Raw genomic sequence first — 67,421 nt, forward strand, 5'->3', positions numbered from 1 at the left:
ATAACACACAGGTACAATAGGAATCTTTACTTATCTTTGATTCCCCAAAGTCCAGTAGAACTTGTGGCATCTTGTAAAGAAGAGATTAAATATTTGTGGAGATAAAAAAATCTCTAGAATTTATGTCTTTCAAGAATCCATGTAAATTTGTTACACAGGAAAGAAAATTAGGTAAGTAAAATAAGTTTCCACTCCCACCATTTCATTATTGGATGACAAAAATAAATGGTGTTCTGAATTGTTCACTGTTTTAAGTCACCTGTAAGACCAGAAATCACTTGTCCAGAGTGTCCCTGGCTTTCTCTCCTCAGACTCAACACTTCTCTCAAGGTCAAAACCTCTCAAGGTCATGAGTAACATTTCATCAGTGTTAATTATCTACTTTCAATCAGTTAGCTATGGTTATGTTAGATGTTAATATTTGAGGATCTGAGTGAAGCATGTAAAGATTTATCTATTTCCCTCAAAATAAATCTACTTCATTAAAAAAAAAAACAACTAGGCCCTGTGACTTATTTAATAACTGGAAATTTGTGCTTGCTGACCCCCTTTACTCATCTCACCTACCCGCTACCCCCCAGCTTTGGCAACCACCAATCTGTCCTCTGTATCTCTGAGCTTTTAAAAAGGCATTGGCGGTGGGGGGGGGGGGGCTCCCCTGGTGGCGCAGCGGTTGAGTGCTGGGCTGTGAGGCTGCCCGTGGCCTCTGCAGCGCTGGTTCGATTCCCGGCCACCTGTGAGGGTCCTACATGGCGCACAGACCTCTCCTGCCACGCCCGCTGCTCCCCTCAGCAGTGTATTTCGTCTGTCTGCCTGTTCTGCTCTCGGCTCTGGCTCTGGTAAATTCTCTCACCCTCCCACGCTTCTGACTGTACCCAATGCTTGTATAAATAAATAAGTCTTTAAAAAAATAAAGCATTGGGGGGCTCCCTGGTGGTGCAGTTGAGCCCAGCGCTGGGGTGTCCATGGCCTCCTCAGTGTCGGTTCGATCCCCCCCCCCCCCGGCCTCGGAGCAACCCACATGAAGAGCAGACCTCTCCTGTCTCACCTGCTGCTCCCCTCAGCAATGTATTTCGTCAGTCTGCCTGTTCTGTTCCCTGCTCTGTCTCTGGATGAATCCTCTCACTCTCCCACACATCTGGCCTGTACCCCGGTTCTTGTATAAAAATAAAATAAAAAAGCATTGGATTACACACTTAAGTGAGATCATATAGTATTTGTCTTTCTCCATCTGACTTATTTCACTTAGTATAATGACCTCAAAGTCTACTTATGATGTCACAGATGGCAAGAGTTTATTCCTTTTTAATGGCTGAATAATATTCCATTGTTTAGATATATTATATATGTATACACACACAGATATGTTCCACAACTTCTTTATTCATCCATCGATCCATCGATGGACATTTAAGTTGTTTTCAAATCTTGGCTGTTGTAAATAATACTGACATGACATCAAGAGGTGGGGTGCATATGTATTTTCATATTAGTGTTTTTGTTTTCTTTGGATAAATATCTAGATGTGGAATGGCTGGAACTTACGGCATTTCATTCTAATTTTACTTTTTTTTGAGGAATCTCCATAACTCTTTCCTATGGGTCTCACCAATAGTGTACAAGGGTTCCTTTTTCTCCACATCCCCACAAACACTCATTATTTCTGGTCTCTGATAACAATTGTAACAGGTATGAGATAAGATAGCTCATTGTGGTTTTAATTTGCATTTCCCTTGTGATTAGTGACGGCCGTATAGCTGGTCATATGTTTGTCTTCTTTGGAAATAGGTCAACTCAGATCCTCTACCCATTTTGAGTTGGGTAAGCTGATTTTATATTTGGATGTTAACTTTTATTAAGATATATGATTTCCCAATATTCTCTTCCATTCGGTAGGTTGCCCTTTCATTTTGTTGATGATTTCCTTTGCTGTGCAGAAGTTTAATGTAGTTGATGATTTCCTTTGCTGTGCAGAAGTTTAATGTAGTTTCAGATACTTATTTTTGCTTTTTACTGTTCAGTATGATGTGAGCTGTGCATTTGTCATATGTGACCTTTATTATATTGAGGTAGATGCCCTTCATGCCCACTTTTTTGATGATTTTTATTATCAATGAATATTGAATTTTGTCAGAATGCTTTTTCTGCATCCATGGAGATGAACATATGCTTTTTATCCTTCATTATGCTAATTGGAATGTACCTTGTGAATTAATTTTCAATCTTGAACCATCCTTGCACTCGTGGAAGAAATCTCACTTGATTGTGTTATAGGATCCTGTCAATGGATTGTTGAATTCAGTTTGCTAATATTTTGTTGAGGAATTTTCTATCTGTAGAGGGTTTGCATCTACCTCATTCTCTTTAATGGCTAAATAGTCTTTCACTATATGATGAATCATAACTCAACCAAATCCCTTATTAGTGGATATTTGTGTAGCTTCCAGTTATATGCTTTTTTAAACTGCAAAATAAATATTTATGTACTTAAATGCTCATACACCTGTAAGTTGGTACCTTAGACAGAACTGCAGAGTAGAAGGATTTGTATCTTTTGCTAAATACTGCTGTATTGCTCTCTAAAATGTGAGTATCATATGTCACTTAACATTTGTGTCAACAGCAGACCACAGTACAATGGTGTTCCCCATAGGCTAGTCCATGGAGACTTTGTGTGTAGGCTATGTCATCTAGGTTTGCATAATTACACTCTACAACATTCAAATGGTGCAAAATCACCAAATAACACTTTTCTCAGAATGTAACCCCATTGTGTTAGGAGAGGCATGACTGTGGTATGTAAGATGGTACAGAAGAATGGAAATAGCTAATTCTTATAAGCAACTAAGTTCCCTTCATAGATTGTTTCATCAAACAACCACAGTGTAATGGGTGAGCGCATGGTCTATCAGTCAGGCTGTGTGACTACCAGTCTTAATGCTTGATTTCCTATCTGTATGATTAAGGGCATATGGCTAAGCCTGTATTTCTAAAATGAAGATGATAGTGATGGTGCTTTTTTGTATTGGTTATCAGTTCTGTGTAACACATTATTCCAAAACTTAGTGACTTGAAATAACACATATTTATTATCTTATAATTTCGATGGGTTAAGAATCTGGGTGCAGTTTAGCAGAGTCTACAGTCATGGTAGGCTTTACTGAAGGAGGAGCTCCTTTGCAGTCACTCACATGGCTATGCACAGGCCTTGCATCTTCCCTGGCTGGGGACATCAGTTTTTTGGTATTTGCATAGGGCAACCTCCAACATGGCAGCTATTTTTCCTCAGAATGAATGAGCAAGAGGCAGAACCCAATAAGGAAGCTAGTATTTATGAACCCTAATGCCAGCACTCTGCCATATTCTGGTCATTAGAAGCAAGTCACTAAATGCAGCCCACATTTAGGGTAGAATATCATCAGGCAGCGGTCCTTGGGGCCATTTTAGAGTCTGCCTACTACTCTCCTCATAAAAGTGTTGTGGGCTTAAAATAAGTTAATGCACGTAAAAGAAAACGAAAGTGTCTGAGTCTAAGTAAACACACTTAAGAAGTTCTTTGTTATCATTAGTATTCATTGCTCACAGCATTCTATTTTCCTGTTTCAGGCAGGATCACAGCAAGAACCTAAGAATGGTAAAGGTCAATTGTGTGGTGATGGGTGGAAACTACCTTTTGGTAGTGATTGAAATGTATTGTTTACAGATATAGAATTACAGCTCTATGCACCACAAACTTATATAAGGTTATAAATTGTTGTCTCAATAAACATTTATTTAAAAAAAAAACCCCAAAATTACATTAACATCAAAGCTTTGGCTGTTTGAACACTATAGCAGGCAGTTCCTTGAAGAAACAGAAATCTCAAATGACATAGGAAAGCTTAATAAAGACTTATTTAAAAAGTTATTTAGGAAAAAGAACACAGGATGGTGCCTTGCTCCAGGGATGCAGAGTTCACTTTTTATTGTGGCAAATTGATATTTATTTTTAAAAATGCTTTATAAAGATGCTGTTAAAACATGATTGATCTGGTAGACAACCCTTTAAAGGGTGACAACGCAGGGAGCCATTGCTACCCCTCAGCCTAAAGGGGAGGAATATTCACCAGCACCAGGAGAGGGTAGCTTCAGTGGGAGGGGAGCACCGCTGGCAGGAGTCGGGACCTTCAGAAGAATCATGCCAAGTCATGGTGACCCAGTGGGTGAGACTAGAGGAGTAAGTCTCCCTATTCCTTCTGCCAGCGTCATTCATCATGTGAACCCAGGCAGGAGCCAGAGGACAAGGGACTCACCATGCTGTCCATACAGGCCAGTCCCCCAGGACGGGAGCTGGAGAACAGTGACAGTAGACTGGAGGAGTGAATGGAAATATGCAGCATGGGCTGACACAGCTACCCAATAACTGGATGTTTCCTGGGGACATGGCACATAAAAGATTTTCTTTATATAAAAGAGGACCTGAAAGGCAGTTCATCCTGAGTTTCCAGCAGAGGGGTCAGGGAAGGGTTGTGGTGGGGAGCACAATTTCAAAAGAGTTTGATGAAACTGTTGGCTTATGGTACCCCTGTAGGAGCTTCCACATGGGCCAGTGAGGAAGTTTCTGAGATTTAAACTCATAGCTGGCAGGCAGATCCTGAGTGCTTGGGGGAGGTGATGAGGGCTGCAGGTCTTATTTATCTAAGGGAATGGACTTTTTAAAAAAAAGATTTATTTATTTATGCATACAAAAACTGGGGGTACAGGCCAGAGGTGTGGGGGCTGAGAGAATTCACCAGAGACAGAGTGGGAAACAGAAACAGAACAGGTGGATTGACAGAAATACACTGCTAAGGAGAGCAGCAGGCAAGTCAGGAGAGGTCTGCTGTGCCATGTGGGTCACCTCTCTAGCTGAGGATCAAACTTATGCTGTAGTAGCTGTGGATTGCTTCCTAGTGTTGATTCTTAACCCCTTGTGCCATCAGGAAGGCCTCTGGGGAATGGACTTAAACATGAAAGGTGTTTGTTCTCATGGACCTGCAAAAGCCTTGGAGTCTTCCAAGGCCACATTTGGGGCCACATTTCAGAGCTCACTGTCAGAGAGAAAGCAGTGCAGCTGGAGGGCCCAAGAAGTGGGATCTCAACACATGGGATGGACCCCAGGATCCAATCCAGGTGGGCCTTTCCTTTCCCGACCTCTGCATTCACAGGGAGCCGGGGTGGAAGTCGACTTTTCAGAACAGTTGCTTTCCTGCTTTATACTTGCTGAATTGGGGACTCTGGAAGTGGGGAGGGAAGGCAAAATCCACTTTTTTTTGTGGGACCCTTGCCGGTGGCCGGGGAACAAACAGGCGCTGCAGAGACTGCAGCACAGCGCTCAACCGCTGTGCCACCAGGGGAGGCCCCGAATCCACTTATTTATTGGGGCTAATTGATATTTATTTTTAAAATGTTTTATGAATATGCTGTTAAGACGTGATTGATCTGGTAGACAAACCTTTAAAAGGTGACAAGGGCACTGGTTAAAATATCCCAGGAATATTTTGAAAAATGATAGTGTGTTATGGACCCAGGACAGTAATGAACTAACCCTTCTGCAGTAAGGTTTTAGAGAGTACAAAAGCTAAACAGCTACTAAAATATAAAATGTCAAAATAACAATAATAAAATCAATATATAGTGGACTCTATGAGATGGGGGAGACTATGAAAAATTTGTAATTTGAAAAGGTTTGTTTATCTGTGTTGAAGTCATTAAAGATGTTACTGAGCTTAGCACTTTTTAAAACTTCAAATATGCACTCTCTTCTGCAAAAAGGCAAGTGTTCTAAACTTGCTGGGTGTTTTTGTGATGATAAATCGCTGCTAGCAGTGTGCTACCTGTCTGATAGTTTAGAAAAGAATAACTTCTGTTAATTATCATTTTAATTTAAAGTAACAATTTTACAATGAGAGAAAAAAAGTCTTTGAAAATATTTTGAAGACAGGTGTTTAGAAATGGTTCCATCATCCTGTGTTTTGTTTAAAACAATTTTATTATCTATAAAACTCCTTATACCTATGTAAGTCTACCTTGTCTTATTTCTCTTTGCTTTATTGTTGTTCACAGATACTGGGTTTTGCCCACAAATTGAAGGTTTGCATTGAGCAAGTCTTTCTGGTCATTGTTTCGAACAGCCTGTGCTCGCTCGGTGTCTCTGTCATAGTCCCTTATGGTACAGACATTGATTCTTTTAGACATGATGCTGTAACACACTTGATAGACTATAGTATAGTATAAACATCAGTTTTTTTTTTGTTTTAATAATTGCAAAGTTCTTTTTTTTTTAAAGATTTATTTATAAAAGCACTGGGATACAGGCCAGAGGTGCGGGAGGGTGAGAGAATTCACCAGAGCCAGAGCAGGGAGCAGAACAGGCAGAAGGACCGAAGTACACTGCTGAGGGGAGCAGCAGGCGCGACAGGAGAAATCTGCTGTGCCATGTGGGCATCTCCCTGGCTGGCCGGGAATTGAACCGGCTCTGCATAGGCTACAGACAGCTTCACAGCACTGCGCTCAACCCGCTATTCCACTGGGGAGGCCCTAAACATCAATTTTATAAGCACTAGGAAATTTTAAAAATCATGGTACTCACTTCATTGCAATAGCTGTTGTATTGCAGCGGTCTGGGATCAAATCCATAGTATCTCTAAGGTAGTATGCCTGCATATTTAAGAAAGTTGGAGAATTTTGAATTTAATTAAAACTTTTTCGTAGTATTTTAGAAGAGAGGGCTTAAAGGGCATCTGAGCCCTTTGTTAAAGTTATAAAATGCACAAGCTTGTAAGAATAAATTATTTGCTTCAGGAAAGAGTGAACTCTACTCATTGAGTGTTAATAAATACCTTTACATAGTTGGTGAACAGGATTGACAAAATTATTACAGTTTCTAAGCATGCCCATTGCTGCCCTTCCCCATCTGGAGCCACTAACCTTTGTGAGGCCTCTCTGCTATGCAAGATCCATGGTTCAGAAGCAAGTAATGGACCTTGAAGTCCAATTTTACCACAAAGGGTCAAAATGTGGTTTGTTTGTTTCTTTGTTTGTTTTTTTTAAATAAAGCAATAAATAGTGACTGCCAGGGCCTGGTGGGAGGGAGGTCAATGAAATTTTTCTGTATGATCCTAGATCCTGTAACAAGTGGGTTCATGTTATTATATACTTATCAAAACCCATAGAATATACAACAGAAATAGTGAGCCCTACTGTAAACTCTGGGCTTAGTTAATAATAATGTATCAATGTTGGCTCATCAGTGATAATAGGGTACCAAACTACTAAGACAATAGGGAAACTGGGGAGGGGAGATTGTTGAGAGAATATGTGGGAACTCTTTGTACTTTCTGCTCAGTTTTCCTATAAACCTAAAACTGTCTCCCCAAGTAAAATCTGTAATTTAAAAAACAATTTTAAGGGAAACCTATTCATTTATAGTTCTTATAGAAAGAATATTGTCATTGCATTTTTTCAGAACGAACATTTCTTTAGAATCAATAAAAAACACTTTTAAACTATTATCTTTAATTCATCTGCTTTAATTTTGATTTTTATGTATGTTTAATAATATACATAGTGGAATGTTAGAATAATATGTGATTATAATCTATAAGTGAATCAAAATCAGTCTATGGGGGGTTACATACTCAAAAAATGTTATTGTAACTGAGCACATTCAATGCATTTAGATGCCTCTAGGTGAATGCTTTCCTACAGAGAAGGTAGACATCATAAGGTTCAGTGAATCCCTGGAGTAGAAGGGAGTGGAAGGTGGTGGGTGGAAGGTGATGCTGGAATAAGAATTACTGACACTGCCCCCTTGGGGGCAGAGGCAGTGCCATTCAGGCAGCTTGAAGTGGAGGGGTCTGAAGAGCAGCAGTGTGATTAGCGACTGAGGTGCTTGACTTACATGGAGAAGTAAAAGAACTGGAATTCTTGAACTGACCACGTGACAGACAGGCCAGGGAGGTAGGGGTGCAGTATCCAAAGAGCCAGGTCCTCTGGCAGCGAGGAGAAAAATTTGGCTTAAATGGGCTGTAACTAAATGAAGTAAGTAATGTTGGGCCTGGGGAGGCACAGCAAGGCTTTAAAGTGGATTTGGTCAGCAGGCTCAGTTCTGGGAACAGGTTGTTGTGGCAGGTGTGGCCTGACAGCACCTGCAATCCCCAGCTTGGTATCAAGGGTCACAGCAAGATAAGCCTGCAAAGGATGGGAGGCACTTCAGCAGCCATTGGGGCATTTGGGGCCAGTGAGACCTGTTGAGTCAGTGGGGCTAGCCTGGGAAGAAGAAAGGAAGCAGTTTTGTTACTCATCACAGCATCAAAAATAGGAGATAAAATAGCCACTTCCTGGTCTGGTGCACCAATTAAGAGAAAACACCAAATGTAGCCTCTCTTCTGAGTGACTCTGAGAGTGTCCCATCAGGTGCAATGGATATAGAACTTTCTCTGTGCAGTACTACACAAAACACCAACTGTGTAAAGCAGATGAAGGCAGATCTGCCCTTCTGGAAGAACAGTGAGGGCTGCGGGCTGGAACCCAGATGTGTTTCCATGCTCGACCCAGAAGCATGATGTGAGAAACTGTCTGGGGAAGCAAGTCAACTTTGAGGATCTTGCTTTGCATCTTATGCCCCAAAGTATAGAACTGTTTCCATGCATCTGAGTTGTTTCATGTCTCTGTGCTTTTTTTTTTTTTAATAGAGGCATGTTTTATTTATTTATTTGTTTGTTTGTTTTGTTTATACATGCACTGGGTACAGTCAGAAGCGCGGGAGGGTGAGAGAATTCACCAGAGCCAGAGCAGGGAGCAGAGCAGGCAGAAGGAGCAAAGTACACTGCTGAGGGGAGCAGCGGGCGGCAGGAGAGGTCTGCGCGCCATGTGGGACCCTCCTCAGGTGGCCGGGGAGCAGCCGGGGATCAAACCGGCGCCGCAGAGGCCGCCGGCAGCTTTGCAACCCGGCGCTCAACCGCTGCGCCACCGGGGAGGCCCTCTCTGTGCTTTTTCTAATGGTGTTCCTTTTGCTTAGAATGCTTTTCCCTCGGGTTACCTCTGTTCATTTTTCCATCAGATTGTTTGAGGGTTTTGGTGTTGAGTTTTTAATGAGTTCTTTATATATTTTTATATATATAATATTTTTGTATATTATATAATTTATACATAATTTATTAGATATAATAATATAATAATATATGTTATTAAATTATATATTATATATATTTATCACTTGCTGGATTGTGATTTGCAAATATCTTTTCCCATTCAGAAGGGTGTCTTCAATTTGATGGTAGTTTTTTTATGGCATGAAGAAGCTGTTTGGTTTGATGTACTCCCATTTGTTTATTTTTGCTTTTGTTTCCCTTCCCATTGGAGTCAAATCCTCAAAGACATCTCTGAGGCTAATGTTGAGGAATATATTGCCTGTGTTTTCTCCTATGTGTTTTATGGCTTCAGGTCTTACGTGCAAGTCTTTAATCCATTTTGAATTAATTTTTGTGCGTGGTGTGAGATAGTTGACCCAGTTTTCAGAACGTACCTGTGATGTCATGGCCTCTGATAAGCCTTCTGGGCTCCCATTGGGTGCCCTAGATGTGCTGACATCTGAGAAGTTACCTCTGGGGGAGATTCTTTCTATATATGTCACCTCTCCCCCTAGGCTGTAAGCTCCCAAGGGCAGGAATCTTTTGAACCTCTGAGACCTCCATTCCCATTCCCAGCACCTGGCATTATCAATGCTATTGTTTAAATATTATCAGTCATCACTTAGAATGAAAGGATTCTTTCTGGAAAGCAAGTTTGAGATAAGGAAAGAGGAGTGTGCTATAAAAGAGAGAGTGGCACAATACCTGGGAGAAGGGGAAGAGGAACTGAGAAATGAAGAGCTGGTACAGTAAGCAACCTGTCTGTGGAGTTTGCATGGAGTCTCTGTAAGTTCACATCAGATCTTGGGCTCAACGGGCCTGGCCCACTGCCGCTGTGGACTGCATTAATAATATGTGACTCTGGGAAGAGGCTCTCCAGGCTGTAATAGAGGGGCCTCTCCAGGAGCTCTGGAGGCTTCTGATTACTTCCCTGAGACCCTGCAGGCCTCCAGGGATTCTAACCAGGATAGCGGACTTTAAAAAGGGAGACAGCTGCACTCAGGAAGTTAGTACAAGTCCCTGATGTATTGGATAAGGACTCCTTTGGATCTGTCTGCAGGAAGAGATCTCTTACTGGAATAGTTTGCTCGTGGTTAGGGAGGGAGAGATGGTAAAAGCATTGGATTTTGCATTATGAGAACCAGATGGATTCCAGGCCTTGCTTTGAAAGGCTGCACATGCTCCTCCTTTGTATTCTCCACACAAAAAAACTAAGCTAGCAGAACCAATGGGACCCGCTCTGTCACTTGCTGTCTTTGTGACGTGGAGCAAGTTTGCAAAACTCTGTGGACCTCAGTTTCCTCATGTGCAAAATGGGGACATTAATTGTATCCTGCTTCATTTAATGAATGAGATACTCCATGTAATTAATGAGATATTCTGTGTAAGAGACTCCCTTAATACAGGGCTGGTATAGAGTAAGGAAGCACTCAATAAAACTTAACTAAAATCATTACTGCTAGCACAGGGAGCCATTTAGAAAAACTTAGAGTATAAAAACTACCTGTATTGAAATGCTAGCCTATGTTCCCTGGGCTAATGAAAGCAGAGTTTGAGAAGTAGTTTGATGACAAATTGAGGAGGATGGCAGACTAGTGTCTGAAAGACCACTGTCCTGCTTTTGGGCAGACAGCAGGGGTATTTATCCAGAGTTACAAGGAAGTAAAAAAGGCGGGAGCATGGGCAAGGCTCAGTATGTCCATCCTTGTGACATAAGCGTCTGGAGATGTTGGGGAGATTTAGGTTGGTACCAGCTTGCGTTCGCTATCACCTGGTTGTCAGAAATTCCGATGTTATCTTCTTAGCATGTTTTTTTTCCATGGAATGTAAGAAAACAAGGTTGTTAAGCCTAGAGAGTAAATGAAGATAGGAATGCTTATGTCTTCACTGCTGTATCATACCCAGAGGCAAGATAACATGGGAAAGCCTTGCAACTCAAAAGAGTGCCCCATGGGTCAGCAGCACCAGCACAACATGGGGGCTTCTTAGCAATGCAGTCTGGGGCCCAAGGCAGATCTTTGGTGTCTGTGGGTAAACAAGATCCCCAGTGATTCCTGTGCATGCTAAAGTTCAGGAAGTGCTAACGTATAAATGCTGACACATCCATCACATACTGTGTTACATCACTTTGGGCAAGTTCCCTAACCTCACTGTGCTCCGTCATCTGCATCACGGGGTGTGTGTATGGGGGAGGGGTGTACACATCACCCTGCATCACGGGGTGTGTGTGTGGGGGATGGGGCTACACTTAACCTGCACTTGGTAAATGCCATCCAGCATTCGCGCTCTGTTTTCTAGCCCACTGGGACCCTCACAGAGCCTTGCACGGGGGCGCATGCTTCAACTGGAGGCAAAATGCCAGGTTCACACTCACTCCCTCACCTGCTCCTCACCTGGAGTGAGATCTGACTGTTCCAAGTCTGTTTCCTGGCTGTTAAAATGGCAACGATGACTGTGACCTGCTGTGGGGGGTGCTCAAGGCATTAAGCAAGAAGTGAGGCTGCTGGGCAGGCCAAGGCTGGGGTGGGCAGGGGGCTGTTTCTCCATGAAAGTGTGTATTCATTAGGGGAGGCCCTGTTCCCAGAAGCCTCTTGCTGCCCAGCCAACAGGTGCAGGTACTGCCTAGTCTAGAACTGGGGCAGCAGGGAGGCCAGAATCCAAACCCTTAAGACAAAGGAGGGAGAGATGGCAGCTGCGCCAGATGGGGAAAGTGCCTGACTGCTCCCAGGTGACTCTCCTGATACCCCTAAGTTGTGTGAAGGCTGGGCCTCCTCTATCTAGCTCAGCAGAAAGTTTTTGTAGTGAGCTAGATACTGTCCCAGCACTCGGCGACTCATGCTCTAGGTGCACTATGTGGATAATGAAAGAATACCCCAGTTATAAACACCGTGGCAAAGGGCAGGTCCTTCCGGGGCCTGTCTTTCTTGGGCCTGCTAATATCCTTTGGGCTGAAGGAAAGACAACTCTATTTGCCCACTCTCATGGTGGCCCCTGACACCCTGTGCTCAGTTCCCCGCTGTGCCTCTGGTGTGTCCACGGAAAGCATGTCCCTTTAAGGTAGGAACGGACTTCCCAGAGGCCAGCTGGTTTTTCTCTGAGATAAGTGGAACACCTTTCACCTACTGCAGACAAATTTGAAAAGGGGGGTGGGGTCCATTGCTTGGAAAAGAATCTTGCACACTGACAGCAGGCTCAGGTTTGATTGCAAGTCCAGAAGGGATCAGGACTAGTCCAGGGGGTGAGCCCCTCTGGATGTTGGGGACTTCTGTCCATACAGTTTCAGGGCCTCCCTCCTAGGAGGGGGTGTGTGTGTGTGTGTGTGTGTGTGTGTGTGTGTGTGTGTGTGCATGCGCGCACCGGGAAGGGCATTCAGAGGGCCAGAAATCCCAGCCCTGCTTCCTCTGTGACGTTAAACTATTTCTCCTGAAAATCGATTGCCTTGTCTGCAAGGAGAGGATAATAAAACCTCCGTGCCGAGGGTTGTCACGGGAATTAAAATGGAACCTGCATCATCAGTATATGAACGAACACTTGAGAGCATGGAGGGCGCCCTGTACATAATTCACCAGGACTGCTGCCCGGCCAGCCCAGGCCCGGCCCTTGCCTGTGGTCTGCGTGAAGGGACACGTGGTCGGTGCGCCAGCAGTGGTGCTGTCAATATTATCCTTACATCAACTTAAGATAGGATTGCCAGGTTCAGCCAGGAAACATGAGAACATTGCATAGAATGAACTAACTCTAAAAAAAAAAAAAGAAAAAAAAAAGAAAAAAAGATTTTCACTGCTTCATCTTGTTAGGAGCACCTGGCCTCGGGAAGTCAAGTTATAAAAGGTGCTGCCATGAAAGGGGTGATCTCCGGGAAATGAAAGGGATGGCCTTGGTTTTTCTCTCCAGGTATCTTAGGGCTTTTTCGGAGCTGCCTTTAGAGGAGACAGGGAGGAGGAAGCCGATGTGGTGGGGGGGGGCTGCTAGCTGATTAAGAGGTGTGGTGCTCTTGGTCTTACACCTGTCGTTAGCTCAGAGGGTTAAGTTATTTACCTGGAATGTACAGAGGAGACTAGGTGTCTTTTTTTTTTTTTCAGCTCTACTATGATTTAAAAGCATTCTCTTTCCTGCTGGTGTGAGAAAAGATGGTGAGAGAAGGAGGGAGAGGAACCACTTTCACCCCGGTTCCTGAGTCTGAGAATCCCAGGTAGTGTGGCAGGAAGGCGTGGGGTCTGGGGAGAGGAAGGGCGGCTCCAGGAACGCTGCCCCAGGCCTCTCTGCATTAGGCCTTTCAGAGGACACCTGCTCGTTGGTGGCGGGTGCTCTTGGGACTCTGCAGAGCTGGGAATAATTGAAAACCAAGGCTCTTGTATATAAGTGTTGTGTATGTGTGGGTTTTTTTGTTTGTTTGTTTTGTTTTGTTTTTGTTTTATTAGAAGAAGGGCCCTTGGGAGAGCTGGCTTCTCAGTTGACTCTGCTAACCCCTTCACAGAGGGGATCCTACTCTTTGGGATGTGGTGGTGTGCTCAAGGTGATTTAAGGAGTGATTTAAGGAGTCCTTCAGCTCTTTTCGATAGACTTCTTAACCACCATTGCCCACAGCAGTTCAAGTGTGGATTAGCTCCTGATTCCCCCCGCCCCTCCACAAACACCCCCCACATGTGCATCCCCTTATCTAGGTCTGAGAGACGTGGAGAGACTTGCCTTTCTAAGCTGAGTCCTGGAATGGGAGGAGGGGAATTCCAACTTCTGCCCCTTCCAGAAAGCAGATGGCTTGGTTGTGCCGAGATGATTAGGTAGAACAGGATCTTTGAAAGCAGTTCAAAAACAAAAACAAAAGCAAAGTGCAAGACAAAGCTCTTACTCTGTGTTTCTCTTGTGGTCAGGAGAGGAGAGAAATGCCTCTCCCAGCAAATGGCATCCATTCCTTTGTCTGTCTTTCTCTGTGCCCCACCCCATGTAAGTCCAGCCCATAAACTCCCTACTGCCCAAACGCTTGGACCAAGCAGCTGGAGAAAGAGAGGGAGGGTGGGTAGGAGGGCACATACCTGACGCTCCTCTTCACCACCTCCCCTCCTTTGGCTTCAGGAACTTCTTTTCATCTGATCATCCCCCACTTAGGGTTGCCCTGTGCCATGTGAGAACGATCAAGAAATCACACTCCTGGGAACCGGAGCAGGAGTGGAAACCAGAGGTTGCCAAGCCCATGAGAGGGTGATCTAGTGAAATGAAGCTCTTGAATAGAGGGGAAAAGGTGGTGGAAGGTGGATGTCCAGCGTGTGTCCACATGTCCACCCTCCACTTTGCTGATCTGAGTGTGTGATCCAGCACAAGAGTGAGATGTAGTCAATAGAAAAAATTTCTTTACTCTGAGGTGATGACTTTCCTACATTTTGGTGTTAAAATTTCATTTGCTTCTTTCATAAAATGAAAGTCATACTAAATGATGGTTTGAAAGGCTGCTTATAGATAGCAAAATAAGATAGTGGCAACAACCTCATGCCAGTCCCTGAAAAAATTTAAAAGAAATATTTCACTATTGTGTGAAATACTACTCTGAGGCCCCGGATGTAGTGCCTGGGCGGCAGGCCCGGCATGACATTTGCAGTCATGACTTGGCACTCAGAGGGAACATGCCTGCATCCAGTGCCTTTTCATGGCGGACAGGAAGGGGACAGGGCAAACTCCTTCTGACACGTGGATTCTAGGAGAGAGTAAATCTTACCTTCCGTCGGCATCCGTATGATACCCCAGAAAACACCATGTATTTCTCATAAAGTTATGAGAAAATGCCATGTATTTGGGGAGTAACAAAACAATGGCTACATACTCCATTTTATGGAGTTGTGTGTTTGTAAGGGCAGGAAGGACATGGAGCAGGATTTCTATGATCCAGCAGACCAGGTAAAGGAGGAGGCCAGAGAGTCCTCAGTGGCTTTTGCAGGTTTTTGTTGGGATTAACCAGGTATACGGCAGGCAGAGGTGCTTTTATTGGGATTAACCAGGCATATGGCAGGCAGGGGCAGGCAGGCCTCCCAGCCCCCAGCAAGTCTTCACTCTATCTGGGCTCTCTGGTGCTTCTCTCTGCTTCTCTTGTGGTTCTGCTCCGTTTTGCTTCTCTACTTCTGCTGGCATCCTTGGGACGCCACCCTTAAAAAACGCCCAGTCTTAGCCCAGGTGAATCCCATCTACATACGCCCACACCCTACTCCAGGTGCCCGCCATCAGGCATGCATTCAGGACCGCAGGGTTCTGTCATCTATCCTAATGGCGGGAGGGCAGAAAAGCCTGATATTTTTTATTTATCCTACAGTGTTCAAAGCAACTGAAGTACAGTTCTCTGTTAGAACCTGTTCTTAGTTAGCTGTGAAGCTCTTGCTTTCCAATTTGGTTGCATTAAATGAAATTGAACAAATGTGTTTGAATATTAACTGAACAAATGCAGAATGAGGGGATATGGAAAAGTTAAAAGTGGATCAGATAAAAGGTGGCTGCTGCCTTCAATCCAGGAGGACAATTAGACAAAAAAAAAAAAAAAAAAGATCAAGGGTAATAAAGGGAAGATAGTAGGGAAAGGGTTGAAATGGCTCAGTTAGGGTGGGGGTTAGGGGTGCGGGAAGAAGATGGGGTGATTTAGAGAAGACAACAGAGGTCACAATTGACAGGGGACCAAGCAATGCACTATGAGAAGGGCAGATGGACTAGATTATGTGAGCAATTTGGGGACAACTGTCTAATCATCCTGGAATCCCTACTTCCCTGCACCCAGTAGGTGCTCAATAAATATTTGAATAATTAAATAAATACTAACAATAGAGGTACTAGTTGAAATAATTGCTAAGCATTGTGTTTCTCTTGTACTTAAACTTTAAGTTCTTTGTTTAAGCAAGTTGTATATGTATGAAAGAATACTTTCCCGTTTTAATACAGTGGCTGCCGTACTAATATTTCAACACAAGAGGGAGCTGCTGTCTAGATTATGTAAAATAACGTTTCTCTAGGTTTACTCATTTCTTCTGAATCTACTGTATAGCTTATGATGCCTTCTAATTATCCTCCCCAAATAGCCGACGAACCAGAACTATCCCATCACAATACAAAAAAATGATTATTGTATCATATTGGTGATGCAAAATTTCTAAAAGGGACCTCTCCAAGTTACATGACTGGTAGTAAAAAGGGTACAATTTAAAACATTTTGTGAGTGGATACCCTAGTCCAGGCTGGAGAGTTGTTCAGAGTCCTATATAAACTCATAGTTTCCCAGTACTGGAAGCTCTGCTTATAAAAATGCCTCTGGGCCTCATATATGGGTAGCAAGAGGGAGATAACAGCTGTTTTTAAGTACCCAGGGTTTTGAGAGCTGTTGGCTGAGTCCAGGCCTTCAAATTTGGATCTACATTTTGTAAAGTTTGCAGAGAATAGACTATGAAGGAGTTGAAATTCAGGTGTATTCAATAAAAACACCTGATATTTATAGTAATCAGTTTAGGGGGTAATTAGCAAGTAATTAGATGGTTTTAAATTAGATGTTTTAAAGGATTTCTTGCTTTACTAAAGGTTTCTCAACAGAATTTTTCTCATAGCAAAGTTCTTAGTACTGCACATTTAAACAAATATGAATTTCCAAATTCGAATCTTTTTTACACACTGTTTTTCAGAGACACTATTTCTACTAAATGTTTATTGTGAGCCTCTAAATACATCCTCCCTGTATGTTGCAGCCTATAGACAATTTAAATATGGAAGATGGTGTTACTAAGGTAAACACAAGCCAGTGTGCTTTTAGTCACCTGAGAATGAAATGAAATGAAGCATAAGAAGATCTTAAAGTGAAAGAACATTTGCCCAGAGCACCACCAAAGTTTAACATGTTAAGAAATCTGTATTTCAAAAAATATATATATCAAGGGAAAAATAAGAAATCTGTCTTTCATCTTAAAGAAAATCCCTTTTGCCTGCCCAGAATGATTTCATTATTTATGATTCTTTTCAAAACAATATGAGTCACCAGCTTTCTGCTCTCACCGGGGGTCAGACTCTCCCAGGGCAGATAGCTTCCATCTGTGCCACCTTCTACCTCTACTGCTGTTTCAAGATGTTCACTTCCTGAGGGCAAAGACCAGACATTCTGGATTTTTTTTTTTTGAGATTTATTTATTTATTTTATACAAGAACTGGGGTACAGGTCAGAAGCACGGGAGGGTGAGAGAATTCACCAGAGCCGGTGCGGGGAGCAGAGCAGGCAGACGGAGCAAAGGCACTGCTGAGGGGAGCAGCAGGCGAGGCAGGAGAGGTCTGCTGCACCATGTGGGGTTCTCCCTGGCCGGCGGGGAATCAAACCGGTGCTGCAGAGGCTGCCGACATCTTCGCAGCACGGCGCTCAACCGCTGCGCCACTGGGGAGGCCCACATTCTGGATTTTTGTGTCACCTGCAGAGACTAATCCACAGTCAGTGATGGGCCCTTTATTCTAGTTTTGAAAAAAAAAAAAACACAGCCAAGGGTGACTAATACATAAACAAAGGAGGAAGAAATGGGGCTCTTACTGTTTCAGGGTTGTGTGTTTGGCCTGTTCCTGGCAGGCTAAGCAATTAGATCTTAGTGCTCTGGCCAGAGGTGCAGGGGTGGTGGGGAGTTGAGACTCAGGCTCAGACTTCTCATTCCAGCTCTTGCTGCTTTGGCCTTGAGCAGGATTCCTGACCTTTCATTTCCCTTCATCAGTTATGGTGGGGTGCTGATGGTGATGAGAAGACTTACTGTGGATACTTTATTATGTATTTATAAAGTTCTCAAAACAGTGTCTGACACATGGTAAATACAACCTGTGATTATAAAATAGAATGAAATAGTGAGAAGTAGTCTAAGTATATTTTGATTCATTAAAAGCTAAAGAAAGCTTTCTTAAAAAAAAAATAAGAGTAGGCATGATGAATATGTTCTGGAGTTATGGACAGACAGACCTCATTTTATTGATTCACTTCTTTGCACAGATGTTTTCTACAAATGGGTGGTGTGTGGTGGCCTTGCTCAACTGTATCTGTTGGCGCTGTTTTCCAGACAGCCTGTCCTCCCATCTTGTCTTTGTACATTGTGTTTTTAGACATCATGCTCTTGTATTACAGTGTAGTGCACTTAGTAGACTAAGTGATAGTGTAAACATAACTTTTATGTGCATTGGGAAACCAGATCACTTGCGTGACTTGCTTTGTCGGGAACTCTGCTTCATTGAAGCAGTCTGAACTGGAACCCTGCCATCGCCGAGATGAGCCTGCGTGGCCTGTGAATATGCTGAGAACTACTAAACTAGATGCTTTTTTTTTTTTTTTTTTTTTGCATAGAAGAACTGGGGTGTAGGCCAAGGGTGCGGGAAGTGAGAGGATTCACCAGAGACAGAGTGGGGAGCAGCAGGTGAGAAAGGAGAGGTCTGCTGTACTATATGTGGGTTAGCTCCCTGGCTGGGGATCGAACTAAGGCCAAAGGGGGTAGTGCTGAGACTTAACCCCTAGGCCACCGGGGAGGCCCCTTAAACTAAATTCTTTCAAATGGTGAATTTTGAAATAGAATGTAGAAAAATGCAACTCAACATCTGTTTGTAGACATGTATCAGGTCCTCAACAGCTCTGCTGGGTTTGGTGGATTTAATCAAAGAAGTTTAGGACTGCTCTTTACCCTGGAGGCTGTTATGTAAGGACCACTTTCCCCAGGGCTCTGGAGAAATCATTCCTCTGCCTTTTTGTTGTTGTTGTTATTGTTAACTGAGAACCAGAAGGGTTGAGTAACTTGCCCATGTCCCCACAGGAGGTATAGGTAGCAAAGAACTCACCTGACTTCTCCAATTAGGGACAGCTTGTTAAGGATAGACGATTTGCCTCCATAAAGTGATTAGTGATCCCAGGAGATCATTGAGCCCCACATCTGTGACCAAGAAAGCTTTTATGGGGGCCAGGTCTTTGTAAGTGGTCTTTAAGATGGAAGGTTTTAGGTCTGCAGTGGGAGATGTCTTTGGAGGTGTATAAAAAGTGCTTACACACTTTTTTTCCCCCCTAGAATTATGCTTAATCTAGGTTGAAAAGCCTACTGGTGAGCATATTAACAAACGTGGCTGTATAAGAAACTCCCTCTGACACCGCGGAAGCCATGGGCATTTGTTTTGGCCAATTATGCCAAGGCAGGGTGCTAATTAGAGAATGAGGGGAATCTAAATTCAGGTTATATGCCCCTCCATTTGCTTCTTTCTCCATTTCTTCAATAAATATTTTTAGGACCTTCCTGACTAGTACTTGAGAATATAAACACAAGTTAATTACAATCTTTGCAGGGAAGATTTTAAGCTAAGTGAAAAATTTCTGGTGAAAAAAAAATCTACTCTTAGCAGGACCTTCCCCGGCTGATAGAGGAGTGGAAAGGTGCCCTGTAAAGACAGGAACAGGCCCCCGAGCAGGTTTTCTGATCCGGCAGACCGGGTAAAGGAGGAGTCCTGGAGCCCTCAGTGGCTTTTGCAGGTCTTTTATTTAGATTTACCAGGCATATGGCAGGCAGGGGTGCTGGGGGGCCGGGAGGCCGGCAGGCCTCCCAGCCCCCAGCAAATCCTCGCTCTGTCTGGGCTCTCTCGGCTTCTGCTCGTACTTGGCTTGTGCTGGCGTCCCCGTGAACTTATAAACTCAGTCTCTCAGCCCAGGTGTACCCACTTCAGGTGCCCGCCATCAGGCATGCATCCAGGGCCACAGGGTTCCCTCATCTATCCCAATGGCGGGAGGGCAGAAAAGCCAGACACTTTTACCTTACCCTACATGCCCCTAGGGCAGAGAAGAGACCTGGACACCCCCTCCTCAGTCTGCTCGCTGCTGTCTTCTCATTGTAGGCTTCCTTGTTGGGAGGTGGGTTTAAAATGGGTATTTAAAGTTTCATATGGGAGGTTTCCCTGCTCTGTCATTCCAAACTGACTTTCTCAGGGAAAAACGTCGGTAGTTGGTTCAAGGAATAAGCGGGACACTTTTTGGATTTCTCTCAGGAGAAAAGTGGCCCCATTATCTTTCTTTCCTTCTTTTTTTAAATTTATTTTTATTTTCTTACATCATTGTTCGTTTTGTACAGTATTTGATTTCTCCTCTCAGGTGCAGTCCCTGTAGTTCTCCCACTACCATATCACCCGGGAAACCATCACTGTCATTCCCTTGTGCTCTTCCCTTCCCCATCTTGACTCCTCTCCCTCCTCCTCCCCTGCTGTATGCCATAGACCTATGGGCAGCTTGCTAGTTTTGTCTTTTTCCTGGTCCTTTGTTTGATTTCCCTATATTCCCCTATTAGTGAAACCAACCGATTATTTCTTTTTCCTTCTGACTTATTTTGCTTAGCATACTCCCTTCCAGCTCTATCCATGTTGCTGCAAATGGCATCAGGTTATCTTTTTGATTGCTGAGTAGTATTCCATTGTGTATATATGCCACATCTTCTTGAGCCATTCATCTGTTTTGGAAACTGGCCTCATTTTCATCCAGTCTTCTCTCTCAGAGGCCATTTTCAAGGAGAAGAAAGGAGCAATTTGTGATTTAAAATGCAGTAACAGTTATATTGTGGTTTAAAAAAGTACATAAGGTAAAAATCTAGCATTTTAACCATTTTAAGGTATAATAATCACTACTCTCTATTTCAAGAACTTTGTCATCATCCCAGACTGAAACTCTACTCATGAGGCAAGGATTAACGTTTCCCCGCAGCTGCTTGTAACCAGTATTCTATATTTCTATGAATCTGACTACTCCAGGCACTTCATGAAGTAGACTCACATGATATTTGCATTTAGTTTTATTTCACGTAGCATTTTTTTTCAAGGCTCACCTATGTTGAGGCATGTATCAGAATTCCATTCCTTTTTAGGGCTGAGTAATATTCCATTATATGGCTATAACTTGTTTTGTTTATCTGTTGGTGCACAATTGGGTTTTTCTACCTTTTGACTATTGTGAATAATGTGCTAGGAAGGTTAGTATATAAGTATCTATTCAAGAACTTGGTTTCAATTCCTTTGGGCTGATACCTAGGAATGGAATTATTGAATCACATGGTGATTCTATTTATCTCTTTGGGGAACTCACAAACAGTTTTGCAAAATGTAAAACCATTTTGTGTTCTCAACGGCAATGCACAAGGGTTGTGATTTCTTTACATTCTTGCCAACAGCAACTATAGAAGAGTGTGAAATTGTCCTGAACTTGAATTTAAAGAAATCAAGTGCCATTTTTGGCATGTTCTTTCTACTCTCCTCCTTTCCTAGCTCTGCTTTTTAATACAATTTTAATTTGTGGAATAATAATTCTAGATCTATAGAAAAGTTGTTAAAGGCAGTTGTCCTAGTCTATTTGACCACTGGAACAAAATAGCCCAGACTCACATCTGTGGAGGCTGGAAATGCAAGATCAGAGTGCCAGAGTGTTGGGTTTGGTGAAGGCCCTTTTCAGGGTTGCAGAAGGCAGATTCCTTGTGCCATCACCTGTGGAAAGGTTACTCTGGCTCCCAGGAACCTTCTAGCAGGGCATGAATCTCCCTGTGAAAGCTCTGACCTCATGACTAAGTGCCTCCCAAAGGCCCCACCTCCAAAACCTTGGCATTAGGATTTCAGCACATGAGTTTTGGGAGGATACTAACATTCAGACTGTAGTAATAGTGCAGGGAGTTCCCATATGCCCTCCACCCAGCTTTCCTTAACATTGCCATAGCCATGGTACATTTGTCAAAACTAAGAGTTAAAATTGGTAGGCTGCTACTAAATCTATGGTAGATTCTATATGGATTTCCACTTGGGTCCTTTTCCTGTTCCAGTGTCCAGTTCAGACAGGCATTATAGCTGGCAGTTCTGTGTTTTATGGCTGGGGATGCCCCTCCCCCACCTCTCCAGCCTCTGTTACTCTTGTGCGCAGTGGGAACAGCAGCCTCCCTCTCCCACGGCACGTGAGGACCGCTGGAGACAGGAGAGGAAAAGCATTTGGGGGGCTGTAAAGCTTCACATGCACATGAGGATTAGCTTTGAAGGCTGCTGTGTCCCTCCTTCACCAGCTGGCCTCCCCGGGGCCCACATTGGTCTTTGTGCCTCTTGCTGACTCCAGCTGCCCAAGGACATTGGCGCGAGGCTCTCCCCTCAAACTCCTGAGGAGAGGACTTCTGCTCCTGGGACTCCAGGGGTTGATAGTGAGTGACACAGACCTCTGGCGGGCCTACTACTCCCAGTGCCCCCTGTGCATTTGGGAAGCTCCTCCAGGTGCAGCAGCTTCAGGCTTTGCAGGAGGTCCCTGGGCTGTTGAAAGGACCACTTGAAAGCCGGTAGGCCACAGAGGGAGGAGCAACCCACAGGCTGGCTCAGGTGCTTTTCAAATCTCTCCAGGTCAGGGGAGGGGAAGAAGAGAAGGTGGAGGGTGCAGGGGTGAAGTTCCCATTCTGTTTAGGGAGACTGCAGGAGTCTTGCCAGCATGCCCACTCCTGGCTCCCTCTGGGGCTTCCTAGAAAGCTTTTCCTAGCTACCTGCAATCGCATTCCCATGTGGCATCCTGCTTAGTGCTTGTGGTGGGGGCTTAGTAGCCTGCAAAAGTTTGTCTGAGTCCTAACCCCCGGTGCCTGTGAATGAGATGTGATAAAGAAATAGGGTCTTGGCAGATGTAACTAAGCTAAAGATCTTGTGATGAGGCCTGCCTGGATTTTGGGTGGGCCCTAAATCTGTTGGTCTGTCCTTCTGGGAAACAGAAAAGGAGGACACAGAGAGACAGGGAGGAAGGCCGAGTGAAGACAGAAGTGAAAAACCCAAGGGAAGTGGTAGCTGCTAGAAGCTGGGCGGCAGGTGGGGGGGGGTGGGGGGCTGGGTGCCTTTTCCCTCAGAGCCACTGAAGGGAACTGGTCTGGCTTACCTTGATTTTTGGACTTCTGGCCTCATCTTAGTCAGCTCAGACTGCCTACGGGAGACCATAGACTGGGTGACTTAAATAGCAGAAATGGATTTTCTCACAGTTCTGGAGAGTGAGAGTCTGCGGTGAGGGGCCAGCCAGCAGGGTTGGGTTTGGGCGAGGGTCCTATTCCTGGCTTGCAGATTGTTGCCTTTTCTCCACGTCCTCATGTGGCAGAGAGGAAGCAAGAAGAGGGGTGAGAGAGGGAGGGAGGGAAAGATAGAGGAAAGAGACAGAGGGAGAGAGAGAAAGAGAGAGACAGAGAGACAGAGACAGAGAGACAAGAGAGAGGCGCATGCGCGCCAGCAAGCAGATGAAGCGCGGAGTGGGAGCTCTGGTGTCTCTTCTTAAAAGAACACTGCTCCACCCCGGAGGCCCCCTCTCCGGACCTAAGCTGACCTAGTCACTTCCCAAAGGCTTGTTCAAATTCCTTCACGTTGAGGGTCAGGGTTTCAACAGACGCTCTTGGGGGGACACAAAGCAGACCTCCAGTGCTGTGAGAGATCTATGATTTTGTAAGCCACCCAGCTGGGGGCCGTCTGTTACAGGAGGCTTGGAAATAGAGGCGCTGCCCCTGCCTGCTAACTCGAGCCCCCTCTTCACTGAGAGCCCAGCCCAAAGACTGAGGGGGTGCTGGCTGGGGAAGGCTCACACCGGGAGGAAGGGTGCGGCAGTGTCTGTGCGGGCTGGGTTCCAACTCAGTGGCCCTGGGAGGGTGGGCCCTGGTGCAGAGTGGGGCTCTGGGTCATGGTGGGCACCCCAGTCTTCAGCTGTGGCATCAGCGTGGGGACACAGTACTACACTCGTAGAGACTCGGCAGCACCAGCCTTCCTGGATTTCCTGCTAAGGCTTCTCGGGGCAGCCCTGACAGCCTGAGGGGCAGGATGAGCTGTGTGAACAGCCCTGCTCTGGTTGGCCTGCGGTGGCATCCACCGTGGAGAAGCAGCATCGGCAGCAGGCGCTGGGTTGGGTGCAGGGGCCTGGGCCTCCAAGGTGCTGCACAAGCCCCTGCCTGGAGCTCCCAGGGAGTCTCCAATACCTGGCTTGCTCAGGGCCTGACCATACTCCCAACACCCACTGCCCCTCTTGCCTCATCCCCTGAAGAGGAGGGTGAGGATGACAGGAGGTTGCAACTGAAGACTGGAATTATGACGGCCACACCCCACCCCATGTGACCACCAGCCTTGAAGATGGGGAGACTGCCTGTCAGCTCCATGAGGCCCCAGCTGACTTCCACCAACTGGAGCCCTGAGCTCCGGAGCCCCTGGCAGTGGCAGCAGCACCTCATGGGTCCTGATCCCCATGTATGCTGCTGCACTGTGAGGCCCCTCCCCACCCTACCCCCTTCCCTGTGCTCAGAGGATGGGAATTCTCTCTTTTTCCTTCATTGTAAGATATATATAGCATGCTGGGCCTCCCCGGTGGCGCAGCGGTTGAGCGCTGGGTTGCGAAGCTGCCCGCGGCTTCTGCGGCGCCGGTTCGATCCCCGGCTGCTCCCCGGCCACCAGAAGAGGGTCCCACATGGCGCGCAGACCTCTCCTGCCGCCCACTGCTCCCCTCAGCAGTGTACTTCGGTCCTTCTGCCTGCTCTGCTCCCCACTCTGGCTCTGGTGAATTCTCTCACCCTCCCACGCTTCTGACTGTACCCAGTGCATGTGTAAACAGAACAAACAAACAAATAAATAAATAAATAAACATGCCTCTATTTAAAAAAAAAAAAAAAAAAAAAGATATATATAGCATGAAACTTACCTTCATGTTTTACTTTATTTTTAATTATGGTAAAATACATGTCACATAAAATTCATCATCTTAACAACTTTTAATTTTGTTAAAGATTTATTTATACATACAAGAGCTGGGGTGTAGGCCAGAGGTGTGTTTGGGGTGGTTGAGAGGATTTACCAGAGACAGAGTAGGGAGCAGAACAGGTGGATTGACTGAAATACACTGCTGAGGGGAGTAGCGGGCGAGACAGGAGAGGTCTGCTGCACCATGTGGGTAGCTCTCTGGCCAGGGATCTAACTTGTGCTGCAGTAGCTGTGGATAGCTTCACAGTGCTGATGCTTAACCCCTTGAGCCACCAGTGAGGCCCCTTAACCATTTTTAAATGTACAATTCAGTGACGTTAAGTACATTGACCTTGATGTGTTACCATCAGCACCACTCATCTCCAGAACTTTCTCATCTTCCTAAATGGAAACTCTGCACCCCTGAGCAATAACTGACCCCCTCCCACCCCCACCCAATCTGGGCAGCCACTGCTCTACTTTATTATTCCTGAATTTGCCTATTTTGGCTGCCTCATATCAGTGAGATCATACACTAACTTGTCCTTTGGTGCGTGGCTTACTTCACTCAGCATGATGTCTGCATGGTTGATCCCCTTGTAGCCTATGTCAGAACGCTGTTCCTCTTTTGGGCTGAATGCTGTTCCATTGTATGCCTAGATCACATTTTGCTTATCCATTGGTGACACCTGTGTTATTTCTCTTCTTTGAACGCTGTGCATATTGCTACAGCGAACATTGATGTCCAGTGATCTGTTTAAGTCCCTGCTTTTAAACCTTGCAGGTAAATGCCTAGGAGTAGAATTGCTGGATTGTATGATGATTCTATATTTAGCTTTTTTGAAGAGACACCTTTCTATTATATGTAAAGGATTTTCTTGTTGTGTCTGTTTTCCCTTAAGTTTATTGTAATGAAAGAACTGCCGTGGGTATGTGATGGGAAATCCCAGGGAGAAGCAGATTGAAACCCCCTGTCTATAGAGGCTGCTCAGCACTGCAGTCCACACTCTCCCCTGGTGCTGATGTGGGTCCGATGTGTTCTGATGATGCAGAGGTCGTGACTGAACCCAGGGTGGCACATTTTCTAGAGTGAACTAGTGTTCTAGAGTGAACTCCATGTGGCTTAACTTTCTTTTCTACTTATTCAGAATTTTAGAAATGGTGGTAATAGGTGCACACATTTTTTACTTCATTGGTGGAACTCAAATCCATGAATGATTGAGATAAGGAGTGAGAGAGGAAGGCAGGAGTGTAATTGGGAGGCCAGAAAGGTGGTTGACACTTAGACTGAAGCTCTGGAAAACACTGATCGCAGTTCCAGGCTGACCTGGATGGAGTCAGGCGTGACTGGTGAGCAAATGAACTGACCCAGCCTGAAGTGACTTTGAACCCACATGAGGTCTGGGTTCAAATCTCACTTCTGCTTCCTAGATTGGACAATGAACTTAAACTCTCTCACATCCAGTTTTCTCATTTGTAAAATGGGACACTGTGAGCATTATGAGAACGAATAAAGCCACACAAGTGACACAATTCCCAAGGGGCCCAGTCCTTACTTGCTACAGGTTGGAACCTGATTTACCTCAAAACTTGAGCCTCAAACTCAAGTGCTATGGTGGACTGGGAAATCCTTCCTGCACCTCCCAGTTCTAAAAATCTACTTTAAAACATGTAATTTTGATGCACTTTGTCTATGGAGTTATTCTGGAGCTCACTTCTGGCTTCTATTGCTTCCTCTCCGTCCCAATCCCGGTCTTTTGTGGACTGGTAGACAGACCTTTCCTAGTAGGTACCAAACTGGCTTTTAAGCAAAGGCTATGTTCTTTGCTTAAAGAAAAAATTAAAAACCAACATCAAACTTCAGTTTGGAAATGAATGCTTCTTGTAGTGATCCAGTTTTATTTATTACGAAGGAGTCACTCTCTAGGGATAGACAGCAGGGTTGAAAAGAAAAGCAACACGAATACATTGAGGCCATAACCTGACATAAATGTAATTAATAACAAATACACAAAATTAAATGTTTGATGAGTGAACCAAGTAGATGAACCCTCCTGTCTTCACTGCCTTTCTCTGCTCTGCTTGGTCCTGGGGCAGAGGTGAGCCCAGCTCAGCTCTTGGCTCATCCTTGCTGATTTAATTCAATGAGTCGACCTGCAAACACAGCCAGGGTCCCAATGATACAGACAAGCATGAAGACTCCAAGGAGAATATGGTCCATCACCATGGCCACATATTTCCATTCCTCTGCCGCCTGCAGGGGAGGAGAATGTTAGAAATTCCTGAAGAAGACTCACACGCATCATCTACCGGCCCTTCAGTTTGTACATCTCCAAGCCCTGAACATGCTTGGCTAACATTATATTTGTTTTTTAGTTAAATTATTCACAATGTGAATTATTAGCCAGGTGCCTGCAGGCAGCCACCAAAACCCATCTGAGATCGGCAGCTCCCTCTTGAAGGCCACATGCCAATCAAGCCAGACTTCTGTACCCAGTCATCTGTCCATCTGCATTTGACCAGTGAAACCCAGAGGGCGGGTTTCAAGCCACAGTACTCACGTTATTGGACTCCTGGTCCGACTTCATGGTCTCTGCGATGTACTTGACGCCCTCGATGGCACTTTTCACCTCAGGGTGTTTGATCAGAGGAGAGTGGAAGCCCATGGGTGGAGGTCCCGGTTTCCCAGAAATGTCAGAAATATCAATGTCTTCTGTAAAAATCTTTTTGTCTTGTCTTTCTCTGGATGGTCTTTTCATGGTGGAAAAGAACATGATATTTGGGATAGTCTCAATAAAAACCTAACATGAAAAAGAAATCCTTGTATGAGAATACTGTCAGCAGGCAAGCATCAAATTCTGACTTTAAATTAGCGAGGCCTCAACCTCTTTGTCCTTTAAACAAAAGGACTATGCTCGATTTTCAAAAGGATTCCTTCATGCATAGCCTGGGGCCTGTTAAATTACTATGTTAAATTACAGGGATGCTTATGTAATTCGAGCAGTTCACCACTAGAGGGAGACTGTGTGCCGCCATCAGAGTCGAAAGAAACCAATGAAGCTTAAACTTCAGGACCCTTTATAGGCACCTGCTTCTTTTAAGACCTTATGTTCTCATGATCACATGATAACCCTCCCCCCCCACACACACATATAAAAATATATAAGCTTCTGGTCCCATGAAACAGCTAGGCTGTTTTCTCCAATTTCTTGTTCTGAAGAAATGCAATATTGCATTTGCACCCACCAGTTCCTGCAGTTGCTAGGAATCACTAAATCTTTATAGAGACGTTGCAATCAGTTTCTTTGTCAGTTCACAACAAATTTCATTTTTCATCAATGACTCTGGACTTCGGTGTCTCTGCAATGCTTTATTTTAAAAAATGATGTATTTGAAATGTTAACACTAAAAATCAATAATATAAATATTTGAGACCAACTTCTCACTGAAACTTACTTTTTGACACTCTCATTAAGCCCTTCTCCATCTCTAGCCTTTATTTTATTCTCAGCAGGTGATTCTACCAGTGAAAAACTAAGCAGTCTATTCACAAATTGGAAGTTATACAAACATAAATGTCCTGTCTTTTACACCATTTGAATACGAAGACAGATTTATTCATCTCCAATCAGAGATTCTTCAAGCTTGAATTTAGAGTGGGTTTTCTTGATAGTTTTTCTTTGCTCTCTGGAGAGGCTACATGAGATATTTATCCCTAGGAAGAGACCCAAAGAACTCCTCCAAATCCCTTACAACCCATCAATTTCTAATTATTCAGTGTTGCCCAGATACCCCTGACCCCATGGAAGGGGAGAGCTGTGGGTGTCCTTCAGGGATTGAATGCCCTGAGCATGTTTGCCTGGGCCTCGCGCACTCACCTTCCGCACCCACTCGGGCATGACGTGGGTGCTGGGTGAGCGGTGGTGCGTGTTGATGACGATGACGGTGATGATGATGGAAGCGATGACAAAAACCATGGTGAATAGCATGTATTTCCCAATCAAAGGTACGGCACTGGAGGTGGAGGGGATCAGCTCCACGATGACCAGAAGGAACACGGTTAAGGACAGCAGGACAGAGATGCTCAGAGTCATCTTCTCCCCTGGACAAGAAAAAAATAGAGCAACCTACCTGTTATGGGCTGACCTGTTGCTCCCCCAAGTTTGTACGATGAAGTCCTAAACCTCAGCACCTCAGTAGCTGTGCAGTTGACCCTTGACTGCCATGGGTTTGAACTGCTGGGTCCATTTAAGCACAGACTTGTTTTATACCTGAGGGTTCTGCATCCACAGAGTCACCCCAACTTAGACTTGGGTGATTGGATCTGGTGATATGGAACCCACCAACATGTAGGGTCAGCTCAAATCATGCCCAGGTTTTCAACTACCTGTGATTGGCAATTCTAATCTCCATGCTGTTTAAAGGTCAAGTGTATTTAGAGATATTACTGTATTTAAAGCAGTAATTAAATTAAAATGAGGTCTTGTGTTGGGCCTCTGCCAATATGATGGTGTCCTTATAAGAAAAGGAGATTGTGACACACATATCACAGAGAAGGAGGACTGTGCAAGGACCCAGGGGGAACGTGGTCATCCACAAGCCAAGGAGAGAGGTCTCAAGAAGGAACCAGCCCCTCTGTTATCTTGATCTTAGACTGCCAGCCTCCAGAACTGTGAGATAATATGAATATCTGTTGTTTAGGCCCCCCAGTCTATGGTGCTTTATTATGGCTGTTTTAGCAAACTAATAAACCACCCATACCCAAGGGTGAAAGGAATATAACTGGCATGTTCTAAAAGCATTGTTCTGGGTTTTTTTTAATGCTGAATTGCCTATGAGACCTTGGCATTTTAGCTCTGATGACAATGTAAGGGGCAGGTATTTCCACTAGAGATTGCCAAGCAGAAGATAGCTACTTCCTCTCAGGGCCCAGAATGCCATTTTTTGGTTTAACCCAGGAAGCCAAAGGGGTTCTGGGAGGCAAGCTACCCCCCCCCCCAGGAGGCATTTTCTGTCCTGCAGCAGAATATCTTAAAACTCCCGATAGAGAACTCCACCTGGCCTCCTTGTTACCCAGCAGGTAGGTGGACAGCCCAGGAGCCCAGGAGTGTGTATTTTTCTCATCATGCAAGCAAGCTGCAAGACCAGTACCAGAGGAGCACATACTGGATTTCACACTGCTTGTTCTCTCACTTTCATTTTGAGGATGATTTGGCTCATTTTGTGTTGTTGCCAACGCCCCCATTGCCCCCACCTCTTGTCTCCAGGCCCTATAATCTCAGGGTGAAAATGACCCATTGGAGTCTTGGTGTGGCCAGCAGCAAGGGCAGGAGCTGAGAGGCACTGGGATGTTTTTTGTGGTGACTGATCACTGTGGATACAATAGAAAACCTGCGGAAGGTTTGGTTGGTCTTACTGTTTATGACTTGGGAAACCCCGTGTTGCCCTGTTTTTCAGTACAAAACTTTTCCCCTTAGTGAACCTTCCTTGCTAAGAGTATATGTGGGAAAATGAGTGGAAGAAAGCAAGAAATTGTCAGTCTGCCATAGTGGAAAAGAAGACATTTATAAACATGACATATTCATCAAATTATATCAGATTTCTTGATCAATAATGATGGTAACAGTAACAGCTAACATTTATCAGCCCACCTTACTGTTCTGAGGCTAAGTCAAGGATAAATCATTTAGGATTTCTAGAACTCTAAATAGTGTCCATATTGTCCTGACTAGTGTTTTCCCTCTTCACGTTGAGAAGCTTCATTTGACTAGAAAGTTGAAAAAAACAACTATAATGACTAGAACATACATCTTGTGGGGTGTTTTCTGCCTTACTCTCCACTATATTCCTGCGATATAACAGTCACTCCCTCAAATAGAGGTTAAATGAGTGAATGTGTCATCTTTTTTTCCTGGTTGGAAAATTGGATTTAGACTTTTGTGGGTCTACAAAAATCATCTTGATAAAATTACTAGCTGTCATAAGTTTGGGGAGTACGTGTACCCTCTTTCTTTCTTCCCTATGTCTGCCATAAATTGTTACGAGCAGAGATTTGCTGACAGACATGTGTGCGGTCTCGCCCCCCTTTTTGTAGATTGTTGGTGTTGGGTGAAATTATGTCACAGATGTGACTGCTCAGTAGGAGGTAAGCAATTTGCCCAGGCTGATACGTGAAGAAGAAGTGCTACTTGGGAAGTATGGTCTTGCATAGAGAGAGAGTGCCATCTGGAAAACAGATATGCAAAAGCTTTTTACCAGTGGCAAACAGTGGGCTAAAGGGGCAGCACCTGCATTAGTCAGCCGAACAGGTGACTTCATAGGGGAAGTGGTTTGGGGAGTGTCTGTGTTCCATGCCCGGCCCAGCACATTTCTGGGCACACATATTCCATAGGTATTTGACAAATAGGATCGGTGGTTAGTCACTCTAACTGGACTGAGCTGTGTATGTGTATCTTCAGCATCACTTTACATTCTGCCTGAGCTGAGGGTTCTGCCCTCAGGACCTTCACCAGTGCACAGGGCTGCACCCATCCTCCCTGGGGTCTGTCCATATTTGTTTATCAGCCCAAGCTTATTCCTGGTTTTCCACAAAATTGCAGCATGAGACCTGTCAGCATCAACAGCAACAGCAGCCATGGCACCCGCACCCACCTGAGTCTGTGGGCAGGTAGAACACCAGGCCGGTTAGGAAGGAGAAGAGCAGGCAGGGAATGATGACATTGACGATGAAGTAGAGGGGCAGGCGCTGCATGACGAAGTGGTAGGTGATGTCCAGGTAAGGGGTGGAAGGGCAGCAGGCATAGAACACCCAGTGCTTCCAGCCCCGGGCCTCCTTGATCACCCATTCCCCGCTCTCCATGAAGTTGCTCAGATCCGGCTGGTCACTTTCCTGAGAAGATGGAGTGAAACCTTGAAATCCCAGCCTTGAAAATCCGAGGAGGGACAGGGTTTTATAATCAGCTGTGAGGAGGTGACAGATTCCAGCGTTGTCTGTCACATACCCAGGGGGATCCCTGGGTCACTCCTGCTTTTAGGTCATAGATTCCTTTCCTACAAAGTAAGGGTGAGGGGGTGGACTATTGGGATGCTCCATTTTGACTGCACACCTAAGTCACCTGGAACTGTAACCCTAACCCACTCCAGATGGAGTAAATCAGAAATCTTCGGGCTGTGCCTGGGCACAGGGTATTCATTTAAGCATCCCAGTGGTGTCCATGGGTAGGGCATCAAGAATTTTCCCAAACACCGAGAACCATCAAACTAGATGACCCCCAAAGTTCCATCTAACTGGTGCTGAGTGCATGTGTCTCAAGGAGCAGAGCTGGAGACCCGAGGCACTCATCTCCTCAGTTCAGCCTCATCCAATGAGGTCACCACCTACCGGGTTGATGGCCACCACAGAGCCATCATAGGTCCAGGTGCCCAGCTTCATGCTGCAGTTCTGTTCATCAAAGGGAAAGTGGGTGACGATGATCTCACAGTAGCTTTTAAAGATGGCTGGAGGTGTCCATGTGATGTGGCCTGTGTGGTCCAGGAGCACTTTGGTGAACTTGACAATGGCAAAGTCACCATCTGCACTGCAGTTGGGATGAAAGAGGAACATAGCTCGCTGTGACGGATGAGGCTTCAGCTCTGCTTAGGGATGTTTAACAGGAGACAGCTGTTCATATTCAGGTGCTAATTATAGAAGCTTCCTTTTGGGTAGTGTCGCTTTTCAGTCTATGGCAATATTCCCCAAATTTGTTTGATATTAAGCATCACTGGGAAGTTTGTATAAAATACAGATTCCTGAGCACATAGAGCACTGATTCAGAATATCTGGGAAAGAGCCTGGGAATCTAGTTTAAAGAAATAATAGGTAACACTGATCCATGGCATCCCAGATTTTTTTTCCCCCAGTTCTCAGTGGTGTCTGTCATGTTAATCTTCATCTCTCCTGACTTCCCTGATTTACTCAGAAAGTTAACTGGGGAAAAAAACAGGAATTTTAAATAAAACCTGCAGTGGCTCATTACTATGACAAGCAGGTTAATGAAGAGGTCTTTCCCCTTTTGAATAACTATTTAGAACTCAGAGGAGTGGGGCCTCATCCCCCAGAAACCTCCAGAATGGTGAAGAAGGAGTGATGGATGAGACTAAAGGAGACCCCCCTTCTCCTCCTGGGAAGTACCCCTCAGTTCTGCCTGTGGTGTCCCCATGGCCCAATGTTGCCAGATATTTGGCTTCCTCTGAAGCTGGAAATCTAGATATTTTTGTCTAAAATTTTCAGATTATGGAATGATGGATTTTTCCAGAGAGGCTAAAAATTGCATTGCGATGCTTCCTGATTTTCAAATGTTGGCAATAATTTTTTTATTTAAAAATATACCCAAAGTGGTAGATATAAAAAAAACAGTAACAAGGCACTTCTGTAGGCCTTATTTAGTGGGCAGTTGCTCTCTCCAGGCTGGTGGGGAGCAGGCAGGATAGTGTGGGGTAGGTGCCTCTGCCTCAGTGGACCTTCAGGGACATGACTCACGTGCTTTGTTTCAGCAGCCTGAGCAAACTAATACACACAGAAAAAGCACAAAGTAAGAAACACACTAAACCCCCTCGAACATGGCCCATAATTCTTTATAGTTAATTGCTCACTTCATCAATCAAGAGATTTTCTTGCCATTTATTTTTTCTTGGAATGGAGGTTGGCTTGGTGCAGAGAACTACATAGTTCTGGGCCTTCCCTCAAGAGTCCCAAAAAACAGACGCTCCATAGACATCCAAGTCTGTCCTTCTAAGCAGGTAAAACAGGATTCTCTTCCCACCAGTGTGTTCCTGATAGGGCTTGTCAAAAGGATCAGAGATTGTCATTGCTTCCCTCAGAATCTCACCTAGAGAGAAACTTCACTAACACAAGACAGTCTGCCTATCAGAATATTTGTCTGACATCATTACATAAATGATCAGATAATTTGGCTCACACTTGAATCCCAGGTATAGTTGGAAATACGTAGCAGAAAAATCAAAGTTGGGGAGGGTCGGCTTTATGGAGTGCATTTCCCTTCCACAGCCCTTGCCGCCCTCCCTGGTAGGTGTATTAGAAGCACAGCCGGCCGGCCCAGACACATGCTGCATGGTGTCGCATGGCAGACCCTCTCCGCCAAGCCGCATGCTCCTGCCTGGAAAGGGTGCACTCTGAAATGAACATTCCCTGACAAATGAAGGGCATATGATAATGAACGTGTCATTAAGCTGGAGTGTCTTGAATCACATTATAACTTCACCACATGCAGGCTGTCACGGAGCCCAGTGGAGGGGCTCTGCAGGCACCCCGGGCCATCCGCACAGGCCGTGTCTTGGGATGCCGTGAGCATGTGCTGCAGCACAACCCCGGGAGGTTCAGACCTATTGGTAGGAAGGACATTTCATTCCAAGGAACTCGATTAGATGAAGTTTGGGTTCTTTGGATACTTGCCATACACCCTTCAGGAGCTCTCAGGGATTAAATGTCCCTTACCCCACAGCCCTGATTCAATTTGGCTCTGATAATTGTTTCTATTCATAACATGAGACACCATATGGCGCCCCTAGCATGTCAACTTGGCGCTTGGTTTTTAAGGGTTATTTAATGTTAACAGTGTTGAGAAGCATACCAGGGGTGGCAGCCCTTCCGTTAGGGCACTCGGGCACCGCCTGCCTTATCCCCTCCCCATCCTGTCTGTTTTGCTTACTTGTTATAGAGAACAAGGTCTGGGCGCCAGATCTTTTCTGAGGGAATGTGAATTTTTTTCACGCCGCCATAGTCTTCTGGATTCCATTTTAGGTTGTAATCCACCCATTGCTAGAAATGAAGACATTTAACCAATTGAAAAGCTAAAAATATATTTTAAATTCTAGGATTGAGCGCTTGGACAGCTGTGGTAATTCAAATTTGAACAGAAATTGTGTTCCAGTAAGAAAAGTTTGATTCAGGGTTCAGCTTTCCCTTAATGAACAATAAGGGCAAACACATAATAGCACTGACAACCTGCAGGCCCTGTTCTAACCACCTTCCCTATGTTCATCACAGTCTCAGAGCTAGACTTTTGAACTACCGGTGGTTACTTGACCCTGTAAGAGTAATTGCTCCATGAGAAAACAGAGGTATTCCCAAGTCACACCACCGGGTGGTGACAGATCTACTATGCCATCCTGCCCACCTCAAGAAAGGACAAGGACCTTATTGTGAACAAGGTCCTCAAGCAGGCAACATCATTTTTAAAGTATTATGTATTTTTGTATATTCTATAGTATATGCCCACTGTAGCCAATTTGAATAACACAATTTTACAAACTGAATTGTCTCCCCCAAATTTCTGTGTTGAAGTCTTAATCCCCAGCACCACAGAGTAACCTTAATTTGATGAACTGTATTCATCAAATTAAAATGAGGTCATTTAGGTAGATCCTAATCCATTGTGCTTTGTCTTTATGAGAAAGGGACACGTCCAGACACACAGATCCAGGGAGAAGGCCATGTGACTGTGCAGACTGTCAATTGTAAGAAATGGACAGATTCTCCCTCAGAGCCCTCACAATGAACCAATCTGTCAACACCTTGATTTTGGACTTTTGTCCCCAAGAATTATGAGACAATGAACTGCTGTTTAAGTCACCTAGTTTGTGACTTTGTTTCAGCAGCTCCAGCAAACTAATACACATAGAAAAAGCACAAAGTAAGGAACATCAGCAAACATGATCCATAATTCCACCCCCCCCCAAAAGATCTACATACATTTTAGTCTATACCCCTGTCACCCCAATTGATTTCAGCTAGGCCTAGGTTAAATTTCAGGGTGAATTAAAGCCACATAAATAGTCGAATTACCTGTTTCAGACGAACATTGGTTGTCACAATCTGATTTACTTCATCCTGAAAAAGACGTAAGACCCCATGTTTAGGGAATAGATGGGGGAGCAGAGGAGAGGATGCTTCAGAGTGAGAGATGTGGGTGTTGTGGGGAAACCTAGAGCTCATATCTTACCACATTGATGAGCTGTATCAACTGCAGGCCCACGGTGACCTCCACTGCCTGGCGGTGGTCTTCCACTGGCCGTACCACGCTGTTGTAGTTTTCAAATAGCTTTGCCACCAGACGTGTCTCATGTTCAGAGCCCAGGACAAGGCCAGCTAGGGCAGTAAATAACACACATGCTGTGAGATTCTGTTTCTCACTCTCCACATATGCTAGCATGAGAAATCGGGGTGTGACCAGCTAATGAAAGGCATGCAGGCCCCTATTATTGCCTTCAGTTCCTCTCCAAGAGCTGCTACTGTTGTAGACCCTTCTTAGGCAACATGCAACATGCCAGATTATCATGACACTTGTAGTTTGGACAGATGACATTCTTTGTACAGCTTCTGAATGAGTCAGGTTTGCTAAGGACATGCACACACAAGAAAGGTCCGCACAAAAGCCAATCTCAGAATTTCAGAGTCTAGTCATGCCATAATGAAATCTTGAATTGGCTAGCCTCAGATCTCATGATGCCAGGAATAGCCAAAAATTGATGCTGGTTCACACCCATGAGGATGTGAACATATTATGTAAACATAATTAACATAATTGAAAACAACAAATGTTGGTGAGGAAGTAGAGAAACTGGAATTCGCATATATTGCTGGTCAGATTTAAAATGGTACAGTTGCTGTGGAAAATAGTTTGGTGCTTCCTCAATGGTTATTTATCATATGACCCAACAATTCCACCATCCCCTCAAATAATCATTTATACAAAAACTTGTATGCAAATGTTCATGGAAACCCTGTATATACTAGCTAAAAGGTGGAGACAATTTGAATGCTCATCAACAATAAGCAGACAAATGGTGTATCCATTGGGTAGAACATTATTCACCCATAAAAAGGAATGAAGTCTTGATACATACTACAACATGGATGAAGCTTGAAAACATACTAAGTGAGAGAAGTCAGACTCAAAAGGAACATATTCTGTTATTCCATTGATATGAAATATTCAGATTAGGCAAATCGATAGAGACAGAAAGTAGATTAGTGGTTACCAGGAACTGAGGGATGAGGGTAGTGGAGGTGAATGCTCATGGTACACCGTTCTTTGTGTAGTGATGAAATAGTTCTGGAACTAGATAGTGGCGATAGTTGCATAACACTGTGAATATACTGAATGCCACTGAATTGTACACTTTAAAATGGTGATTTTATGTAATGTATATGTTACCATAATTGAAAAAGAGTATTGCTGCTGGTGGGTACATGTCTCCGAGTTAGGTTTTTAGAATAGAGTGAAACTATGTCCTTTGCAGACCTGGGTTTGGGGCTCCTGTGTGGCACATCATGGATTCCCAGGAACCTTTACTACATTTTCCTTTAGGAGGGAGGGGCAGTATCATCTAATACCCTCAGAGCCCACCTCTCTCTTCTGTTCAATGTTATGTGTTCCTCACCGGCCTCTGATGAGTCAGCCAGGCAGACATTATCACCTGAGATTCCGAGAGGTTGTACAACCTGTCCAAGGTTCTGTGACTAGGACAGACTTCCGTTTAGCACCCTGTCATTGTACATGTGTCCCTGTGTCCCTGCACTAACTCCTACCATCATGATGTGTTGTGGGCTGTCCTGGAAACTGTGCAACAGCATATGCTATACCACTGTTCTTATGAGAAATGTGTTCCAGATTCCAACAAATGCCTTATGGAGGCTCTTTGTAACTCAGGCCTTCCGTGGATTGGGGCTTATGTGTTCAGGGTTGGAGAGGAAACAGACGTACAATCCATTTGCCCTGACTCATGTAACCAGATCTCCCCTCTCTGCAGGTTACTGCTCAGACCACCAGCCCTCCTCCTGGGCCAAATCAACTTCTGAAAAATTGAACAAATGAAATGCTTTTCCTTTATTGCCAGTGGTGTTAACCTCTAAGACGGGTCATTATTTTTCTCTTTGGAGCCTAGGTTTGGAAGAGTTTATAAACGAAGTAATAATTAAGTAAATAGTACTTTTTCTATTTTTATTAATCATCAAAAATAAACTAACATTCAGCTTGCTGGGCACTAGATGTTCTTCTCTGTGCTTTATAGATACACTGATGCTTTCAACCCTCATAACAGGGTGCAGCGGGTAGTATTATTGTCCTTACCTTACAGATGAGGAAACTGAGGCACAGAGAGGTTAAGTGACTTGTCCAGAAATGGTGGCACTGGGAATCCAAACCAGAGCCCATACTCTCGACTGCAATTGCTCATTCAGAACTTTGGATCAGATTGAAACACCCATTGTTATACAAAGAGTTGATACATTTTCACCAAAAAGTATGTTTTAGTCTGCAGCACTTTATTAAAGGCCTGCATTTGTATTATCTTATTGAAGCCTTAGGACAATCCCATGAGTTAAGTCTACCTTTAATTTACAAATAGAAAACAGGTTCAGACAGTTAAGCAATGTGGCTCCCCAGGCAGTGAGAGCTGGATTTTAGCCTGAGGCAGCCTGACACTAGGACCTGTGTGCTCCACCAGCTTCCTAAAAGTAAATGTATCATTCTACTCCGAGTTTTGAAACTTTCAGTGTAGCAGAAATACCATCATTATGGCCTTCATGGACTCTACGTAGGGAACTCCTAAGCAACCTACCTCTTCATATCTAGTTTCCCAAGTTGTCTGAACCCAAAATGATCCAAGGTGCCCAACCATGCAAGACTCATGTGGCATCTGTCTGAAACCACCTGTATTTGGGCACCTCCACAAGAAGGCATATTGTCCAAAGACCCAGTTTGTACAGTCATTTTATTAAGCCTGTGGGACACTGCAGTCTCCTCCATGCCTTGTCTATCCTGGGCCTCTCTCCCTCCCCCATAACCCATGGCATGGGTCACTTGGCTACTGAGTTTGAAGATAATGCTTTGGCATTACCCCAGGATTATTATTTTGAAATGACCTTTTCCCCCAGTTCGACAGGAAGAACATACTAGAAAGCAATGTGTAGAGCAGATGGTGAGCATTATGTAGCAGGACAAGTTTGCTAGCCAGCCACGGTCCATTAAGGAGAAGGGGTGAACTAGGAACATAGGCGCGCCCAGAATTCCAGTGACTTTCACCTTCCCCTCTCCCACCGTCACTAATAACAAGGGGGGCTTTTTCTGTGAAAATTTCTCAGGGGAAATTTATGTTCCTTCGATTGTGTTTATTGGCATTCCTTTTCCCCCCACCAAAGCAAGCTAGAGTGATGGAAACTTGCAGGGCCATTCCTAACTCCAATATGATTTGAAGAGTTGGACCAGTTCTTCATGGACTCAATGAATCACAATAAATACTTTCTTTAAAAGACAGGGAGTTAATGAACAAACATACAGACAAGCAAGTAAATAATGACAAAGTCTTCCTTTACAGCAAAATCCCATTAATAATTCTTATTCAGAAGTTGGTAACATTAACTCATTTATCAAATATTTGTGAACCTTTATTATGTGCAAAGCACTGTTTGAGGAGCTTAGAGATTTTCAAAGGTGATTCTGATGTGAACGCGGTCTTCCTACCCTCCTGGAGAGTGACATTTGTCATTTGCATAAATAACTATGAACAAGTTGGAAAGTAATATGCCACAAGGAAGGTGACAGTGAAGTACTAAGGATTCCGGAGACGGAAGACAGGAAAACGTTGAAACGAAAGATGCTCTATAAATAGCGCAGAGATCACTGTGTTAAGCTAACACAGGAAAGAGTGTCCCTGATATGAATGAGAATTTAGCCCACAAAAGACTGATTCTAAGTAGGAGAGCCCAGCCTTAATTTCAAACTGTTCTTTATTGTACCAACTGATTCAGTCTGTTATGTGTGGAACAGTCTGTTGGCTGGGCAAAAGGATTCTGTGCTGTTACTACCTTGATACCTATACTGTTATTACCCTGGGTAATGCTTAGCTCAACCTGGTGCTATGTCTCTTGCTATGTCTTTGCAAATTTCTGGTAGTGTTTTGTAACTGTGCACATAACAAATGGTATCTCCAACTGATCACATTCTGAAATGTGTAAACTAAGTAAGCTTGAGCAGGCCAACTCATGCCTTTTAGCTTTAGTTTCCTTATAAGAAAAAGTGAAGAAGTTGGACTGCTTAATTGAGATCTAAATTTCTGTGAACCAATTATGTGAATTGGTGCAGGCAGAAGCTGGATTTGATTTAAATACATTGTACGTACTTTTAAAAATAACTAAACATACATTTTTGGAGGTCTTTGGTGCCCTAAGATTGATGCTTTAAGGATTTGTATGTGTAAGCATAAGAATTTTCATAGTGTGTAGTGTTTGCAAACAATACACACACACCCCACCACTGCCTCTGGCACCCCCACCGTCATCCCTACCACGAAGCCAGCTTTTGTTGGATCAAGTCCAAATTCCACAGGATATAATTTCTAATTTTTTTCCTCAACTCTACTGAAAAAATTTAATTATAAAGCTCTTTACCTCTTTTGCCCAGAAGGGCTGTGTTTGTCAACACTTGAGAAGAGAAATCACGGAATGTCACTGGCCTTGTTTCGCAGTTGGGATGATATCACTAGTAAACTTTCATGTGAAGCAAGCAGCAGCCATCTCCTACTTCCCTCTACCGGAAGTTTGGGATTCAGGATAGCATTTCAGCTGCTGTGTTGTCACACATTCCAGAGTTGAATGCAGGTCAAGGGCTGTGCAAGTTTTATAGTTTCAATTCAAACCCAAACCCACATCCAGTAATATCTTAAAAAAAAACAACAACATAAAACACAAAAACTAGTCCTGAATGCATTCATATGGACTGTTTCTTAAATTCAGAAGTTAATAAAATTACAAAATATTTCATCTCTTGGGGAGAATTTAGTTACAATTATTAATAGATTTTTGCTCTCTAGCACATGCCGCTGTCAGTCAGCCTTCCTATTATCAGAATTCTCCTAGAGCAATGTAAGGACTGGTTAACCATTATAAGTAGCCATTATAAGTAGCTGCTCTAAGTCCCTAGAGCGCAAATACAAAGAGCAGCTCTGGGTGGTAGGTATGATGAGGCATCTGACCCTATGGTGATTCAGTGCATGACGGAGGGAGAGGAAATCTGTGTGGCTGCTTTGTTGGATCAGGTGGTTCTCATTTTAACTGCAGATCACAAACTAGCAATCTTATCCACAAACCCAATCAAGCCAATATGGGTGAGAAACTGACAGAGCAGCCTGCGGCAGGTGAGGCTTGGCCATTTTGTGTTCCCATCAAAGAAGCAAGACTCTGTTTTGAGGGCTCCTGGGGCTTCAGCCTCACGGGAGAGCCCTCCGACCCCAGCACTTACCTGAGCAGAACGCCAGGAGCAGGAGGAGCAATCGGGGCGCCATGTGTGTGGGCGCTGGCATGGACTGGTGGCAGAGTGGTGGCTTGTGCTGTGCACTGCCCAGGACTGTGTGATGGGACGTTTGGCAGCTCGAGGATTTGGAGTGAGCCGGCTCAGCTATTGTTTTACACCACCTGTTTGTGGCAGTGACAGCTGGGCTGCCCTAAGCCCTCAGAACTGCTCCTCAGCAACTTGATTATTGCAGAGTGCCTCACTTTACACACTTGCTATTCCCATGATAAGTTGTGTGAACTACATTGTGTATTAAATGCACTGCGAGCCAGCGCTTAATAAAAAAAAACATGCAGCGGGGAGACTTGTTTTGAATGGTGAGCAAATCCCTCCCTTGTAAACATGAAAACCTCATCTATGCGGGTTGATTTCATCAGTCGTTTGGCTTGAGCAGATAGCTGTTTATGTAAGGCTCTGACCAGCCGAAATCAGAAACGTCCACATTCAGCCTATGGAACATTTGTTCTGCTTCTCTCCAGGCCGAGAGTGCTCGGCTTTTGTGACCCAATGAATCTGGGAGGAGTATGATTGTCGCTGAATCTGCTGTTGGAGCGTCTATGCTGGGTCAGGTTGGGTTTCTAACAAAGATGGTTTCTTCCATAAAACTGTTTTACTGGCCCCCTGGAGGGGCTGTTCAGACCTATCTTTGTATATAGCAACACCTGCCCCATGATGGGCCATTAGCTGGAGCAAACCACCCACCTCCCAGGTGCCCTTATTCAAGGAAAGAGTAATTAATGTGAACACAATGTCCCACTGCATGAGCAGTTGTTCCAGGTTCCAACTTCCTTCCATCAATTCCTCTGCCTGCTCTCACTCAGGGGAGTAGAGAATGCAGCGGTTCGGCTTTCCAATTCCTTTGTTGGGGACAAAAAATCCTAAAAGCCAGCACTTAGTGATTGCTCAGTCTCAAAAGCATTTTTACCCAAATGGAGAAAGAAGCAATGATTTACAGCAGTTTGCATGTTCCTGCCTTGTAAGGAATCCTCTCACCTCAAGCCCAATGCCAGCATTCTGACAACCCTTCCTCGCCACACCCCAGACAAATCACTGGATACAGGGCTTGGAGGGCAGAGCAGAGAGCAACAAGGAGGCATGACAGGTCTTCCTGCTAAGCCAAAGTAGAGCATTCCTATGTGGTATAATTTAATGGGCTGTTTTTTGGATCTGGGAACACCCAAAAACAATTCCATATAAATTAATGTAACTATATTCCTAGACCCAAAAAGTAACCTAGCAAATCATATCAAATCAGAATGTTCTACTTTCAAATATTTGGGGCTACCCATAATTAATTAATTAATTTAATTAATTAATTGTGGGACATCAGCTGTCCACTAAAAATTGGTTCTTTCCCTGCCATAGCCTAGAACTGTGACTGCCTAGCCAGGAAATACATCCCTCCACACTGTGTGTCTTGATGGAGTGATGTGAACCAAGTTCTAGAAAATAAAATATGAGGAAAATTAAGTGAGATTCACAAACTCCAACCAGAGCTCGTCCATGGGCTTCTAAGCCTTCCAACTGGCACAACGGACCTGACCCCCGAGGCAGCCTTGGGCAACACATGCTGAAGGGGCTTTACTTTTGATATCGGGCGTCCTTGAATAGCTTTACAGGGAGAAGAGACCCTATTGCTGTGGTCTGGTGATATTTTTGAAAAAGTATCATACATTTTTCTACATTATAAAGTACATATACTTGTATATGTTTATGTGGCAAATTTAAATAATACAATGTTATGACCCGAATTGTGTCTCCCCCAAATTCATATGTTGAAGTCTTAACTCCCAGTAGCTCAGGATATGACCTTATTTGGTGATAGTAAGGGAGGGGGGAGCAGCTGAAGGATTGGAGCTGGATGCTAGAGAGAAAAAGGATAGCGATTACCAGTGATTTGTAGGATTTTTGGCTTGATTTAATGAATTAAAGAAGACTGTGGATGGAGCAGATTTAGTGGAGTTGGGGAAATCATGAGTTCTTTTAGGGGTGTGATGCATTCGAGATGTGTACAGGAATTCTGAGTAAGCAGTTAGATGTATGAGTCAAGAGTTTAGGAGAGAGGTCTAGGCTAGGGAGGACAGTGTTTAATACCACAACTGGATCGGTGAAAGAGTGAGGATAGGCAGAGAAGAGAGCTAACAGAGGTAGGGAAGAAGAGGAAGAGGCAGAGAAGGCTGAGAAGGAGGAAGCAAAGAAACAGGAGGAGATCAAGAGAGTAGACTTCTCTATGTCAGGTGAAGAACTCATACAAGGAAGAGAGTGTCCCACTGTGTAAAATGCTACTGATGGAACCCAAGAATAGGACAGAAATGACCATGGCGCTGAGCAATATGGAGGCTACTGGTGACCTTGACATCCACAAAACCCAGTTGTGATAGACTTAAGAGAAGAGGAATTTGAGGGACTCTACTGCAAAGAGTAACAAAAAATAAGGTGGTAGCTGGTGGGGGAAATAGATTCAATAGAAGCTTTTTGTTTTGTGACTTTCTGGATGGGAAAAATAACAGCATATTTGCAGGATGATCACAATAATACAATAATAATGATAAAAGAATTGATTATGTAGTCAGGAGTTGGAAGAAAACACCCATAAAAAGGATTTTCAAAATGAGATTTACTATATATAATCTTCTGTAAATTGCAAACTATATAATAAATATGCTCCTGGTCAACTAATATGGATCTATAGTTTCATTTTCAATGGCTGTATAGTAGTCTATTTTTTGAGTGTACCATTATTTAACTGATTTCATATCATTGGACATTTGGATGTTTTCCTTATTTACTCTTATTTATTTGTTTTTATAAATAATCCTTATACATATAAATCAGCCTAATTTTATATACTCAGGATACTATAGGAAAGCTGATGATTGCTGTAGGATAAGCTCTAGAAGTAGAAGTGCTGGGTCAAAGAATGAAAACATTTAAAAATAATAATGCATAACAAATAGCCCAAATCTCCATTATACAGTCACAGTTCCATATTGTTACACGTTTACTGGTGTGCTTACCTGTTTAATTGCTGCCTCTCCTATCAGACACTGAGTGTTTTTTACTTAACTGCTGTGGCTTCATCTTTTGACACAGAACCTGTCATATGTATATAGTAGGCACTCAGTCAATAATTTCAGGAGTGAATGAATGAAAATAAAGCCTGCTTCAGTGACTTGGATAGAAGATAGCATTGGATAATGTCATTTGAGGATAGAATGAGCTTTAACTATCCATCACTTGCTAGTATCCTGCAGAATTTCTGCTATTTAGCAACAAAAGGGTTTGTAATTGATTATTAAATAATGCATGAATGAAGGATGTTGCTCTTCTAAAATTCCACCTTCTTGTGTGTCTTAATGAATATAATAATTGTGGTTCATCCAAAATCACTTCTTTGGAGAAAACACTCAGACTGTGTTGGTCTAAACTGCCCCAGCAGCGGGCCGCAGATTTCCAGCATGCACCTCGGCCCGATGACCAGCAGGTGGCAACAGTTAGTTACTAAAGTGGCTGCCGGGAGAGACGCCCCGCCGGATAGTCCTGAAAACACACGAGGCCTGCCCAGGCACATTCCTTGGGACCTCTGGGGCAGGGGCTCACCACTCAGAAAGTCAAGAAAGGGAGGTCAGCTCTCAGACCCTGTGCAGGTGCAACGCTGTGTTTCCAGCTGCTTACAGTTCCCCGTTCAGCACAGCTCAAGAGCCAAATGGAATTCATTGGCAAATCCAGACTTCGTCAGGTTCTGAGACTTTATCCCGTGCACACCACGTGACCTGCCTTTGTGGTTGTCTCAGTCTGCCTGGAATGGTCGGTTTCCTTTGTTTCTCTGTTTCACAGTCAAGTTAAGTGCCATGCATTCAGGGTGATACTTGTTTAGTAAATGATTAAATCTGTCGTTGTTGGATTACAGAAATGCTTCTTAATACATGCTGCCTACTCGGTGACTCCACCCCACCCTGGTGCTCTTCTTTTCTAGGCATGCGATGGATTTGCCCTGTGGGGTCAGTTTTCCCCCACTAAGGATCAGTGGGCTTGTCTCTTATAGGCCCAGAGCCGGCTTCCTGTCCCTTTGGCATGAGAACTACAAGTCCAGCAGGCCCTGTGGGCCTCAGGAGGCTGATTAGCATTGTTATAAGGCAGCCCTGATATTGAACGGGTTGCCTGGCTGTGGGTCCTCACCCGCGCGCTTACAAGGGGCTTATTAATACTCCACTACAGGCACACACAAAAGGTTAATAAAAGGTTTATTTACAAGGGAAAAGGAAATAAGGAAAACGTACAACTCAGGGAGAAAATAAGGAAATAAAGTCTTTAATGCGTCCTACCCAATCCGCCGACCTGGAAACCCAAAAAGCACTCTCCGAGCTGGCCAGACCCTGCGAGCTGGTGGAGAGTCAAAATGGGGGACCCCTCCAAAGCCCACGTGTCTGGCTTTATACTAACCTGCTTAACCCCACCCTCAGGTCCCAGCCACCTTCCCTTGGGTGGTGATGGGATTTGGAGTTCCCAGTGTCTTTGGCTTTGGCCTGGGGCGGGGGTGGAGTCCACAAAGCCTGCATGGAATTAGCTTTAGGACATCCTTTTCCCCCCTAACAGCATCACTTCAAGAATGCAGATATTTCAGGTTGGGAGCAGTGAGGCCCTGAAGGCTAGGAGAAGCTTCTGTTCTTGCCTAATTGAAGCTTTCCCTCTTAGGGCTTAGAAGAATCTAGTTTGGATGGGTCTCACCCAGTTCTAAGCAATTGATACTCTCCCTTTTATTACCTAGGAGCATGTAGTTTGGGCGTCTCCCCCAGTTCTCTCTAAGAATCTCATCTTTACATCTAGAGTAAGGACGAGGTCACCACCTCTTTGTCTGTCATGTGAAATCTCCCCCTCTCTATCCTTGATGCCCCAGGTCCTAAAACCCAGCCTGAATATTCCTGGTCTGTTCCATTATTCTTCAGAATTTATGACCATGTGAATTCTCCACATGCGTATTAAATTAATTACTTTTCCTTTGCTAACCTAGCTAATGCTTTGATTACCATTCAGCCTGAGAACAGCACAGAGGGGATATGGGATGATTTATTTTGCACCCTAACAGCCTCCATCCAGCTTTACGCTCTCCTTTTCTCCTTCCAACTAGTGGTAGGGAGCAAGCCACCATTGGCCGAGGTTCACTGTCTACCATTCCATCTCTGAGAGACCCAGGGGCAGGCGTTAGGTGTCTAAGTGCAGCACTTATCAGGGCAGGGATCTGAGATTTCTGATTTGCATATGGAAGTTCTGTCTGTTAACTACACTAGTCACCCAAACTGCTCCAAGAAGACCCTCAGAAATGGCTGCAAAGAGGGGAAGGAAGAGAGGGAATAGATGAGCCTGTGGCCTCAACAGTGGTGCTTCTTTTTTTTTTTTTTTTTAAAGATTTATTTATTTTATTTATACAAGCACTGGGTTCAGTCAGAAGCGCAGGAGGGTGAGAGAATTCACCAGAGCCAGAGCGGGGAGCAGAACAGACAGACTGACAAAATACACTGCTGAGGGGAGCAGCAGGTGTGGCAGGAGAGGTCTGCGCACCATGTGGGACCCTCGCCGGCGGCCGGCGATCTATCAAACCGATGCTGCAGAAGCCACAGGCAGCTTCGCAGCCCAGTGCTCAACCGCTGCACTACTGGGGAGGCCCAACAGTGGTGCTTCTTACCTCCCACCTTGCCACCTTGTTTCATCTAGAATAACTGCACTTTGGCTTAAAAGGGGGAAAAAAATATGTATTATATAGATATTTTCCTTCTGAAAGGAAAGCTTAAGTAAAAGATTATATATATATAGGGAAAGTCTGAGGCTCCTCTCACAGGATATATGTCTTTGGGGTACATTTTGACACAGTAGAAGTAAGTGTGACCTGTGACTATCAGGAAAGTTAACAGGAGCTGAGCAAAGTGTTGGCCTCTGGCTCCAGGGTCAAAGCCCTTGATTAAGGTCCTCCCCGGTGGTACAGCAGTTGAGCGCTGGGTTGCGAAGCTGCCCGCGGCCTCTGCAGCGCCGGTTCGATCCCCGGCTGCTCCCCGGCCACCGGAGGAGGGTCCCACATGGCGCGCAGACCTCTCCTGCTGCCCGCTGCTCCCCTCAGCAGTGTACTTCGGTCCTTCTGCCTGCTCTGCTCCCCGCTCTGGCTCTGGTGAATTCTCTCACCCTCCTGCCCTTCTGACTGTACCCAGTGCTTGTATAAATAAATGAATAAAAAAAAAACCTTAAAAAAAAAAAGCACTTGATTAATTCAGGGAATGCTTTCATGGCTAAAGTCTTCTGCAACAGGCTTCTCATATTGTGATACAGACTCAGAATAAGAAAAACGAATTTGATACACAATCTAACAGGCCCTACCTCCCTCTACCTATAACAAAGTGAGTGTCGTGGACTTTTCTTTGATGCACGCAGAGGGTACTAGCAATCTGAGGGAAACTGATAGCCTGGGAGGCCAAGCTGAGGGACATATGAAGAATGGACACTGAGGAAGGAGGGGAAGAGAAAAACCTCAGGCTGGGAGACGGAGCACTGGGGTAAATAGGAGCAAAGAGAACTGGTCAGAGAATGGGAAATTGAGGGACAGGTCCAAAATGTATTTTTAAGGAACTTTGTTGCATATTTAAAATCCTCTCCTACCTTTGTCATTTCCTCAAGAGACAGAAGAGATTTGAATTGTTTTCAATTATCTATTCCTGCCTATCTGTACCAGCGCCAAGAAGGGACCATATATGATTTTGGGTTTACATGGGTTACATAAGCAAACTTTGCTGTGATTTGGAATAGTCAAAGCCTTGAATGTTTTTCAACTTCCATTTTGTCAGCTGCTTGAGTTTCTATTCTGAGAGGTGCTAACTGTTAAACATTGTTATTCACTTGTGTTCCCTAAATAACTTTTAATTAGTTTTAATTTCAACCAAGAATGTTCTGCTGATGCAGTGACAGGAATTATCAAAAATAAAATTAATAAAGAACTCACTCCAGAAAAAATCTTGCACTAAGATTGCAATATTTTATAGAATCTATCTCAGCAGAGATGCACATAATTCAAATTTTATTTGTAATGATTTTCCTCAAAGCAATAATTGCATCGCTTTGCAAATGCAAAGACATTATTTAAACATTACTTTTTACATTTCAAGCATTTTTTTCACAATGGAATTTTCCATTGTCTTTCACAGGGATTCATTGTACATATTGATGCAAGAAATACAATCAAACCAGCAACTGTATATAGCCTTTGAAATCTCATGTCTGGCTGGATAGTCACTATATTCACTACATTTTGAAAAATGATGAGCAATAATCCTGTCACCTAAAAAAACTGCCAAGAATAAAAGTTTGTCAGGGCTCTCAGAATATGAGGAGGCAGACAATACAAGAATTAAAAAAAAAATCACTGGGGCTTTTCAATTGAATCTCCCTTCCTCTTCTCCCCTGCACTTTAGGACAATGATGCCAATTGTTCCCTAACCATGAACTCATCCTGCTGACAAAGACTTGTGGGTCCCTTTGGCTAAAAAGTGGACAGATATCAAAGAGCCAGCAATCTTGGGGTAAATCCTTGGTCTTTTCTAAAGTGAATAAAGCCTTCTGAATCTTTCTGGGTAAAAATCTGGCAGAGATCAAAGAGAATTCAGAAAGGGTTTCTGATAGATCAGCCAAATATGCTAGGAGGATTCTGCACTTGAGACTAATCCAGCCATACTTTAGTTTAGTGCACAAATCGCTGAAGTCATAAATGCATGAGTGGGTTTCTTTAGTGGAAGCCTGTGATGTGCAGGGTAAGCTTGCCAAGTGCAGTGATCAACTGGAATCTTGTTTTCTCATTTTCATCATTTTCTTAAATTCTATGTAATTTGGTTTGGGACTACTTGCTTAATTACAGATTTAACCACTTGGTTAAATACACAGTGTATTTTACTGTACAACTGGCAGAATTATTCAGGTTTCTATAGTTCAATGGAAGAGTAGATGTGCTTGAATTTTGACAGAGTCTTACCTTCTCTTTTTTGTTATTGAGGTCTTAACAATAAATTAAAATATGTGCATCAGCTCCATAATTGTCTAAGTAGCCTTTTGAAGATTGGCTAGCAGGACTCAATTTTATTCAATAAATTTTGTTTATTCATCTGTCATGCTCATTTTAAGCACAATAGCCTATAACATGGCCGTGACCAGCACCATTTAAATTACCTGTGACTTCTATGTGTCTGGACTCCATGCCTCCAAGCACTAGCTTTGCTTTCGTATAGCTCTGGGCATATTGGCCGTCCCTGGGGGTGTCTGGGACTCCTGGATAGACATGCTGCATTTGCCTGGAGCTTCAATTTTACTGGAAGTCTTGGAGATAAGAAATTTAATCATTTTGACCATTTATTTAATGTGCTGCCAATTCTTTATTTAATTTGCTGTGAAGCAAACAAAATTATGCATTAGTCCTGTTATGACTAAAAACCAAATGTTGACTAATACATACAGTGATAGAATAACAACTTAGAAACCAAAAAATGTGTTTGTGTAGTTGTCAGCATTCCAGCCAGAAACCAACTGATGACTGAGAAATAAAACATGATGACACTGTCCTGGGCGGGAGAGGGGAGAGGGACTTAGCCCCCTGTCCCCAGGTGAACAGTCCACAACCTGCGTCCATTGCCTGTCAAAGTCCTCTGTCACTGGACAGGGTCTCTCAGAGCTAGGAAGAAAAAGGAAACCTCCAGCTCAGGGAAACAAGACCCATCCTATTAAGTGAGACCCTGGAAATCCTGGGCCCGCTGAGCATGGCAGCAGCAGGACAGAAGTTCCCTCCACCTCAGCAAAGCCTGCACAGAGCAGGCTGTCCCAAGGCATAGGGACATCTCCAGGAACTGTTCCCATTATTCTCTAGGCCATATTCTGTTGGCCATGACACCTCTCAACTCCTGGTGCCCGAGTCCCCAATTTTAATGGGGACCATCTTTCAGCACCCCCTTCATGCACACCCTGACTCTCACCAACCTGCCCACTCTGGACAAGACTTGCTCAGGTCCTGGCTGCTCCTGTGAGAGTTCCGCCCCTTGATCCTGGTCTAGGCCACCAGTTTCTGGCTTCTCTTTTGGCAACTAAATAAAATAATTTAATTATAATATACACACAATGCAATATACTATCCATTCATCCAAGATAACCTTCCAGAAGAATTTCCAGTAATGTGAAAAAAAATGATCACATATAGTATTGGCGAAAAATACTAGGTTACATAATTGCATGATCTCACTCATGTTTAAAAATTGTATTTATTATTAGAAAAAAAGACAATGAGAATAAAATCAAGAAGTTTACAGTTGTTTTCTGGCAAGCAAAATCCTTGAAAATGGAATAAATAGCTGCATTTAGATACATAGTAAGTTATTCAGGAATATATTGTTGAATTTTACTAATCAAATAAATGTTATTTTCTTGCTGTACTTTATTTTCTAAGTTTTCTGCAGCTAATACATACTACTAAAAAATGAGAAAACATAGTGTCAAAATTTATCCCATAGAAAATTTATGCTATGGACAAAGACTAAAATATACAAAAATGAAAATTTTGTTTAAGCGGTAAAATAACAGACTAATGGATACTGTTTGAGTCTTTAAAGTATTTTTGTACACATTGGTGCATACTGACACACTCAGCTTGAAAATCACACTTCAGGTCATATATTTATGTTCATAAAGAACCCAAAAAATCTGTGGAAAATTCATTAAAACACAAAATATATACATATGGCCCATATCTAAAAAAACTAGAGGGAAAAAAAAAAAAAAAAACCTGTTCTTGTCTTCATGTGCTCCACTCCCAGGACTGCAGACTGGGTTCAGCTAATGAAGAATTTAAAGCCTGGTTTTTCTGTGAGTAAGCACAAATGCAGAATTCAGAGAAGGGTGCTGTTTGTGGCTCCTTTGGGCAGTGCCTGGGCCCCTGGGGATGCATCCAGCCACCAGCAGACACATTCGAGAAGCACAGATCCGGGGTATTCACGCAAGGTGAGGGGGCGACCCACATGTGGAGTCCCAACCCCGAAGTAGAGACAGTGTTCTTTGGAGGACATGTGTCCTGCTGGAATGAAGAGAAGTTCCATACAGTTCAAGATATCGGCTTCCTAACTGAACTTTATTCCCCCTCCCGAGCTGAGCAAAACATCAAAGGAATAAAACCAGTTTTCTTAATGGGATCACAAAATGGTTGTACCAATTTTGTGGAGACTGGTTCTATTCTCTACTTTTTTCTTGTAAGATAATTTTTACAACCTTTTGAAGTTGTTTGGTGAAATTCAACTTGAAGTTGCTTGTTCTTTATTTTAAGAAAGGTAAAGGCAGCTTTGGCTGGGGCTGGAGCACCTGTTCTTTCAGGGCTGCGAGGATCCAGAGCCTTGTGGCTCCCTTGGGATAACTGATAATACAGCCTCCCTCCCTCCACCTCCTCACCTGCCAGAAACACCCCTGGACCAGCCTGGCTCCTAGCCATTCTAGATAAGCCTGGCTTTTCTCCTTTCTCATGCCCTGAGGGCTTTCAGGATGCCATTTGGGGGTGTGGAGAAAGAAATGCACCACAAGCTCACTAACTTGAGCTCTGACTCTGATAGTCTGGCTCCAGCCAGGCCAGTTCCACGCCTAATTCAATGAATTCTGGATTAAGGTTGAAGAGTCGACCATTCCCAAAGAGCCCCTCAAACTCTGCCTCTTACAAATACAATTTCCCAGAGACTGTTCTTTGGCATGTGCTTCCCAGAGAAGAATAATTGGCAAGTTTGGAGGATTGTGTTTGTGTTCTTTTCTGTTCTGACGGCCAATTTTCATATTGGTGAAGGAGACTCTTGTACATTTATTGGGACCTTACAAATGTGTTTCTAGGGTCCGACTCTGTGACGAACACCCCCACCCCTCCAGTTGCACTGGTTCTGTATGTCTCCCTCGCCCTGAAGAATTTAAAGCCTTCATTCCAGATCTCTCATCCCATGTGCATGAAAACTGGTGCTTTGCAGGTGGAAATACATCCCTGAGGAGCAGGCAGATCATCTGCCTCCCCCCAGCTGGCTTAGGAAAGGCAAGGGAAGATTCAGAGGCACTAAGCTTAAGAATGTGGTGTCGTGGCAGGATGGCATAGGGCAGATTCCATGATCATATGCAGACAAGTTAAGGAGAGTCCTGGAGCCCTCGGTGGCTTTTTCAGGCTTTTATTGTGTTTACCAAGTTCATGGCAGGCAGGGTACTGGGGGTCCAGGAGGCTGGCAGGCTCCCAGCCCCCAGAAAGCCTTCACTCTTTCTGGGCTCTCCGGCGGTCTCTCGTGGTCTCATTCTCTCTCTTCCGCTCGTTCTTCTTCTTGTGGTTCTGCTGCTCTTGTTCTCCATGATGCTGCCCTTATAAGCCCCATCTCAGCCCAGGTGTACCCACCTACGTATAGCCACACCCTGCACCAGGTGCCCGCCATCAGGCATGCATTCAGGACCGCAGGGATCCATCATCAATCCTAATGGCGGGGGGGGGGGGGCAGAAAAGCCTGACAATCATTTACCTGGCACGTGCGAACATGGGAATTGGGTTGGGTGAATTCTAAGCAAAATCTGGGGACCGGGTTTTAGGAATGAGAGGTTATTGTCAGGGACCCAAGGGACACACACCAGGGGCTTTCCCAGGAGCCAGTGTGGCATGAATCATCACAGGGATAGACAGACTGAAGGAAAAACCTGGCTGCCTGTTGGGCACGGAGGGTGAAGGTGTGGGGTGGGAAGTGGAAGAGAGAAACCAAACTGAGACCAAGGAGAAAATTCAGCAGGCCAGGCAGCGCCGGCTCCTCAGTCACCCAAGACCATCTCCGTATTTACTGTGTCCTGAATTTTCTCACACTTTGTAAGGGCTGGAAGGCCACAGTGCAGGTTTTCTGATCCCATGCAGACCGGGTAAAGGAGGAGTCAGAGTCCTCAGAGGTTTTGCAGGTCTTTTATTGGGGTTCAGTGGGTATATGGCAGGCAGGGGTGCTGGCTGGGGGGCTGGGAGGCTGGCAGGCCTCCCAGCCCCCAGCAAGTCTTCACTCTATCTGGGCTCTCTGGCGTTCTCTCTGCTTCTCTTCTTCTCTCGGCTTCTCTTTCTCTCAGCTTCTACTGGCGTCCCTGTGATGCCCCCCTTAAAAGCCCAGTCTCAGCCCAGGTGAATCCCATCTAGATATGCCCACACCCTACTCCAGGTGCCCGCCATCAGGCATGCATTCAGGACCGCAGATCCATCATTGATCCTAATGGCGGCGGGAGGGCAGAAAAGCCTGATACTTTTACCTTACCCTACACACTTGATAAAGGAACCTGTTTTTTCCCTCCTTGTCACTCCTCCAAAGAGATGATACAAGGACAACTTATTTGGGGCCATAAATTCTGATGATAGCTTTTTAAAAAAATCAGTTTCATCACCCAAAAGTTATGCTTGGTGTATTCATGACCTGCCTTTAGGCCCTCTAAATTTGCCTTTTCAAAGCCAGGCTCTTCTCCAAAAATCCACTCTGGCAGGAGATCAAGGGAGGGCCTGATGCTTTTCAGCTAATGATAAAATTCTGCAGTGAAGCTTTCCCAGCAGCATCCAGAAAGAACCCAGAATTAGCAATCTGGCTCTGATGACCGTAGCATATGTCCCCACACAGGCTGTGCACCTTCTCTGCACGAATCCCTGGTCCTGGCCAGCAGCAGCACTTGCTTGACCAGCTGGGGGCAGATGGTGCAGGGCACAGCAAGCTCTGGGCTCTTCTCCACAGTTGTCCACAGGTTACACGGCAGAGCCCTTCCTGCACCCGCAGAGCCTGGGGCTGTGTCTGCCCCGAGCCCTGGTGACAGTGCTGTGGTTTGCTTATTTTGACATATTCATCCCCAACACATTGAGATGAAAGGCAGGAAATGTGCAGTTCCAGTTCCTATACCAAAAGTGGTTGGGCCACATTCTATCACATTTCCAGGTCTGTCATGGGATCCCAGAGGCCAGCACAGTGCGGCTGACCTCAGGCCCAGGGCTGGTCTGGCCCAGCACGGGCTGGACGTTCCCGCCCTGCACCAAACTTCTCACCAGAGCTGAGCTTGGCCTTGCTCATTCTTGCCACTGCCTGTGGCTGAAGCCACCCCCTCAGAAGGTCATTTCCACAGGGACTATCCACTGTCCAGAGGGCCCTGCACCAGAGGGTGCCCACATCCTTCCATGCCACTCCCAGATCCTTGGTGGCCTGACTGTTGCTGAGCAATCCTGTGGAGCTTCCCCTGCCTCTCCATCTCCCTGTAAACAGGAAGTGCCTCCAGGTCCTCAGGGCAGAGTTTGAAAACCACCCCCCAGCCCAGTAGTCTAAAAATGTGAGAGGTTGACACACCAAGATCCACTCTCCACCCCCAAAATGTCCAGGCTTGCTCTTTTCCCGGAGTGACTGCTACTCCTCCCTGCCATCATCCCAGTCAGCTGGATGATTCTCCTATAAACAGGCTATCTTTTCCAGAAGACATAAGTTAGCATTGCTTCCACCCACACTCAGAATGTTAAAACATTTGAAGAATGATTTGTTCTGGGCCAAAAAAACCTTGCAGGAAGAATTCCATTTCTCTTCCTGCAGGTGTGAGCCATGTGCTGCATTATAGGAGCAATGGGGACTGTAAGTGTCCACTTCCTGGCTGTTGTGCAATTAAACCAAGCTCTCAGTCATTAGTGGCAGCGGGAGGATTTGCGCATTTCATTTCCTTGGGGATGATTTTTTTTTAGCATGGCTCTAACACACCTGATCACATTCAGATGTGTTCACGGGAAGCAGGCGATCTGAACGTGCAATAAAGCCAGCTTTCGCCATGCCCTGAGAGAGCTAAACTTCTTGTTCAACAGAAGCCTTTAAAGACAGGTACTCAGGGATGATAATGTCCTTTTGTGCCTTTGTCTAGGGCAGCTCATTAAGGTAGAGTCCACCTCAGCCTTGACAGGACAACCTCTTCCTGTGTGTTTCAGGAGAACATAATTGACTACACCACCTTTTTTCGATGTCACCACTGCCAGATACAAACCCAATTAGCAGCAGAGTTAACGCCGATGAATCTGGGAACACGGGGATAGCACGTTCTACAGCTAATCAGACCCATGGCGGGGTGACACATCTGGATGTCGTCAGGAAGGTGGGATCTCAGGGACCAGAGGGGCTGGAGCCCACATGTTCCACCAATTTCCCCTTTGTAGTAGAATTACATGGCCTTCGAGGATCAACAGAATCCTGCTCCTGTCTGCTCAAGGCCTCCACGTCTACGAGCTTTACAGTTTTTTTCTGAGGCAGAGATTCAGGTCGTAATTCAAGTCCAGCCTGTGGTCCCCTCCACAACTCTCTCCCCACAAATCTGGGTGGATTTAAGAAGCCATTTGCTTCTTTTTTTATCTGAAGGGCTTCCTTAGGGGCTAAGGAATCATGTTCTGACTCTGGAGAACAGGAGCAAACACCTGATATCCAGGCATACGGGGATGTTCTGACCCTCGCTGACTTCAGTTTAAGTATCTACCTCTGCCTGGCAGGTGCCAAAAGGACATGCGGAAGAGACACACCAATGCAAAAGGGCAAGTGCAATAGGAAATACTTGCCTAGGCTTTGAATTATTATATGGGAGTATGGTGACTATTAATCATTGCAACATGATTGTAATGCTGGAAGGAACAGTCTGGGCACCTTACTTTTAGTAATAAAAGTCCCACTGAGAAATAACTCTGTAACTAGAGCAGCTGCGCTTGAATCTCCATCCTGCCATTCCCCACCCCTCCACCACAAAAGCCTTGCAAGGGTTTCTCAGGACATCACACTTAAGCCTGATTGCTGGCCTTGTTGTTTCAGGTGTCCTCAGCTGCTCACAGACACACTATCCCTCAGTCTTCATAGCTGCTCGGTGGGACAAAGCCACAGGGGCAGAGGAAGCCGGCCAGCTATTGAAGTAGGGTGGCAGGGGTTGGTGCCAAACTTGAAGGCCTTTCTCCTTTGCATCTGACACGTGGAATCCTGAGTTTGTCCACGTGGAGTGGCTCTACTCTAGCCCTGACCAGGTAGAAAGCATTTAGAAAGAAGTAGGGTGGACGTCTGTAGGCTCAAAGTCCCAAGGCCTGGGGACCCTCAGCTGAAGCACTTATAAGCAACAGAAATCAATTCTAGCTGATCTCATCACAAAGGAGCATGTTGGATGGTTAGGGGGAGGTTCAGAATTACAGGGAGGGCTGGAGAATGAGCTTGAGAAAACAGAGGCAGTGGCAAGGGTCACAGATAAAATCACAGCACAACTCCAGTCCTGTAGGGAAACGGCAACCCTGTTGCGTTACTGGACCTCGTGCCCTCCCAGGCACCCCTGCCTTCAGGCGCCCACAGACACAGGACCACCCCCATTACCACAATGCCCCTTTGTGGCTCCTGCCTGGCCACGGCTCTGGCTCCTCACTCAAGTCCCTGGGGTGCCCAGAACTGGCCAAGACCGACCACTTGTCTGTACCCACCCACTGGAAGTGGATAAACACCCATGTGCCTGAGCTCTGGTGCCCGTCCTCCCGCTTTATCACCTCCCACTCTTATCACCTGTGGACTGTTAAGATGATGAGAGGAGACCGCTGAGCCCTGGTGTTTTCCAATCTTGTCCCTAAATGCCCTCTCCTTCAGTCCAAGGCTGATATTCTGGTTAGTAGATTCCCAGGCCTTTCCTCTCTCTTCTTTCTCACACTATTGCCATCTTTATTCCTCTCCTTAGAGCCTCCGTGGGGATAGAGCAGGGTATGAGGCCAAGTCAAATCTGCCATTGCTCTGCAGAAAGTTTGGAGGAGAACCAGGTGAAACTAGTGGCCAACTCATGGCCAAGGCAGCACCGAGGTGTGGTTAGAAAATGCAAAGCACCAGTCCCTGATATGAAAGCAGCCCCTGTGGGGCGTGGGCCTCCCACCCGGAGCCAGGACAAGCTCAGATACAGGATGGAGCAGCGCGAGTCGGGCTGAGTTCCTCTCCCCCAAGGTAGGAAGAAAGTGGAGTGGGTGGAGAACGCTGGGAGGTTCTGAAAGATTATAACAAGACTTCTCAATTTATCTTCTCCCCAGCTTCCGCAGCCAGTCTGCAGTTGGGATAAATTCAGCACAGGAGGAAAAGGCAGCCTTTCCTCCTCCTCTCCTCTCATTTTAGGTGAGAGGAGGAGGTGGCATGGGGGATAGAGAAAGATCTGGCAAGCTCACCAGCTGGTGCTGTGGAGGGCTGAACAGAGTGAGCTCTGCGCCCCCACACACAGGGGCTGGGCTGGAACAGAGAGGTGCCTGCCTGCGCTCTCCCTCTCCCCAACTCCTGGGAAACCAGGATGGTCTCAGGCGTGGAGGGAATGGGCAGCCCCCTGCTCGGTGTCATTGGAGGTCCCAACAGCCAGCAGGCCCCGTGGGGCTGCCAGCCAGGCGCAGGGTGTGTAGCGTCTGGTGGGGACCACATTTTTGGAGTGTAGTGTTGCTTTCAGAAGTACCCCATTGAAATGCAACCCCTGTTGCCTGGGAACAGTAATGTCTGAACAGCTCAGCCCCCCCCCACAGAGCTAGCCATAAGATTACTGAGAGTAGCCTCATGGGGTAGGTCTAGGGGTGAAGTTGGAAAGATTTTGATGCTAGTGAGGGTGGGGGGCATGCAGAGGTGGGTGCTCTGGGGGTTGGGATTCCATGAGGCATTTAGATAACAAGGGGCACCAGGAAGATGGAATGGGTGATGGAAGTGGTGTTGGGGACAGGCCTGATGGCCCCTGAGATGCAGCCTGTCCTCTCTGTAGTAATGGGAAGATGCTAGAAAGCTTTGGAGCCAGCGTTCAAACCCTGTAAAAGCATCATGAAGAGCTGGGGTCCACAAGACAGGCCTAAAGACTTCCTGGACTATGGTGGTGGTGGTGGTGGGGATGGGGTGGGACCACAACTGCTACCTCACTTCAGCAGGGAGAAGTAACTCTCGGCTCCAGGGGCTGACATAAGCAGAAATTTATTGCTTCAATTTCCTAAATGGTTGGTTTTCCTATTTGGTTCAAGGCCTTGCAGCTATGGAGTACTTGGTTCCACTTTTGGTTCATTTTTTGCCACACAGGGAACCACACAGGGGCCCACAGGTTGACCTGGGTAGATGATCATCCCCCCATGACATGTGGCTTCTGAGATTGTTACTTTGAGCAGCAGTGTCTGTACTCCAGGATGTCGTTGATTGCCTGGATGATCAAGCTCTAGTTACAGTAGTAGTTACTGTTACAGGTTGTGGCCATTGATCTTTTCTGTGGACTGAGCTTTGCAAATCTATATATGGTTTAGCACCATAAATGGTGTGCTGGTTTGGCTTTGCGTCATGTGCAGACTTTTGCTTGTGACCAAGCTGAGAAACAACCTACCATGTGACAAATGATGTGTATTCGTTCATCTTTTTGGTTCCCAACTTGATGTGTGAAATTTGGCGATTGTGCCCTGACTACTTGGAGGGCACAGGACTGCTGTTGTGCTTTTGAGTAGGTCAGGTTGAAGACTGGAGGCCAGCATGGAGGGGGGGGGTCCTAAAAGGGAGGCATGGGAGGTGGGTAAGCGGGGCATGGTTATGCTCTTGATAAAGACATGAAAAGAAATGAGTGTCATATTGTGTGAATATAAACATGCATACAGTTATGTCAATGGTAATCTGGTGGTAGAACGTGGGTGAATTTTCATTATATTCTGATTTCCAGTTTTCTGTACTGAGATTATCTTACCCATGTAATTAAAGAAAGCAGAGAGAAGGAACAAACTTATTTTCAGATTTTTCTAGAATTATAACCAGTGTGTTGCTCTGCTGTCCATCCACCCACCTGTTCATGTATCTGCATAGAACACCTGGAATGATGTTGGTCAATTGTTTGGGATGGTAGTTTCTGTTTGTGGTGGTCTTTGTACTTACCTCTATAACTTGGCATTTGTAATAATGAGGTACATTTTTGGTAAAGAGTAATCATCTTTATCAATAGAGCAGCATCTCTGCTCTATTATGGGGTAACTCCAATCCACGCAAGAGCTCCCAGATGGCAGGGTTCAGCGCGAGTTTGATCTCATGTCCTTGCTGCCCTGCTTGTGCTGAGGCTGTTGGGGCAGGTGTGCAGCTTAGCAGGGAACATTGAGGGGATTTGCAGGCAACACCTGGGCTCTGTTTAAACCCACAGTGTTAATTTTACAACCAATTGACTGTGTCTGTAGTGGGCTAGGAGTCTGGTTTGCAGCTTTAGGGGTGACAAGTACCTGGGTCACCCTGTCCTTAAGGTCCTTGCACAATGCCTCTCCTGCCTTTACCACCCTGAAACTGGGATAAGGGTCCTGGGAAGGAACTCCAGGGTTTGAAGGTCATTGAGGTAAAGATGCATCTGCTGACTCTTCTTCTAGTAGAACAGACAGGCAGGGCCTCCTTGAGTAGAGATTTGCAGAGCATTTTCTGAGTATCAGAGAGCCAGGAAGCAACAGGCACTTTCTCAAGTGGGGTGGGTCAGAACTCCACAACCACTTAGGAAAACAGCATGGCGTTCCTTCCTAGCAGGCATGAAGACACACAGACACTAGGCCTGGGCAATCCTCTCCAGAGCAAAAGCTCTGTTTCTAGAGATGTAGAAGGATAATTATAGGAGTGTATTCCTAATAACCCCAAATGGGAAGCACCCCACTGTCAACAGTCGTGGCATACGGACATGAAATAAGCTGAGCTGTGTCTAGGGGCTCATTATAGGTCTGCAAAGATGAACTATGGCTGGCTGCAATGACATGAATATAATTCACAAAGTTGGGTGAATAAAGCAAATCCAAAGAGTATGTACAAAATATTCATGCAGAGTTCAAACAAGTAAAACTAAGTCATTTTTAAGGGATAAATCAGCAGCATAAACATGAAAATATCAAGAAAACATTTTATAAAATTCAGGATAATGTTACACCTGGGGAAGGGAAGCATGAGTATTCGCTGGCATTTCCTGGGGCATGGGGGACTGCCAGGCAATGTTCTACTTTTTAATGATGACAAGGATGCTTGCTTTACAATTAGTTATTAAATGGTTCAATTACACTCCATGTACTTCTTTGAATATATGCTATATTTCACAACAAAAAAATAAAAAGCCAAATGTAGCAGAGGGATCTTCTTTCTAGCTGCCACATCTAGAAATGGCCTCTTCTGTTACCCAGAAGTTTCCTTTATTTTTTTGTCACATCCTGGCCTGCCATGTGATAACTTTGATGGTTGCCTACCTCATTTGACCACAATGAGCCTCAGAGTTCTCGTCTACACAAGGAGAGTAGTAATTATTTTTTAAACAATTATTATAAAACTAGAGGTAACTTACATAAAATGATTAGCAAAGATCTGGCCAAGTAGTAGGTGTTCAAAAAGAGCAGCTCACCATAAACTAACCAATCTCCTTTATTAAATATGCTGTTTTTAAAAATTATTTTCATTCTGTTTTTAATTTCACTCTACCAAACCACCTATGCCCATGTTCTATCTGCTTCCATCTCCTATCCTTTCTACCCTTTCCCTTTTTCCCCCAGGTAACCATTATCTTTTTTTGGCCAATTTCAATTTTTTTCTTCTATTGTTTGCGTATACTTGTTTTTTTGGCATTTGTGTTCTGCAGATGGGTGAGACCATCTGAAATCTTGTACTTTTTGACTGATCACTCAGCATAATCACCTCAAGATCTGTTCTGAATGCCATGGTTTCATCTTTCTTCACAGCTGTGTAATATTCCATTGAATACATGCTCCAGTTTATCCATTCATTTCTTGAAGCACACTTGGGTTGGTTCATTCCATGATTTGGCAACTGTAAACCATGCTGTTTTGTACATAGGTGTAGCTAGATCTTTTTGTGTTAGATTTCTAATTTATTTGAATAAATACCTAGTAACAATATTGCTGGGTCAAATGGAATTTCCATTTTCACTTTCTTGAGAAATCTCCAAACTGTTTTCTACAGGAGCCATACCAGCTTGCATTCCTACTAAGAGTGAATGAGAATTCTCTTTGCTGCAACCTCACTAACATTTGTTAATTCCGTTCTTTTTTATATGGGCCATTCTCACAGGGGTGAGGTAGTATCTCAGTGTGGTTTTAATTTGCATTTCTCTTATAATAAGTGATGTTGTACATCTTTTCATATAGCTATAGGCCATCTGAATGTCTTCTTCAGAGAAGTGTCTGTTGAGGTCCTTTGCCCATTTTTTTGATTGGGTGGTTTGCTTCTTTGTTGTTAGATTGTGTAAGTACTTCATAAATTTTGGAGATTAACCCCTTATCAGAAATATGGTATACAAATATTTTTTCCCATTCTGTAGGTTGCCTTTTCATTTTTGTGATAGTTTCTTTCAAGGTACAAAAGCATTTGTGTTTAATATAGTCCCACATGTTTGTTTTTGGTTTTGTTTCCCTTATTGCTGGGGTTGTATTCCTAAAGACATCTTCATGATACTGTCCTGTAGTGTGTCCTCTATATGTTCATTCAAGTACTTTATGATTTCAGTTCTTATATCCATATTTAATCCATTTTGAGTTAATTTTCATGTATGGTATTAAACATGGGTCTTGCTTTATTTTTTTGTATGTGACTATCCATGTTTCCCAGCACCATTTATTTAAAAGGCTCTTTTGTCCAGTGTTTGGCCATAATTCCTTAGTCAAAAATTAGCTGTCCAGGGCCTCCTCTGGTGGTGCAGTGGTTGAGTGCTGGGCTGCGAAGCTGCCCGCAGACTCTGCAGTGCCAGTTCAATCCCTGGCTGTGGGTCCCACATGGTGCGCAGACCTCTCCTGCCACCTGCTGCTCCCCTCAGCAGTGTACTTCATCAGTCTGCCTGTTCTGTTCCCCGCTCTGGCTCTGGTGAATTCTCTCAACCTTCCGCGCTTCTGACTGTACCCAGTGCTTGTATAAATAAATAAATCTTTAAAAAAATTAGCTGTCCATATTTATTTGGATTTATCTCTGGGCTTTCAATTTCTGTTCCATTGGCTTGAAGTTTGTTTTCATTCAGTACCATACTGTTTTGATTACTGTTGCTGTGTAATATTGTTTGAAGTCAGGAAGTGTGATGCCTCCATTTTTCTTTTCTCTCAAGATTGTTTTAGCTATTCAGGGTCTTTAGTGGTTCCATACAAATTTGATAATTGCTGTATTTCCTTAAAAATGTCATTGGTGTTTTAATAATTATTGCATCAAATCTGTAAATTGCTTTGGGCAATATGGCCATTTTAATGATTTTAAGTCTTCCTATGAGCATGGGCTATCTTTCCATATTTTTGTGTCTTATTTCCTTTAACAGAGTTTTATAGTTTTCACTGTATAGGTCCTTCACCCTTTCATTAAATTTATTCCCAGTTTTTTCATTCTTTTCATCATGATTACAAATGGAACTGCATTCCTTATTTCCCTTTCTTCTAATCAGAAGTTTTCTTTATCCCAGGAACCGCGAGCAGCATCTCTGTCCAAGTCTATAAATCAGTATGCTCTTATTTACCAAGTTTTTTTTTTTTTTTAAAGATTTATTTTTATTTATTTATACAAGCACTGGGTAAAGTCAGAAGTGCGGGAGGGTGAGAGAATTCACCAGAGCGGGGAGCAGAACAGGCAGAAGGACTGAGGCACACTGCTGAGGGGAGCAGCAGGCAGCAGGGGAGGTCTGCGCGCCATGTGGGACCCTCCTCTGGTGGCCTGGGAGCAACCGGGGATCGAACCGGTGCTGCAGAGGCTGTGGGCAGCTTCTCAACCCAGCACTCAACCACTGCGCCACCGGGGAGGCCCTCTTATTTACCAAGTTTTATGAACATAACCTTAACACTTGTGGGAGTTGGGGTGAGGAATGTGCCACTCCCAAGAAGGAAAAACATCAGAAATAACAGGAAACAGTAGACAAGCCCCAGACTTCCACTGCTGGAGACATTCTGAGGAAAAGCAGCTTAGTGAAGGCTGGTGTGTGTATATCAGCTTCTGTGCTGGTCCTGAGAATGGATTAGGTGAAGAGAAAAGGTGTGGGGGAGGGTGAAGAGTGGGAGAGGGTCTTGTGAAGAAAGAAAGGATGTCATGAAAGGTGGTGGGAAATCATGATGTGGTAGAGGGCTGCCTGGCCAGACATCCATGGGTGATTAATGGAAGCCAAGTATTGCTGGGTGACTCAGGAGGGTCTAGAAAATCAGGAAGATGAATTTCCCCCCTACCCCTCTTCTGTCTCCACCTCGTTGCTAGTTTAGGGCTATTGATCAATCAGTGGATCATCAATCTTCTCCCAGACACACTTGGTGCTCTTCACAGTCAATCCAAGGGAATTGAACTAAGATATACAGACGCCCTCAAAGAAAAACAGTGAGTGAATATGGGAGAATTAAAAAATAAATACAATGATGCTCTTTGCCAACCCCCATTAGAAATCAATCTTCATCTGCCCCAGGAAACACACTGATCTAAAGTGCATGGGGCTTGCTGTGAAAAATAGCACAATGGTTCTTCCAGAAGTTCAATAGAGAGTTACTGTATGGTTCAACAATTCTACTTCTGGGTATATACCCCAAAGAACTGAAAACAGGGACCCCAAAAGATATTTGTCCTCTCATGTTCATAGCAGCGTGAGTCATAATAGCCAAAAGGTAGAAACCAAGTGTCCACTAGCAGATAATAAACGGGGTACATGCACACAGTGAGGGGGTGATCAGTCTTGAAGGGAGAGAGGTGTGGATACACATTATATAAAACACACATGCACCTCCATCACATTAAGTAAAACAAGGCCAACAAGGATAAATATTATATGATTGCTTTTGCATGAGGTACCTAGAATAGACAGATTTACAGGGACTGAAAGCAAAATAGTGATTCTCAAGGACTGGGGAGGAGCAAGTGGGGAGTCATTGCTCATTGGGTACACAGTGCTGCTCAGCATGATGTAAAGTTCTGGATGTAGATGGTTGCAAGACAGTGTGAATGTACTTAAAAATGGTCAAAATGGCACATTTTGTTACAGGTATTTTATACACCAGAAAGCACTCTATAGCAGTTATTTTAGTTCCCCAAATTCCTATGCTGAAATCCTAACCTCAGTGATGATGGTAGTAGGAAGTGGGGCCTTTTGGAGGTGATTAGATCATGAGGGTGGAGTCTTCCTGAATGGGATTAAGTGCTCTGATGAGACGAGAACTGTTTCCTCTTTCTGCTCTCTGCCTGTGAGGACACATGGAGCAGGCCGTCTGTCACCAGGAAGCAGGCTCTCATAAGACACCTTGATCTTGAAGTTCCAGCCTCCAGAACTGCTGAGGAGTAAATGTTTACTGTTTTTGCCACCCGGTGCATGATAATTTGTCTTCCCAGTCCAAGCTAGGATGGCCTCCAGACTCCTGTGTTTTGAGCTAGGGGCGAGCGACTGGGGCTGTGGGACCATTTGAATGGCAGGAAAGATAGAAAATAAAGTAAAATTTCCTCCCTGAAGATCAAAAGGGCAGATAGAGCTGAGGAGAACACCTCCTTGGCCTCTGTCTGGAGCCTTGCCCCGAATGCCCTGTGTGAAGCTGGCTGCTGCCTGGGAAGCAGGCCAGCTCTCCTCCTCCACTCATGCCTGAACAAAGGCTAGACCCAGCCACTCTCCTAGGAACTGTTCCCTGGAAAATTACCTTTTATAGTTCTTTTAATGTGGGAGCCCACTCTGGTTGCTATTTGAAAAAGAAAATGAATTTAAATACTAAAGATGCTGCAATATGCTTACACATACACAATGGAAAATTTGCTTCTCAAACAGCTTGAGCAGAAAACCTCACATCCCCATGGCAACCAGATTTCACTGTGACCACGCATCTCTGCCAGGTCACCCACCCATTTGCCAGCCTCAGTTCTTCAGCCCCTCCCCTCAAACAAATGGGGCCCACATGACACCAGCACTGCGGCAGTTCTGGTGCTCTGGGTGCCTGGACACCAGCGCCTCTGGAACGCGTCTCAGGGAGTAGGGGACGAGCTTCTCCTGGAAGTCCCCAAGAGGCAGTGGACTCTGGGGCAAGCCTTTGCCCTATGGAAATGCTAGGCCCGGGCAGCCTGCCGGGGGTGTATTGTGCTGGGATGACTGGATGGGGTTCCAACTGGTTGTGAGCTGCTGACCAGAAAATCAGCCCCTGGGTGGTCACAAGCCTGCAAACCCCACATTCAGTAAAAACTCAGCCAAGAGCTAGACCCGTGATTCTTTATTATTCTGTTGAATAGTCAGTCATCAGGACTCCTTTCTAGAGTTTCCATAACATCTTCCCCTTTGATCTTTTAGAACAAGTACTTCTTTCTAACATGTGTCCTCAGCACCATTTTCAAATAGCATGTTGGAATGCCCGACCTACGATGGGGGCGCTGTCCTGAGTAGCCAGAGGCCTGCCTTTTATGTGCTCACCCTTCCTGCTTTGCAGGGGGGCATGGGGATAAAAGAAAGCCTGCAGTGCCAATGTTTCAGTCACTGACAGGCCAGCATTTTCCTCATCTCTTTTGGAATGTAGTTTTTATAATCGGCAAGTCTTGTTTTTAAAATTCCAGATTCAAAGTCATGAGCACTCTGAGAATTGACTTAAAATGTTTGCCCTTAGAATGATATTTGAATGGGCCAGGCATTCATCGGAAATGTGCATCTCCAGTTTTCAAGGAAAATGTATGTGGGCAAAAGCAACTATCCATGTTGTTGGTGGATTTTTCCCCCCTTTTTCTGTATTTTGAGCATGTACAAAGTGGGGGAAGGGCAGTATTTCCTGACAGGTTTAGCATTTTAAGCTACAGCTGGCCGGGTGGGGGCAATGCTCTCCAGGGCCATTCTGAGTCTCCTCAGCACCCATCTATAGAGCCACACAGGGCCGTTGGCATTTATTCCTTGTGAGAAATCAGCCTCAGAATGATGTTTCAACAAACTCAACCCTTTGCTTCTCCCATCATAAAATTGGAAAAGGAAGAAAGGACATGGTTCATGGGCTGTGGGCAAGGAAAAAAGCTTTGGCATAAGCTCGGTCCAGCCAAGGAGACTTGAGCTTATAGACTTTGCAGAATGAAATGCTCTGGCTTCCCTCCCCAGGAGGATGGCTATTCATTTGGAGAAGCTATAGTAGCAGCAAGCCAGAGAAGACAGCATGCAGGGGAAATAATGAATGAGTGTCCCCAGCTCCCAGCTCCCCTGACCTGGGGGCCTCGCCCTAGCATTTTTAGGTGATGCTGTCGTCCCTTCTTTAAAAAAAAAAAAAAAAAAAAGTGACATGAAACTTCTTCCCTTTGGCAGCTGTTTTATTTGCTACACCCGGCCAGACCTATGAGGCTACAAGCCTGTCTTCACAGATGTTTCCTTTTAATCACTGTAATTAATATTAATGGTGATTAATTTTTAATGAGGACCTACTTATCAAGAAACACACTAGCAAAATGCCCATCGGTAATTTGAATAACCTTGCTTTTGTGAAGTCAATTGTCCTTTATTCTTGGCCTCCTGTTTCACAGACCATGCAGTGGATCCTGGCATTCTCTGATAATTTATTGGTTTCCCAGATCTGGGACAAGACCTTGTGTTTCAAGAGTGGAAACACAGGGAAGTTAGCTGCCCTGACGGTATCTCCTTCCACTTGTGAAGGGGCTGGATGAGGGCTTCCTTCGTCTTCCTGCAGCGCCACAAGGGATGGCACTGCTGTCTGTGAGCCTTCACTGTGTAAAGCATGGCGCGAGGTGGTGCCACCTGTTCAGGATGCTTTGGGAATCCCGGGCAGCAGAGCGTCCTGGGTCCTGCTCTGACAAAGTGATGGATGCCTTGTCTGGGCGAGCCTCATTGATGGCCCTCCGTAGGCAGCTTGCTGATTCCACCCAGCCCTCACTTATTAATCATGTAGAAGCCCTTAATAATGTGGAAACTCCCCTCCACAGGGCAGCCAGTTTTATTTGGTTTCCAGGTGTATGGAATATCTTTTCCCATTCTTTCACTTTCAGTCTGTGTATCTTTATATCTGAACATGTATCTCTTTTAGGCAGCAGAGATTGCCCCCTCCCTTTTAAAAAAAAATACATTCAGCCACTGTATCTTTTTTTTTTTGGGGGGGGCATTTTAAATTTTATTTTTATATTCCCCATACACTTGCAACCCCCTTATTTTGACCCCCTTTCCCCGCCCCCCACCCCCCATAGTGTGTCTCTGGTTCATAGTTGTTTGTTGTTTGTTGATT

At 44.7% G+C, this 67,421-nt stretch overlaps 1 protein-coding gene across 1 annotated transcript; it reads right to left on the bottom strand.

Annotated features, from left to right (window-relative positions):
- Window positions 1-26,982: 26,982 nt before the first annotated feature.
- CHRNA1 (cholinergic receptor nicotinic alpha 1 subunit) lies at window positions 26,983-41,201 on the bottom strand (the record flags this gene model as incomplete). Its single annotated transcript, XM_084247493.1, has 9 exons — window positions 26,983-27,114; window positions 27,422-27,661; window positions 28,739-28,962; window positions 31,512-31,749; window positions 32,242-32,437; window positions 34,568-34,677; window positions 35,704-35,748; window positions 35,861-36,006; window positions 41,159-41,201. 9 exons carry the CDS (start codon window positions 41,199-41,201, stop codon window positions 26,983-26,985), a joined length of 1,374 nt encoding a protein of 457 aa, XP_084103619.1.
- Between the last annotated feature and the right edge of the window lie 26,220 nt (window positions 41,202-67,421).

Source organism: Talpa europaea (genome assembly GCF_964194135.1).
Source record: "Talpa europaea genome assembly, chromosome: 1".
Taxonomy (NCBI): domain Eukaryota; kingdom Metazoa; phylum Chordata; class Mammalia; order Eulipotyphla; family Talpidae; genus Talpa; species Talpa europaea.